This window comes from Sander vitreus, chromosome 2, assembly GCF_031162955.1.
Source record: "Sander vitreus isolate 19-12246 chromosome 2, sanVit1, whole genome shotgun sequence".
Classification (NCBI taxonomy): Eukaryota; Metazoa; Chordata; class Actinopteri; order Perciformes; family Percidae; genus Sander; species Sander vitreus.
In genome coordinates, this window is record NC_135856.1 from 13,450,967 (window position 1) to 13,523,055 (window position 72,089).

The window sequence follows — 72,089 nt, forward strand, 5'->3', positions numbered from 1 at the left end:
GCAGCAATTCTGTTAAAGTGCTGTGGCCTTCTTGACATTGTGCTGAGAACCTGCAGTTAGATATTTCCTTTAAGTGAAGCTTGGACATTAGTGAAAGCTCATTAGGGAGCTATTTAATCCCTGAGAAGATATACTTAGATTTGCCTCAGGCCCTGCACACTGATGTTGCTGCACAAAGTCAAAAAGTAGACACCAGCCTAATGATTTGTGAATTTGAGCTGAGAACTTTTGAACTGATGAACATTAGCAATATTCAATTGCTGAAGTGCACTGGGACAAACTGCAATGTTGAAACTTTATCTCACAAATCCTAAACAATGCCCATTCTTAATCTGCTATAAAACACCAATTTATTATGGTAAAACATCTAACATTTTCAAAAACAACCGTGCCGTGAAGGAAGCATTTAAGAATCAAGCTAGTCTCTATTAGGACATTAGAGCACAGCCACACACAAAAAGTACCCAAATACATATTTTTCTCATACCACACTTGGAAATCTCTTGTTCAGGAGGAAGGACTCCAGTAGATAGTCAGGTCTCTGAGTCTCTGAATGAATTTTCCAGTAAATTGAATCCCAAAAGAGAAAAGTTCCGAGGGCTCGGAGTTCAGTCTGAAGGTCCCAACAGCAAATCCTCAGTGAGATTTTCTTCCCTCAGCCGAGGTGGAGCTCCAAGACACCAGGTCAGAAGCCCTGGACCAAGGGCTCCTCCCTCCCTCCCTCTCAATGTTCCTCCCCCCCTTTGATAATGCCTCCCTCCCTCCCTGCCTGCCAGGTATATCTCTCCCTCTACCTTTCCCCTCCTTGTCCCGTCCCTCTCCTGTCCAAGAATGAGGATCAGTGCCATCTATCACCGTCCACCTCCCTTCCTTCCTTCCTCTCTCCACCTGTTCCCACCTCCCCCAGTGTCAGGTATCATTTCTTCCCATCCCCACACCCAAGCAAATGTCTTACACAACAAGCTTACAGCTTGAGGGGCTGAAGCCTACTGTCCTATCAGATCATAGTGCTGTGCACAAAGTCCTTGAGAAAACTATCCAAATTACTCTGTGACGTAACACACTGCACGCAACATGGTTCAGGGGAGATGCCGCATGATATTTCTATGTATTAGAGCTTTAGAACTTTTATATTATGGCGTCAAACAGTTTAGAGTGAAAGACGCAAGGCATTTTTTATATGCACGTTTTTTATCCTGGTTTTAGTTTACATTTATTGATTATTTTGCACAGATTTTCTCTCATTATTTTCATTTTCATCACTTGATGACTACAAATGTTTAATTTAGACCAGCAAGATTTTTCTTCCTTTATTTTGTTACTTCCTTCCCATTTCTGAGATCATTGTGCAGTTTGAAAGTTTGCAAAATTGCAGCAGAGAATGAAACGTTTGCACTACATGTTTCAGTCATAAACAGCCAATTGCTGGAAGTTACATCACCATGATGTTTATCTGTCTTTCATTTCCTGCATGTCTGTAATTGGCTTTTGATGCAACACCTGCTCTTAAGAGACATCCTTATTTTGTAGCACAAATCTTGCTAATCTGGACCCAGTGGTTCCAGTATGTGGGTCCCAGGACATATACTATAGAGACTAAATAAGACTCTGTAGATCAAATTGGGTATTAACCTTGCTCTTTATTTCACCAAAGGAATCAAATAAGTCATGTGTACAAATATTAATTATTATTATATATATAATTATATTATTATAAAATAATGATAATAATATGAAAATATTTTTGTTGAAGTGGAAATTGAAACAAATGTTGATTGAGCAGTGTGTGTATGTGTGTGTGTGTGTGTGTGTGTGTGTGTGTGTGTGTGTGTGTGTGTGTGTGTGTGTGTGTGTGTGTGTGTGCGCTCCAAGTCAGGTCGGGCTTTACACAAGAACTGTAAGCTTCAGAAGCCACCTGAAGGTGAGTTCAAATGATGTGACGTATTATGTTAAGAAGCATTTATATATACATATATATAATTTTATTTTATTTACTTATTTCATTAACTATTTAAATTAAAGTTTTTAATTTAACAATAAAGACTTACAGCAAAGTGACTGTAAAGATGAAGATATACCAGTGTGATGTAAAGAAAATAAAGACATAAACCAAACTGGCTAAAAGTCCAGCCAGACTTACCTATCGTTTGTTACCTCCTACTGTTCTTATCCAATTAAACCCGAGCATACTTAATGGGGTGGGCCGCTAACTTTCCCTCACAAGCAAAATGTTGCTCTTGGTGGCAATTGGTCTGTTTCCTCAGTCAGTCAAGCTTTATTACCTTCCGGGAACAGGAGCAAGATTTTTCTTTTAAATATTCAGCACAGAGGAGGATGAAGTTTCTGTCCAGGTGGTCTTTGGACCCTCTTGGAATATCTATATATCACATAAAGGAAACAAGAGCAAGTACAAACTGTGCCAAAATGACTTTAATAAAAAGCTGTTATGTTCTCTCTACGGTCTACACATTTCCACAGTATAAAACAACGGGGAAATGCCACGGTCTGAGCTGACACTTGATTTGATGCAGAGGTGTTTGGCTTTGGCATGGTTTCTGTATTTGCGCTGTAGCTGCTATATTAAGGGCTATGTAAAGTCCTAAAGTCTGTGAAGCTGGGATCAGCAGCTTATTGGCTAAACTTTCGCCTGAAATAGCTGCTAAATTATATATGTGTTAGAGAGAGACCTTTATCTGTGAGCAGGGATGGCTCAGGTAATCGGTGAGATCTATATAATGAGTCTACGAATAGAAAAGAACAAAAGAAGTGACCTAAATGCTTAACCCCACCCGGCAGTTACTGTTGCCAAGCCTGTCAAGCAAAAATGCAGTTTTTAATGATAATAGTCATTTGTGGCAGATTTACCAATCGAAATTCATAGTAATTTTTGTTGCTTTTGTCCACTTTAGACAGAAGAAGACAAACACAACTATAGCTTGCTAGCTAATTAAGTATGATGTCATGTGTGAGGCACTGGTTGACTCATATGACATCATGCTAAAACACTGAGGCTAAGCTACATGTTCCAGGCAGAAAAAGTAAACATACGCACCAGTTGAGGATCCATAAAGAACAACAAACAACATTGTTCTTGTATTGCATGATAAGGAAAATGTAAGATCAGGCTATTATTTTGTTCTAACATAACCCTGTTTTGCTGCTTGGAAAAGCAACAGAGGTAAGTGTTTTTGTACTGATTTATGCTTTATTGGTCATATTGCTAACAGTTTTTGTAATATTAACATTATAAAGAAAAGGCTTTGAGAATGTGAACTAACCAATATGTTTGGCAAAATTGTCTAAATTGGGCCCCTCATCCACACCAGCACCATCAACATTTGCATGGGCCCCCCTGGGCCTTGGGCCGGGGTCTTCTGTACCCTTTGACCCCACTGACAGCTGTGGTTTATTGACATTCATTTAAACCAATCACAATCGTCTTGGGCAGTGATAAGCGCCGGACGGAGCCACGGTGCTGCTGCTAAATAGCCTCAGGAAGGAACTTTTCTTTTGTTGGAACATGTGTACGTTCAAAGGTTGTTTTAGTCGTACAACAGAAAACTCAGATTGGACAGATAGTCTAGCTAACTGTCTGGATTTACCCTGCAGAGATCTGAGGAGCAGTTAACCATAGTCCTCATAAATTGATCAGAGTTTAAAATAACGGAAGGTAAAGGACATCCGGCCAAAAAGAGTGACATCCAGCGGATCCCGGATTTGGAAAGTCGTGGATATAGACTATGTAACCTCTAACCTCATAAACTAATGTGGTTAGCTATTGATATGCTGCATATGTGTCTGTCTGTCTCTGTACAGCTGTACAAGACAAGTAACATCTGTGACAGACAACTGGCAGACAAATCTCTTTTCCATTATATGAAGAGCCATAGGGAGGATGCCAATAATATTATACTGATATCATATGAGATACAAAGCATAAACCTACTGTTATATACAAGTACGTATATTAATATATGATGTGACAAATTCAAACTAATGCAAAGTTGGATAGAGTCACAAAATAGCAAGTATATAAAGTATGTATAGCTGACTTTAAAATCATTAAACCCCTAGATAGCCTAAACGTCCTGACATGGAGATAATAGGAATATTATAGGAATGTATATATTTGTTTTAATGTTTCAGTACTTGTTGATAATGTTTTCATTGTTCTTGCTGAATAATAAAACCTCCTGCTGCCTTCATGAAATACAGTAAATTTGACATAATCAGTAACATGTTTCACTTTAAAGTGCTCATATTATGCTTTTGAGCGTTTTCCCTTTCCTTTATTGTGTTATATATCTTTTTTGTGCATGTTATAGGTTTACAAAGTGAAAAAGCCCAAAGTCCACGCCAAAGGGACTTAACCATCTCCAACAGAAAACACTGTTCACAAACTGCTCCAAACAGCTCTGTTGTAATCCAGCCTTTACTTTCGTGACAAACGTGCGTCACTTTGTAACACGTTATAATGCTCGCCTAGCTGCTACCGTGGCACTCCCTCATGCTCTGCTTCTGACTGGCTAGTTGTCCTTATCTAGGTACTGCGCATGTGCGACTCCCAACAAAGATAGAACAGAAGTGAGATGCCTCACTCTGTAGCTAAAACAGTAAGCTCAACACACAGGGTGAAAAGAGGAGCTGCCGCAATGCGCAGTACAACAAAAATGTGATGTTTTTGAAAATAAAACCATGTAAACCTATTCTGGTACAACCTCAAAATAAATTATGAACCTGAAAAAGAGCATAATATGAGCACTTTAAGGCTTTTTTAGGCACCGGGAATTGGATTTGGATAAATAAGCCCATTGGTGAAATGAGATACCAAGAGACCACAGCTTACATAGAATTTGCTGTATTTTTTCTGAGGCAGAGCATTCAACTGAAGTTCAGTGCAGGAGAATCACACCCGTTTCCTCTTATAAACCACAGTTGACACATTTTATATTTTAAGATGGAGCGAGTGTTTCTCCAGCAGCAGCTGGATGTAAATGTCAGTTTGTCTGGCTGACTTCTCTCAGTAGTTAATTGCAGTTCTATAGATTTGGCTCTCGTTAATCTGCGATGACGATCATGATATCAGTAGCTGAGATGGCTGGTGGAAAGACAACCCATGCAGCCCATACTACCATGAAACTAGAGGCCTTAAGACCTGACAGACAACTTTCCATAATCTTGGGGAAATCCTCTGATTCGAAGATACAGGGAGCAGTATTACTCCCGGCAGTGCAGCCCCTGCAGACAAGAGTGCAGTGCCTTGCTTAGGAGCATATTTGCGGAGATGGAAAACGGCCGTTCAAGTCACAAAACGTGTTCACTTGATGTTAAGTTTTTCATGCCTTGGACATTAATTAACATTCTACATGTTAATGACAGTTCACGTCAATACTGGCTGGATGGAGTCACAAAACTTTCCTATCTGGATTCAGTCAGAGATGGGTTGGAAATTTGGCTTGGGTAAATTGAGTTTTCCAACAGCTCCACCTAGTGGTTCAAGTACAACATTACTTCTATATGTTGCCCAGAAATCTTCTGTTTTTCTTTCCATAACATATCACATATAAATCATCCAACATTTTGTGATTCTGGTGTCAAAGTATTAACTCACCAAATGTTTGATAACCTTTCCGTTCTCATTCTTACCAACTAAGTTTCTAAACTGAGCAGTGTTGTAAATAAAGCAGATCTTCTTGTTAAACTGGAATTTGGTTAAATACATAGTTGTATCTGAAAACAGTCTAGTCTAAGGACAGCCTAAACCCAAACATTATCCAACATTAACACCTGCAATAACAAACGCCTTACTTTATCTGCAGATGGTGTTCACACCAAATGAGCTGGAAACTCACTCAACTCTGATCCACATCCAGAGCATCAGATTACAGAGGTTTTTATTTGTATTGGGGTGCCTGTGGTGTAAAATGATTTATAGTTTTGAAGGCTTTGAAATGTACAAAAATCTGGCTTTAGGTTGCAAAATTGCTTTGGTTTGTATCTATGGCTTTTAGCTTTATTATAAGTATTTCAGTTTGATTGACCACAATGATGCTACAGGAGCGTCGCTTCTTTTTCGGGGTGATTTCACTGAAGTTTGGATTCAAAACCTAAACATAACAGGAATAACAGAAGGATGAGTTCTCCATTTAACAATTATGAACCCTGCAAGACTAGAATTAAAGGTCTCAGATCAGTGTCTGATGCACTCTAAAGGTATGAAACCATCAATTTTAGCAGGAATAAATAGCTTATGCAACAGCTATTTATTCACTTCCATAAATATACTGAGAATATTTCCAATGCAGATGTTATGTTACATAATTGTCTGTATATAGCACTTGAGATTCATACTTTAGTTAAAGATCTAAAACAATGTGCAATCACCAAGCAAATGCACACGCAGAAAATATCAGTGTAGTATGCTTTTTTTCAAACCTACCGTGAGACACGAGAGTACACCATGAATGTCGCATTCACGGAGTGAGTTGACCTGAGCATCAAAGCAATGTTGCAAAGACAAGAAAAAGGTTAAGGAGGGAGTTAGGAATTTTTATTTGGAGGCTTCATCTTTTCAGAACATCATCAACAGAGTCTCAATAGATTTTGACATGTTATCCTTCATCCTTCATCTTGCAATCGTGATTAGAGGATGTTGTCGGTGCCAGAACAAAAATGGAAGGAGTTGGGTTCAGGACCAAAACAAGGTTAATGGGAGAGTGAACATTATAATGCGCGTTTCTTCTTTTGGTTTTGAAAAGCATCTGGCTCCAGTAGTCTTAATTTCACTTCTCTCAAAAGAACAGTACAAATACAAACCCTGCCCGACATCACAAACTTAAATTAATGAGCAAGTACAATAAGAATACAATTACCCTTGGACAAATGGGCTCTGTGATCTCACTGTTGTGTGATGACTGGACTAGTAGCAGCTTTGTGTGTTCAATACTAATTTAATCTCTACAGTTCGTGCTAAAACTATAGTGCAAAGTATGTTTAGTTAACAGTAACAACTGGCTTTTGTGTCACCTCAGAAAGCCCTGCACGAGTACGGACCACAGAGCTGAAACTACTACTGGGCATCTTGTAAGATAATGGTGGGTTTATCTAGGAGCCTGTTTGCCAAAAAGTTAGTGTATTATGTTAAGGCAGATTTTAGAAAATGAAAAATCCTTTGGCAAAGAGTTATCTGTTTGAACATCAGATGCGATATATTCAAATTATCAGTCTAATTATGCAGGTAGTTACTGATCGTTAGTGATCGTCCATGACTTCAATGTCAGAAATCTCAGCAGCACCAAACTAAATTACCATCCCACAAGCTCCTGTTGAATTATCCCCACAGGAATCGCTTACATTTCCTCTCAAATGAAGTGCCCTTTTCTACCAATTTTAAATCTGCCTGCCAACCTTAGCACTTCTTCTTCTTGCAGTACGTATCCACCACCTCTGGCAAGACACTTTCATCCTCCTCCACGTCCTCCGTCACGGTCTTACCGACCAGCTGGAAGATGTCCTCGGCTGGGACCCCCATGGGCTCGGCCACTTTCACCGTCAACATGTCCTGAGTCAGGACGGTCCCTTTGGGGATCTTGACTTTGGCCACTAAGGATTTACCCAGCTGAAAGAAAAGAAAGAAAGAAAAGAGTGATGAAAAGTAATAGCTCTAATGTTTCCTTAGTCTACATCCACGACGTTCCACTTCCTGGATTGCTCCGTTGCCGGATTTCACTCATTTAGACTGGATATCCGTTGCCTTGGGCTTCCTTTGTGTTGGTATTTTAAACTCTGGTCTATTTCTGAGGACTATGGTTAACTGCTCCTCAGATCTCTGCTTGGTAAATCCAGACAGCTAGCTAGACTATCTGTCCAATCTGAGGTTTCTGTTGCACGACTAAAACAACTTTTGAACGTACACATGTTCCACCAAAACAAGTTCCTTCCAGATGCTATTTTGCAGCGGCACCGTTCCTCCGTACGGTGCTTAGCACCGCCCAAGGCGATTGTGATTGGTTTAAAGAAATGCCAATAAACCAATGCGCAATGCGAGACCTATGTTTCCTTAACAGTGAAAATGCCACTTTACTACATAAAAAACAGTACTTTTGCATATTTTCTTGTGGAGGGAGGATATCTCACCTTATCATGGCATGGCTTCTCACAAGGTAACATCTTTTTGACGCCGTCCCCAAGCGCCCTCTCCACTAGTCGGATGGAACGGACAAGCTCGGCTAGCTCACTGGGCACCAGTGAGGCTTCGTGGTCACTTCCTTTCCACGTCTTGTCCAAGGTTACATGGCGCTCGATGACCTTTGCCCCCAGAGCTACAGCTGCAACTGAAATATTGATCCCAGACTCATGGCCGGAATACCCAATGGGAATATCGGGAAATTCCTTCTGGTATTCCTGTAGTTGACAAGTATGCGAGTGTTACTCCTAAATCTCTTGCTGAGAAGATGGATGCCACTGTCTAGAGCCAGCTGCCAGTTAGCTTAGCTTAGCATAAAGTATGGAAATGGGGATACAGCTAGCCTGGCTCTGCCCAACAGTAACAAAACTCCACCTACTCCCGAAATGTCAAACTATTATTTTGGTGAGACACTAGGGACATAAACTGCTATAAAAATGTTTGTTTCCTGAGTTGAGAAAAAACAATTAGTGTGTTACAAAATTACCCTAAAATACAATGTGTGTTTTTTGTTTTTTTTGGATAGGCATACAATGTTTTGTATTTACATATCTATCAAGGTAAAATCAATAAACCGCCAGCAGCCAGTTAGCTAAGCTAAACATTAGAGTCTGAAAACAGAGGTAAACACGGCTCTGCCCAACAGTAACAAAATCTGCCTACCAGCACCTCTAAAGCTCACTAGTTAAAACATGAAGTTATATCTTGTTTGTTTAATCTTAAAAAAAACTGAATATATATATATATATATATATATATATATATATATATATATATATATATATATATATATATATATATATACATATACACACACACATACATAGTGGCAGTACATTTATATATACACGCAGACATGAGAGTATAAAACACAAGTATGGTGTGATTAAATTACGGACGTTAGAGTAAAGGTCTTAAGAAGAAGGAGAAGATAAGCTTTTAAGTCCTCCTCCTTTGATCTGTTATATGTATAGAGAGAATGGAATCTATTGTGTCTAATTTCTGGGAAGATAAACAAAAACTTTCATTGCTTTTTTTTTTTTACAAATGGAGTGACAATTTGGCAAAAATCTTTCAAAAACATATTGTTTTGTACCAACCTTTTTAATATAGGAGTAATACATTATTCTATTCTGTTCTTCTTACCGTCAGCACTTTGAGGTTGACGTCTTCAGCTTCCAGAGGATAGGCGCTGGTACATTGCAGAATGGCAAAGTTTGGGTTGTGCTCCTTCACGGTCTTGTAGACCCGACGCATCGTCTCCATGCTCTGCATCCCACTGGACACTACCATAGGACGTCCTGACACAGACGAGAGTGCAACAGCCTGGTAAACATTATGCCTAACATGGGCAAAATCTTTACTCTTAAGGAGTTCCTGCAGTTCAACATTCAAACTTACTTCATTTATTAATTTCTACTGAGACATGACATTTGTGCATTTCCTCTGCTTCTATTGATCTTTTATTGTTTGTACAGAATATTCTATTTGTTTATCTGTAATAGTTCTGAAATGCACTGATGACATTTCAATGCACATGACGATAAACGGACTTTAGCGCTTGTTTATTCAACATAAATTGTCTTCTTTTGGGTTATCTCCGTGCCTTTAAATCGCCCTTCTGGGACAAATAAAGTTATTTGAATTGAATTGAATAAAATACATCTGGCGATTGAAACATTTCCCCAGATGTGACAGTTCACTCTGACCTTTCTTGGCAGTCTTCTCCAGATAAGGGAAGTTATTGGTGTCTCCAGAGCCCACTTTAAAGAAAGGCACATTGAGCTCATGGAGGAACTCCACTGCCATCTAAAGACAGAACAAGTAATGGTTAAACTCAAACCTGATTAAAACGTCATGAAGCCTTAATCAAAAGTCTCTTTCTTACCTCATCCATCCCAGAGGCAGTGAAGAAGATCCCCACCTCCTCAGCATATTTCTGCAGTTCCCTGTACTGCTCATGGTTGAACTCCAGGTGGCGCTTGTGTTCACCGTACGTTTTTCCCCAAGAGTGCTTTGAATTGTAGGGGCGCTCCAAGGCTCTCTTGTTGAATTTGTACTGTAATTCACTCTTCTGGAATTTGGCACAATCAGCACCACAGTCCTGTGAAGGTGGATATAAGTAAGGGCATACTGATAACTGTAAATTCACAGGAAGTTTTTCTGGAGAGGATTCTGTAATTTGGTACTAATTAGATGGGGAAGTGTTAAATCCCTCACTTGTAATGGATTATTTCAATTCTATTTTAATGAATTTATAGTGTAACAAAGAGCTTTCACTGGGTGAGCTAAACATATATATATATAAAAAAGCAAGCACACCAATCAACATATATGGGGAAAAGTTAATAATGAACAAATACATGTACTGGGTTACATGCATGTGCAGCAGCTGAAGTAACGTTACAGATGGTCTAGATACAGTAAGCTTGTACGGCCACTAAGTGCCAGCCGTGAATAGACAAACCAAACTCCATTCATAAATCAGGTAACGTGAATTCAACATTCTACAACATAGATACATCCTTTCTACATAAAATTCTTCGGAGCCACTTGCATGGTCCATAAATTAGTCTTCAAACACGCACTAGCCAAGTTTATATTCTACTGAAAGATATGATTCAGACGGGGACGATATGTGGCACATTTTTATATTGAGTTCTGAGTAGCCTACGTTAGTTCCTGTTGTGTGTCCTGGCTGTTTAAGATAAGAACAACAGAAAAGAATAGGCTAACATATTCACGTTCAAAATAAAGCGACACTTGTCAGTTGTATTAGCTAACGTTACCTTTGCCATTTTGATCATTTTCTTGGCAATCTCAATGTCTCCCTGGTGGTTTTGTCCGATTTCAGCAATGATGAAGCAGGGGTGATTTCCTCCGATCATTCTACCGGGACACAGCTCGAACTTTAAAGGCATTTTGGGCACAGAAAAGGAAACGTAAAACAACCTGTGAAAGTAGTTATTTAGCAGGCGAACTGGACGAGGGGAAAGCAGAAGCGTTAGCTGGACTGTGAAAGCCGACCGGAACCATTCATATGATGCACATCCAGGATGTGGGAGGCATGGTGGGAGGACCTCCGCGTTGTAGTTCAACGTAAAAGCCGGATTTCCTTTTAAAGAAAAAGCATAAACGTATGCATTATATTTGAACTGCAGAAAAAAAAAAAATATTTTAGCTGCTTAATCAGCTTCTGAAACGTCACACGAATAATGCAAAATGTACAAACACCAAAAGAATAATAACTAAGCAAAAACATTGGTGGTGGTTGCTGTGCACATGCAGATAAAAGCAGTAGAGAACATTGACTGTATAGCAAAGACTGCATGCCCTGATAATGTCATCGGCGTTATTTTCTCACACTAGGAAAGGCTCCCTCTTCCTCCAGAACCACAGAAGAACCTACAACTGTTTTCAAAGACTGAGTAGTGCTCCCCATGACAAGTAAAGCAGTAGCCCAGCTAACAATTTATGGTTCCCAGAACGTTCCGGGTACGTTAGTTTTTGGTTATATCGAACGTTCCCCTATCGTTGTAACCTTTATAGAACGTTCCCCTATCGTTGTAACCTTTATGGAACCTTTAGGGAACGTTCCCCTAACGTTCTTTTTTACATTCCCTAACCTTTATAACAACCATGGTGCCAAAAAATAAAATATATAAGAATCAATAGTAGCCTACTTTTCTTAGTAAAAATCTATTCGTCTTGTTCATAGGGGGTGTTATGTATAATGCCTGATGTTTACGTGCGTGTGATTACGCACAATATTACATATTGCATTAACCACAGCTGACGTTTTAATTTATGAACTAATTGAATTAGTTGTACTGTAACTGTGGGAATGTTAGCTTGGAGACTTGACTGAGATAGCGTTCCAAAAATAAAACCACAGATGACTTCATGGCTTGGGAAACAGTTTCACTCCAACATACATTATACGGTTTCTCACTTGCTAAACATTCCTTCCAGCTGATCCATTGATATAAAGTAAGAATACAGCACACGCACTTTTTTCCCTCTGTAGTTTGTTAGGACTGTATGATGGAGGGATGCTGGTTAAACAGGGTTCTGTTTTCAGTCTAACTGTTTTTTGTGGACACTCCTCAAACTGAAGAGGAATAAAATGAACATGCATAATATAAAATATCAAGGCTTAATTATATGTGTTATATTGCTATAGCATTGGTTATGTGTATCTTGTGTTGACAAGTGCCTGTTCTTCTGACAGAGCTTTTAAGGCTTTGTTGTTGTTGTCTAATACTGCATTATCACTAATATCTGGCCTGGTACACCAGTGTGGTTGGTCTGTCTAGTACAGAACATCTTTTTTTTTTTTTTTTAAATCCGATTTTAGTCTCTTTGGGAACATTCATCGTGTTTTAGAAAGGATGGTCTTCACCTGAAACTTTCTGACCATTAGTATTCTAATCAAACATATTTTACAAAGTTGTCAATCTTACTAACAAGTGGTGTGTTACATGGTTGGACACAACACTGGTCACTTATTGGAACTGTTCCTGTTGGCAACAGCCCACACTCTTGTGGTCCCATCAGTTACTCTCTTAAAGGCCTCACACTTTTAACAAATATCCAGTTGAAGAATGACAGGAAGACTGCTTTTATTCACTATTTACTGATATTGAAATCAAAATGGACAATGAACACGCATGGTCAAGCAACAGCTGGCTAACATCTAGTTCTCTTTAAAACCACAACTGTGTAATTTCAGTGACATTAACGTTTTATATACTGTATATATATTGCCTTCTGTATATGTACATAGGTACACGCATAGAGTACATACACACAAACTGAGGTTAAACACACTTTGTTTAGTTCCTGACTGGAGAGGCTTTCAAAAGGAAATGCATAGGTTGGAAAATTTAACAATATGCCACAAACAGGCTCTACACACACACACACAGTTCAAAAGTACACACACTGAATTTGGAGTTTTGTCTTAGAGTTTGGTCCTTAAAAAAAACAAAAACAAAAATTCTGAAGATACTTCTTTTTTGTAAGGATGGGAAACAAAAAGGTGAATAAAACCATTTAACACCAATCAACCCTGGTAGGTCAGAGTTAAAAGTACAGCATCATGGGAAGGATATTGTTTGGGGGTCATGTGAAGCAGGTTGTAGTGTAGCTGGAGGCCCCTTCCCTTTTAGTGTCCCAACTCACCACCCTTACACAAGTTTTATACAGGACCACAGACCTGGTGTCGATCTAACAGGCCTTGATCTTAGTGTGTTAAACAATGAAGAAGATGAATAACAAGGTGTTGATTGGTCTGTGGAAGATATGCACACAGGTGAAAATCTTTGAGGGGGCAAGAAATGGTGAGCTGGTGCTTTAAGGCTATAATCTCTACAGACCTGCTAGGTGGACATAGATGAGGTCAGGACCACTGGCTATGGGGGGGGAGAAGACAGCTATGCAGAAGGGATGTAAGCCTAGAGATTGTGGTCGTTGGGTTGGTTGGTGTGTGTGGTGATAGAGGATGACATGGAATGCCCTGAGCAGCCTTGGCTGCTTAGCGGACTAGCGGGGACTGCTTCAAGGAGATGAGGACAGAGCGCATGCGAGACACGTCTTTGGCTTGCTTGCTGGACTTGGGGTTGAAGTCGCAGAGCCGAGCCACCCGCTCCCACTCCGTGCCGGGGTCGTTCTCATCCAGATCCGAAATCATGGCCTCCTCAGCCGCCCTACACGCAACAGGGAAGAGGAGAAGGAAAGGACACGGGATAGAAAACAATCAGTGGAGGAAGAAGTAAGATACAGCACAGTGCACGTGCAGCTCTGAGGAAGTCCTCTGCTGCTGATCACCAACACACACAAGTCCGGGTGGAAAGCTTAGTCGTGCCTCCGATGATTCATTTGTCAGATATATTAAATTACATTTAAAATTTCAGTCTGACATCAGGAATACTCAGGAAGAATACTCCTCAAATCTATTGCACATCATTCTTTCCACAGTCTCTTTTTATGGCTCGGTGGGACTTTGATGGTTCAGCAGAGTCTACCTCAGGGCAGGACAGTCCAATCACCACACAGAAATGGACATCCATCTGTCTTTAGGCCCCCAAAGGGAAACAAGCTAGAGCAGTTTCATTACCTGTGGCCTGCCCCCAACTCTGCCTACACATTACAGTCAGCTGTATTTTTGATTCTATACAACAGTAAAGGGAAGTACATACAGTATAGAACACTGATGAGAAATCCAAAAAACAAAAACAAACCAAAGCTATTTAATAATAATAATTGTGATTATTAATTAATTGTAAGGTCTGATAAGCATCTTTGGTTGGTTAAAAATGCAGTTCTTTACAGAACTGGGGGAGGGGACTTTGCCCACACTTCAACTTGCCCTGTCGTTGCATATTTACAATGTTCTCTTTCCTCAGCAAGAACTAAGTATAGGGATGATGAGCTCATCTATATACTTTTCTTGATTAAAAAGGAACAATAATGACAAGTTGTGTTTTTTCTTTTAACCAAGCCAAAAAGAATCGGAAGCACTGCTGGGCCTTAGCCATGCATTGCACTGCGGCTGAAAAGCAGGCTATTTGGAGGTGTGGCAAAGAATGCGTTTACTTTGATTTCTTGTGTCGTAATTGTGGAGCCGATCAACGTTTTGTTGGGGACGGCTTTGGTGTATTTAAACCATATTTAAAACAAACAATATTTACACTACAGGGCTTACCACATTTAAATTAATTGAAATCATAACACAAAAGTAAAAAAAGAGACAAGACAAAACTTAAATCTGAAAATGGATCAGTGCCACTACCACAAGACATGTTTGCTATGCAAGCCATTGATTATGGCTAAACAAATGTAAGCCCTCATCACACCCCACCCATAAACAGTAATCATTCCACTGCCGTAATACTTTTCTACTTACAAGGATTTCTTTTCTACTCCCCACCCAACCTGCAAGCACAAACTCAGCTACTAACTACAACACAGTACACAAAGCGAAATGGGGATGAGAAGCCAATGAACATTCACCGTCACAACCAACTACAAATACACAAAAGGAACTAGAAGGACCACAACATCACATAAGGGACATTATAACAAATGTCTATCTAGGCAGTGGAACTAACTATTGGGATAGTAAACTGGGTATCTGTGCAACGTATAATTATCTAACACACACACACACACACACACATAGAACTGCATCTACCCCCTGTCAAAAATAGAAATATTTGGAGGTTCTGGGGTTTCATAATTTTACTTAACTGGTCTAGGCGGTAGCAAGGATGGTTAATGTGTGTGCTTTAAGGTGCATAGGAAAAGAAAACAGGGAGAAACAGTTTCACAAGTCAGAATTTAGAAGAGAGAGAGAGAGGGGACGAAATGAAAGACAACAAAAATGAGCATAATGCAGATGTTGCAAGCCAGCATGCAAAAGCGACAATGTTTAAAATGTCTTGATTTTTTTAAAGTGTCAAATGATTAGTGTGCAGCCTTTGGTTTGGTGAGTGAAAAATAACTTCTTTTTTTTTTTTTTACTTTGTGCCAAATATCTGTCGGTTACACACAGAAGGACATAATGGCCTGGGGTCTCATTTATAAAACTGTCGATTATTTGCTAAGTAGGGACAAAACACGAGCCCATCATCTTAGTAACATCCTGATCTATAAAATGTTACAAGCAATGTTATCTTGTCTCATCAACAAGACACAAAGAAGACAACATTTCAGCTCCCACTCTCCAAATCTTAATAGGTATTGTTCAGAGATTGTGCAGAGATGCATTCATTCTCTTGTCACATTTTTTATTCCCAACATTTGTGTGGGAAGTGGTAATGACATCATGAAAGTCCATTTGTTCTTACTTAATTGTTATAAATGATGCCCCTGGAGTCCCCCTCACAGTCTCACACCAACAATATGAAGGAGGAGGAAGCGGTGTGATTTAGTGTCATTCTACACCAACACTGCTGGGGATCAATCCCACATTTAAGATAATAATCCGCTGCATTAACTGCATTGAGGTGTGCACATAAAAAACAAACCCAAAACACGATGAAAACCCCCTTTCCCTAATCATGAGACAAATGCATTTTAACCAGGGCCATATTAAACATGAGCATGTGTACATTATTATTAACTTACAAAAACATTGGAAATGCAATGCCAATTTTAAAAAAGGAGAACAGCTCAACGACCAACTTAATGACAGAACCAAAAATAAAGATTTTTACCAGGGAAAATGTGAAACTACTCTCACCAAACAATAGCTTTCAACTGTATATCTCTAAAAAAATAAAAAACACTATTTTAATAATAACTAAGGACAAGTCGAACACTGCTATGAGTTTGATCTCTCCTCGACCTTGAAAAACATTTAAAAAAATAAAAAATAAAAAGTGTACACCAAAATGCAGTCTTAAGGGCACGCCCAAGTAATTTGGTAGCAAAACCAAAGGCTGCACAGCTCAGCCTATTGGCTAGCTAGCTGGGCAAATTAGCATGTCATCGTGCTGGACAGCAGTACTGTAGCTACAGAGCAGCTAACATTCTAAAACATAAACACAGCAGTTTGAAGCAGTTGTGTTACCATGATATGACCAGTGGCGTTATCAATAAAGTCTTTGCTGGGCATTTAATTTAGCGGCAATAAGACGGAAATGAGAGAGATAGTGAGCGCTGGACTCAATTATCACAAGTCAGGCAGGTTTAAGAAACCCACATTTTAAACTGTTCATGCTACCTGGAAATGGACTGAAGAACCAAAATGATGGAAACAAAACTGTATAAAAAGATTATAACATATCCTCAAAGAGCAAAACACGCTATCAACTGGAGTTTCTGAATGCTGGAGATGGCTCAAATTAAAAGAAAAAAACTTCACACATTGTATTTTAAATGACAGTAACTTCTAACTCTGTTTCACATGCAGTTTTGCACTATCCTATTCTGCACATTGCCCTACGCTTTACACAAGTGAGTGGCTAGGGCTGGGGATATGGGAGGTTAGGGTGAATACTTAGGAAGTATGACTTGTCGAGATTCAGAGGAAGATACCATCACCAAGAACAATGTAAATTCTTCACCCTGTTCGGTCAAATCATACATCTTGTTTCATAAACACCCAAGATTTAAAAAAAAAAAAAGGAATGTTTAGGCGATGCCACCCAAACAAACACCCAAGTCCAATTATAAATACACAATTGCTTCAAACAAATCTATACGCATGTAGATCAAAAACCTTTTCTTTTTTTTTTTGGGGGGGAGGTGGCATGTTTAGAAAAAGGTATTAAGTACAAACCAAACACTTTCTGTGAATAGCACATAGAATTAATGTAAGCAAGTGTTAATTGTTAGAAATCCATGCCATGTAATTGCAAAATGTTTGCTGAAATGAAGAAGTTTAATAGTATGGAAGTGAATAATGGATGAGGCACAGTTATGAAAAGAATTCATTTGGTTGTCATGGATGTTACAGAGGAGCGTGGCAGTGTGTGTGGTGGCATGCAGTCATTCTCTTTACTGAAATAGGCATCCACTTACCAATGACATGCAGACATATGGGGTGAAAATTATTACTGCAGTTTACATTTGAAAAAGAAAATAAAAAGCTAGATGACGCGTGTGACAATTCGAAATGCAAGTAGTTTAAAGTCAAAGTAAAAAGGTTGAACTAAAACATGGCAACACAAGGGGAGGTCACTAATGAGATGATGTCAATGGTTGGATGCTGGGAGTTGATGACAATGGAGGGGGGGGAAGCAAAAGAAATGATGAGGGAGGATGTTAGTTGGAGCAACATACACATAACCAATGAGCTCAGAGAAGGGCTGCTTGTAGAAGTCTTCATCCAGCACCCTGGACAAACATCCGCCCAAACGAACAGAGCAGCAAAGAAGGCAGGAGAGAAGAGAGACAGCGATAAAAGGGAGAAGAGGATGGAAACACAGGCATTATAGGATACCATACAATAATAAGATATGACATAGCATAAAAGGCTCAGGGTTTTGGAAAGAACTTCTAAATGCAGTGTCGGGGGGGGGGAGGCTGTCAGCTGATTGTGTCCGCCCCCTGAAATCTTTAATTACACGTCAGCATCAGCTCTTCACATTCAAAACTAAATCCAGAAGGGAGAGAGTGACTTCAAAAACAAATTGTTCCACCTTCTGAACTGATTAGTCAATTCATTGAACCCTCATGATATGTTGTAACTACAGCTAAAAACAAATATGTATTGATTACAGCTCATCTAATGTGAGGACTAATTTGCCTATCTTCATATTAATTACACATTATTTAAAAAAAAAAAAAAAAGAAAAAAGATTTGGCATTTTTTTGAAAGCTCAAAAACAAATGGTAAACTAGAGCGATATGGAGATGTCTTTTCTATACATTTAATAAACCAAGTGATTAATTGATTAGTTTGGTAAGAAGAAGAAATATTAATAATGAAAATAAGTGTTAGTTGCAGGCAGCCCTAATTCTCCTACCTTTGTATGTCAGTTATTTATTTCCATTATTGGTTTTTACCAGACAAAGACCATCCATATGATAAAGATTATCCATCAACAGTAACATTTTTCCACCAAACAAAGGGCTGCCAGATGAGAAGAGAGTCATGGCTGCAGGTAGTTTATTATTGATAGGGCAGCAGGGCTGCATTACAGCGCAGGAGAAACTGAGACAAAAAGGTTGCCAATTCCACTCTAAAACGATACATTACTAAAAACAGTCTGCATGTTTATTTGTCTGATTTATTTTTTGCACTAGGCAATTCTTAGATTAGATCATTCTTCCTAGCTCTAAAAAAGCACAGATTCTCTCACACTCTGAAGTTGTGACCAGGTGGCGTTAATCTAAGACAATAATAAAAACACAATACAATACTTGCTTTAGGCATCCCTGACTAAATCCAGTGTACAGTAAGAGCTAACTTTAGCTGTTAAATTAAGGTTACCCTAACCTTAAGCAGAGGTCTAAAAGATATTGAGTGAAGAGTGCTGTGCTGGGAAACATTACTGAACATGTATGTATATGAGGAGGCACACACCACCACACAGAAGTATTTGTTGCAGGTCTACTGAAGAGAGAGAGTGTGTGTGTGTGTGTGTGTGTGTGTGTGTGTGTGTGTGTGTGTGTGTGTGTGTGTGTGTGTGTGTGTGTGTGTGTGTGTGTGTGTGTGTGTGTGTGTGTGTGTGTGTGTGTGTGTGTGTGTGTCAAAGCATGAGATGCTACCTTTCTATTTTATCATCATGTTCTCGGCTCATCTACTGTGGCATCTCAGGTTGCCCCCTAAAGAAAAAAGGCTTGACTTCACATTATTATATGTGTGAACAAATAATCTGCTACCTAAAGCAGGGCTGTACAGCGCGACAAAAATGTTGCATCTGCATCTAGGTTATGTCTATAAATCGAGAGAGAGAGCGTGGGTGTGTGTGTCTGTGAGTACTAAGTTAGCAGTAAGGTTATAGCTGTGAATGTGGCAGTGCAGTCAGTGTGTTTAGGCTATTTGTCAGAGAATAAACTCCTGAAGACCCAAGCCAAGTTCCACCTGCTGATTAAAGTGAAGGGGGTAAGCTCAGTCTCATATTCACTTAAGTTGAACTGACCATTAACTTTAAACTTTTTGTTTATCAATTGATGGCTTTTAGCATACCTGGTTTTAGGAGGTGCCGCATACCAGTCCCCCTACTTCCCGTGTCCATGATTTAATAATATTAAATAAATAAATAAAAATATTTGAAACAATGTCTGCATGTTTTTCAGTACTACATTCATTTGAAAGTTCATAGAAAAAGGCTTTTTAAACTCCGCCCAACACAGAATTTGAATAGTCTCAAACTACAGTGGATTTACTTGATACTCCTTTACTCCTGCTACAATTTTGTGGCCTGTGCTACAAAAACTTCCAACCTCTACAGCACCAGTGCTATGTGCAACAAAGAAGTTGGCGTACAGTCCTGTGGAGGGTTTGGGCTAGCGAGGAATAGAAACACTGACGTGCCAGGACAGCAGCACATTGCCTTTCTGGAGCCTTGCTATGGTGGACCCATTTCTTTTCCCTGCTGGAGATCCTACACACTGAGGCAAACCTCAGTATTCGGTTATATGCTCACCTGTGGCTGAATCGAAGACTGCTGCTATTATTTAAGAACTTTTAACACCCTTTTTAAATATTCAAACTGCCTCCATATCATCATCATCGTGGCTTTTTTTGTCCAGACAAAAATGCAAATTGGGTTCTTACTCATGATAATATGAGCCCTCCCTCATTGTTCCTTGTGTCCCGTTTCTACCCCTCTATGAAACCAGTACCTGTTGTTGGTTTTGGTTTTCTCCAGCTGCTCGTTCTGCCTGGCATGCCACTCTTCCAGCTCCACCTTGGCTTTCTCCTTCCACTCTGACTCCTGCTTGCGAGAGTTTTCATCTGGGTAGGGAGATTATCGTGGAGAGAAGCGATAAAGAAGTGAAGAATGATATGAATGACATGGTAGGACACATTTTACACACAAACCCACTTACTATGAAAAAGGAAATGCAAGGTTTGAATCTCCAGCACCTAGTGTAGATATCAACCTTTGTTTCTCAGAGAGCAGTGGTCTGTCCTGCGCCATATAAAAACACTCTGGTCTGTGCTTACCTAGTCTCACTTTGCCAGACCCTCCTCCAAAGCGCACTAAAGGAGGGTCTGGATACTCCACATAGCATTCGAGGATGGGAGGAAAACGTGCTCTGGTTTAATAGCATTTCTTTAAACCAATCACAATCATCATGGGCGGCGCTAAGCATTGCACAGAGCCACTGCAAAATAGTTGCGCGAGAGAAAACTCAGATTGGACAGATAGTCTAGCTAGCTGTCTCAATTTACCCTGCAGAGATCTGAGGAGCAGTCAACAACACTAGTCCTCATTAATCTACCGGATTTAAAATTCCAACACAAAAAAAGGGGAAGGAAACGGGAAATACAACCCCCGGAAGTGGAACGTCAAGGATATAGACTAGTGCTTACCTAGCACCTCCAGCCGTTCGCTTTGCTCTTCCCTCCACTTGCGTAGGCTTTCAGGTTCGGCCTGCAGCCGGTCTGCACTGGAAATTGCTGCATAGGCGTCAGATGGACCATTGCTTTCCTGAAAAATAAAAGGAGGGGATGATATGCTGATGTTATGAGTTAATTAAATGACTTCATAGAAAACCACGTAATCAATGTCATATTCGGAGATATGGTGAAGAAACATTCTCATCCTGTATTATTCATCTTTCCAACTATCATCTGAAAGTTATTGGCCTGATTCCAATATGCATATAGTAGGATTGTTCTTAAAAAGGTTTGAAAAAGCTTTATTAAAACCACATTTGGCCCACTTTGAGTTTCATCAGCGTAGCTTCTCTCACTGCCAGAAAGAATTCCTGATAGTGCAAAAGGAAGCGATGTTGCAATGACAGCACAGGAAAAGGAAGTTGGAGTGAATCTATCAGCCAGATATTCAAACCTCTGAGGTCAGCACTGAAATCACACTACTAGTGCTAAAAAGGAAACAAGTATTTTCAACACCACCACTTAAAATAAAATACTACAACTGTCTTTTATTTATATTTTATACAATGAAAACGCTAAACAATTGATGCATAAAATGAAGAAAAAAACACTGGAGTGAATATCAACATCATTAGCAAGTCAACTGTAGATTAATCTCATAAATTCAGGTAAAGGATACATCTGGTTAATACAACTTTGTTTTTATATTTTGTAGTTTTGGCCATCGTTCTTTTCAGTCATTTTAACGTTTGTCTAAATTGTCGACATTTGGCAACTTTGCGTCCAAACAGTCAGACAGGTTTTAAACAAACCACCAGGTTAACCAAACTTTCTAGAGAAGAAAAATCCCAGACGATCCAATGTAAACATCCATTACAATTTACAGGCCGACTCCCTGGTTCAACCTCAGCCTACCACACTTGATGTAGTTGTGCGTGCACACCTTTCGTTCTGTGCAACGAGTGTTTATTACCAGCATTTCAGGTGGGCTAACTTTCTGTTTTACCTCCAAATAAAGTGGCATTGATAATGTGGTTTAACTGTTGGCTTGTTTACAACCTGCCCTATCACCTGGCAGCTTGTGTTTCTTCACCCATCTATCAGACTTCTTTTAAAAAGGTCCAATGTGTAGGAATTTCTCCCATCTAGCATTGAGATAATACAGTATATTGCAATAAACTCTCTCGCACCACACAGTTCAAAGTACATATTACAGCTACGGTAGCCTTCACGCTTCAAAAAGCCGGTTTCTTGCTCTTTTCAATATCCTTTTTCTGGGCGAAGAAGACGACTCCTGTTACTGAAATTTGGATTTTGAATACGTGTGGTCCTCCTTCTTCAAACTTGCCAGGCCCGGGAAGCTACGATACCCATTAGCAGCACCTGTGAGTTTATCATGTGACAGCGAAAACGCGAAAGGCGGAGCAGTATCCGTGGGGGGGCGTTTTGCATTTCAGATTGAAAAACTGTGAAGATAGAGAAGAGCTGGACAAAAGCCATATGTAAGATGGGCAAAACTGAGGTGAAATACTGTGGAAGTACCACAAATCTCCAAAACCATTTAACAAGGAATTACCCAGATAGATACGCAATCTGCAAAAATGTCCAATCTGAAACAAACCAGTGTGAACAAACCAAAGTAGCAATCCCAAACTTGTATGCAGATGTGAAACATAACTCCTCAACGTCACTTAAGTCGGCAGAGAGTGTCGCCCAAAATGTAAACTAAAAGTAACGGCACAAGTACAATGTACAATTTTTTCTGATCACTCAAATACTCACTGACTGTAGAGTCTGTCGACTAGAGTTTTGCACTTTACTGTAGTGTGTACATGTTAAATAAAAATATACATTCATGTAACTGCTTGTTTAGGATCAATTCTTAATGTAAACATGTACCAGGTTAGTGGGTTCCTTGTATAGTTTACAGCATACGTTCTGAGAATCTCTTTAATATCCAAGCAAATTTAATATTGTAACGGAAATACCCCTGATCGAATCGATTTTAAATCAAATCAGAAATTGAAACGAATTGGGACCTTGTGAATCGGAAAAATCAGTGGCGATACACAGCCCTACTACACACAAAATACAGAGAAACAAACACGAGGACAGAATTGGCAGTTTGACAATTTAAGAGCAAAATTGTTAAGAACAAAAACCATGTGAAAACGTATTACCACATGAAGCTCTCCATTGACAGCACCATCTGCAAAGATAGAAGAAAAATAGCCGTTAGAAGTCAAGCAGACAAATAAAACCGCAGACACGATTAAATAGGTTTAGGAAGAAAACAAACACTCTGACAATACCTTGGCTAACTGGGAATCTTTTACTATTGCTGAATCCTCAAGATTTGCATAAACACATATTTTATAATATGATATGTCAGCACTTCTGACCAACTACAATTGCTTAACCACAACGAAGCTACAGCTTCAAGGAAACGAGGCAGTCATGGCCAAAGGTCGTTGAGCTCCATGAATTTCCTCTTTTGGCTGCGAGTTTAGCTGACAAATACGCGCTGCCAGCAAGTAACGTTAACGTTACTCAAGCTCAATATGAAGCAATGAATGACACGGCCAAGAACGTTAGAGCTGATATTATCAGACCGCTTCATTCATTTTAGAAACGCTTGGATTGTCACCTAACAAAACAAATATTCATTCCAAGTTTTCCGTTATCGTGCTCATTTGTCAATTTTACATAGCGTGGACAGTCACGTTCATGTTAATGCCAGCTAAACCCACTTGGCTAATTTGCTAGCTAAGCTAACATTAGCAAGCTGACCAAAAGAGCATCAACTTCAGTGTCCATGTAGGACGAAATTAGGATTTAACGGAAGTTTAAGTTTGACACAACACCCTACGATTAAAGCTAACGTTAACTAGACAATGTTAACGTTAGACGGAGGGAAACTGCCTCTGCTTGACCACAACAGTCAGTTACCGTTGGAGGAGTCTACCAGCGACGAAGGGACCTCTCCGCTGTCCAGGATGCTGAAGCCTTCGTCGTTTTCAATCCCCGCGATTTCACTCTCTTGCTGGGCCAAGAACGCGGCAGCGGGGTCCTCTTCCGAGCCTACACCGTTTCCAGCCACGGGCGCGTTCAGCATGTCAAAATCATCCATGTTGTGAGTACTTGTTGGAGGATAAATATCAGTAACGGTGGGCAGGTGTAGCAGTTGACCGAAACCGACTAGCTCAACGGGAAGAAGGACGACAATAAAAAGCTTGCGAAGCGGAAACGGAAGAATAACCAATCACAAACCAGGATAAGTGATTGGCAATACAAATCACCAATCACAAAACAGCTGTCTCAAAATGGAACCAATCAAATCTATAAACGCTGCTGCGTACGGGTCCCATGACCTGCAATGTGTCAGAGCAGTGAGAAAAATCCGCATTCTACTGTTCTTTTAATACATCCATGCTACATACTAGATAACATGATAACTTTAGTGTCAGGCACATATTGATTGTTTTTTTCTCAAATAATTATTTTCAGGGCTCAGTTATACTATTTTAAGGCAGACTAAAGAAGGGTTTTCTTAATTTCGGTCTTATCAGAGCATAGAACATACCTTATGTCAAAAGCACACTGGCAACTGTGGTGTCCAGCCCAAGCACACTGTCATGGTGGTTAATTATTAACAGCTCTGAAAGTCTCAAAGGGCTCAGGTGACAAGCAAGCACTCACCTGACTCAAGGTATGTAGCTGGAAGAAAATATAAGTCATTCGTTTTAAAAACGGAACAATATCAGTGAAACTTACCAAATACTGTTAGGGACTCAGAGCGGGACTCAGTACTACAGTATTTCTAAGCTAGGACCACATTTAAAAAACGAGAAACTCTAGCCTTTTGCGCTGAAATGAAAACCTGTGTTGCTGTATGTAACCAACACAAGGTACAAAAATATGCATCCAATAGTTGCCTTACTTTACAGAGGTTCTGAAAAAACAAAGGTGAGTCTCCTTGCTGATAACAGCTGAGCATTTTTGCACAGGTGAGTAAAAACATCAAATACAACTGCATTTTTCTAAATCTTGGGGGATGATAAGGATGTAGGACTTGACAATGACCTGGCTCCTACAGCAGCTCAAGTAAGAAAATACACATTAAATAGAAATAGAATAGCAAAATATTAAACATATGTATGTATATGCATGTATGTATGTATGTATATATATATATATATATAATAAGAATAGAAAATAAGAATTATAATAGTATTATTAACACTATAAACACCTTTTATACACAGATTAAAAAGAATAGTATTGGCATATTGCACAGGTCACAGTGACAGAGTAATAAATAACTATACATAGTGTAGAATATTGTGAAAGGGTTGGCTCATTATGTTAGAATATAAGAATATAAAAGGTTTTCATAAGAGACCAAGTGTGTTTTGGTGTATGCGTATTTAGCTTAAGCCATAACTATAAGATAGTTAGGATCACAGTGGCCTCGAGCAAAGTATATTTAGTAATAATAACAAGTTACAATAATAAGTGAAACAGGAGCAAATGCGTGAGAGCAAATGAAGACGAGACACAGCACAGTGGCCTCGACCCTGGCGGGCGTTGTGTGAAGATAGCAGTCCCGGTGCAGAAGAAGAAGAGGGGGCCCAAGATAGAAAGTATAAGAGATGAGGGGAAGAATAGATCGGGGCTCACGAGGTCTGACAGTCTAGAGATACGTGGACCGGCTTTGGCTTTTTGTCTGTTGCTAGGGAAACTGAGCCTCTGCGAGCTTTGTGATCCCACAGATCTGTGTATTGAAACTCAGATGCTTGACTGATTAAATGATTGTATTTGACTTAACTTATCGTCTTATTTGGCTCTTGCTTAGGATCAATATAATTCCAATTTTAACAAACGCGTGGGATATATAGGTCTTTTATTTGGAGTCAGACACATTGGCCCAAAAGTGGGGACACAGAGGAGGAAATCCCCAACAAGAGTCTGACTGCTCTTGGAATGAAGGACCTGCGGTAACGCTCCTTCCTGCACAAAGGGTGCAGCAGTCTGCTGCTGAAGGAGCGGCTTGGGGAACCCACCGTTTCATGCTTAGCTAACATCCTCCTCTCCCCCACCTCTTCTATGGTGTCCAGAGGGCAGACCAGTACAGAGCTTGCCCTCTTCACCACTTTGTTGAGTCGTTTTGTGTCACTCTCTGTGCTCCCCGCTCCCCAGCAGGCTACTGCATAGAAGATAGCAAACGCAACTAGTGTCATAGAAGGATTTTAACAGAGTCCTGCACACACTAAGGGACCTGAGTCTCCTCAGCAGGTGGAGATGACTTTGGCCCCTTTTGAGGACTGTGTTTTTGGACCAGTCCAGTTTATTGTTGTTTGTATGTATGAATTCATGATTAAAAAGAAGGCATAGAAAAAAACATAAAAATGCTATTCTTTTTTTGTAATTTTACTTTTCATGATGATTGTAAATCAGGCATAAACATGGGGAACATCATGAGGAACATAACCGAATATGGTGCACAGGGCACAAATAATAAGTCACGTCAAGTGTGAGTGGTGCATTACTGAGTTTTGAATGGACTGGGGGGAGTTAACTTAGCAGTCGTACAGTTTGAACTATAATGGAAGATTTAGATACTGCACTCTGTTGAAGCTCCAATGTGTTACTGATGTGGGATATAGAGTGCAGAAATCCAAAGGGTTATAATGGGTGGCCACTGTTCCTACATTAAAAGTGCCATTTACAGTCCTTGTGTGACTTTAAATATCCAGGAGACTCATATGATAGAACACAGAAATGTTGCAGTCACCGTTAAAAAGTAAATGGGAAACAACAGCTCAGTCAACTTCAAAGTCAAACTAAGAAGCAGCATTAACAGCCAAAGACGGCAAAAAGCGTCAGCAGGATTTGTACTTCCTGGCTTTCCTCACTTACAGGTTTATTTATTTTGTATATCTTTAACAAGACAGTACATTTATTTGGAAATAAACCAAAAAGATTACAAAGAAATCCATTCAAATGTTATTACATACAAACCATGTAAATATTTTTAAGATACAATATATCTTTGAAAGGCAAGGAAACTTCAAAATCAGTTCTTCATAATGTGTGTGTAAATTAAATGGAAAAAACTTCACCTGATTCAGGCAAAAGATTCACCCTCTGGCCCTCCTCATGCTGTGGCAGCTGTTAGGCTAAAGCAGTTGCTACCTTAATATTTCATTATAGTATTTCAACTGATTTTATTAACAATTTCATACCATGTAAGCCTTCAATATCACCAATAGGCCTGCATGATTAATTGTTATAAAATCGCAATCTCGATTCACCCCTGTTCACGATTTAATTTTTAAATGACTTTTTTTTGGGGGACATTTTCAGCCTTTATTTTGATAGGACAGCTGAAGACATAAAAGGCAAGCAGTTAAAGAGTTAAAATCATACTGTACTTACATTGGCAATTGACATTGACTCCATTTCTCTAGAGACTAGCTGTAGCATGTTGATTAACATGTTTTAATTATGTAAAGACATGTTCAGGGAGTTCAGATAGAGCCTGTATCAGGACCATATTTAATTCAATGTGTTATATGTCACTATTTTTGGTAGCCTACTGTACTTAACTGGCCAGTATGTACTTTATTTTCTTCATTCATTAAAGCCTCTATGTTTGCAGGCTTGTGGCGATGCGCAATGTGCTATAGGTGCCAAAAAAAAATCTATGTTTGGTACTGCCAATTTGTTTTGTTTTGTCATGGTTCATGTGTGCAATAAACATTACACTTCGTGAGAAAAAAATCGTGGCAGAGAATCGTGATATCAATTCTAAGCTAAAAAAAATCGTGATTCATATTTTTTCCCCCGAATCGTGCAGGCCTAATCACCAACTACACTTCATGTACTTCCATTTCCCCCCCACACCTTAAATCATTTTTCGTCATAACAAAACATGGAAATGTAAAATAATAACTACGGTTACCCTTATCTTGAAAACGAATCAAATTGAGAATGAAAACTCCATACAAGATTTAAAGAAAAGTGAGATAGCAAGCAATTAAGGAGGATTGAGAGGAAGCTGCAGGAGAATGTTTCAGCAATATTTTGGTCACATCTGATACAAGATTTCTATAATGACAGACTTTTCCATCCACCCATTCCATCACATTACGTTACAAGTGGAGTGGGTGAGTCCTACCCAGTAAGGATAATTTTGACTGGAAGATGGCGTTGCCGTTTACTCAAAAGCTGATGCGTAATTGCTCCAAAAGTAGCAGTCCTGTGTGAAATGTCAGGACGATATCCTTCAATATATCCTTCTGGTTGCATAGTCCAACACCATGCTGGCCGCTCCAAGTAAAGCAGGTTCCTCCAAGTCTGTTGTGACAACCTCGATTTTCTGTGCAGAGTCGAGGGCTCTCTCAGAGATTATGCGCTTCACTGGGGTCTGGTAGTAAGAGGCCAAGACTCCGGACAGAATCACCAGCGTGGGGTTCACTATGTGGAGGATGTTTACGATGCCAATACCTAGGGCTGTGGAGGCTGGATAGGGGAAGATGAAGACGGATAGAAATTAGATTTTTTTCTCTCGTTTTAGTAGAAGATTTTAGGAGGAGTTATGTATGACCTCTGAAGGATGGCTAGGGGCGGCAGGAAAATTACAATGACAGGGGGCTTTTTTTTTCTGTTATTTTATTTTGTATGCATTTCTGCTTTGTACTCTCACCTTTGTTCAGAACAGCGTCAGCTTTGGAATTCCCCAGTCTGGCTGCGTTGATGAGGTGGGCAGCAGTAATTGGCTCTGTGAGCTTCATATCCATCCCATCTACCTTCAGCAGGTCCTCTGAGAGACACACCCACACAGGTCAAATGTATTCGTATGTAAATTATGAATGACAACCAATTCGCTAGGTTTTTTTTGCATCCTGCTAGATTTCAGCAAAGTCATCAATCGTAAGATAAACTAGTTTTTAGTTTAAAAGTAAAAAAAAAAAAAAAAAGGGCAAAGACATGACTTTAAAATTCTTCCAACCAATAAATCTAACCAACCTATATTCACGCCTGCGTCATCTACACTTTATGCATGGCTTTGCAATTTTAAGGGTGTATTTTGTTTTTATGTAAAGCACTTTGTGATTCAATCTGTGAAAAGCTCTCTAGAAATACAGTTTACTTACACTACTTACCTACCTGTGTGTGTTAAGTGGACACAACATTTTAGGTGAACTATTCCTTTATGCACATACAATGCCAAAGTGTGAACAAAACTAAAAGTTGGTTTCGGGGGGGGGGTGCACGCACACACACACACACACACACACACACACACGTCATCTGGGTGTAATTGAGTCACAGCACATTCCTTGAAGGTTCATACATTCGGCCACGAGCACCCACCATCGTGCAGCCTTTTGGCCTCTCTCTGCAGGGCCAAGCCGGACGCGTAGGCCTCTATGCATCCTCTGCTGCCACACGAACACTCTGGGCCTTCTAATGAAACCATGATGTGGCCCAGCTCTGCAGCGCAGAAGGTACTGCCGTGAACCAGCTCATTGTGATGGATAATCCCTCCTCCAATACCTACACACAGAGTCAAGATACGTACTTCCTCAGTAGGTAAAAGACAGTCAGTACCATCAGCTCATCAAGTACTTACTTTCAAATACAGCTACAGTGATGATCACAATTTGCTTCATGACACAGGGCTCACAGTTTGATACACATACTATGACAGTAGAGGATTCCTTATTTATTCTTCCTTAGGCACCAAACTGGAGAATTAAAAATGTCTTGATCGGCCTAGATGTGTCCACAGAAAGACCAGATCTAAATGGACTGCATTTACTGTATAACATACTACTGTATAATATAGATGCTCTACGATCAAGAATTATGTCAAACTGCAGAACTTTTCTTTTTTTTCTTCTTTTTTTTAAAGAAGATAATGCTCCTTTCATCCAAAATACAGTTGTAAAACAATACTATGATGGCTTCATTAAATGTTATTACTTGCACCTACCCTGCTTACACTGATAAAGAATGACCATATTATTTAATGAATGAAAATCCTGACTCACCTGTTCCTGTGATGACAGTGACAAAGTTCTCCACCCCCTTGCCGTGACCAAACTTCCTTTCAGCCAACGCAGCACAGTTGCCGTCATTGTCGATCCAGACGGGTAGGTGCAGGGCGTCGGAGATGGGTGTTCTCAGGTCCACTGAAGACCACTCCTGGATCAGCTTTGTGGAGTGCAGGACCACACCTTCTTGGGGATTTACACGCCCGCCAGTGGACACTCCTAAAATGTAGATGAGAGATTATAGTTTTATATCGCGTTTGTCAGCATCACAGCCGATTATATTGGAGTAATGTGAGTGTGCGCTTTTTCATACCAACACCGAGTATTCTGCAGTTGAGGCAGACAGTGTCTTGCATGGCATCTGCACACATCTTTAACATGAGCTGCATCCTGGCCTCGAAGGTCTTTGGATTGGGCTGAGTATACTTCTTTACTATCTTACCCTGGACAGAGAGGGAGGTGGTAAAGGGAGGAGGGACAGAGTGGTGGCGGGGAAAGAAAAGAAGAGCATGGGTTTATAGCAGATAGCAAAATTAAATTAGGCTTATTAATTATATTATTATAATATTAATTAAGGCTATTAGTGCCTATAAATCATGTTTTTAAGGTTTTATTGTTTTAATTTGAATCATAGCTTTATTGACAACCATTTAAAAGTAAATGCCTTCATAATACCAAAGAGAGAAACAAATATGTTCATGAGCAGTGGCACCTAGCATTGGGATGAATACTTTAGGCCCATAAAAACCGAGAAACGGCTACGTCTAAAGGATTACAGAGTCCATGCAGCATACCCTCATGCTGACGATCGCCACCCTGAGGTTGGTCCCTCCCAGGTCAACAGCCAGAGCGCTCTGTGTCTCCAGGATGTGATCGATGTCCTGGGAGATGCAGTCTCTCACCGGGGGAAAACAGAAAGTCTTCTGGAGGGGCTCATTCAGGTCAATGGCCCGTAAAAACTTGAGAATACGAGGAACTGCATTGCCATCGCCATAAATCTTAGAGCTAAGCAAAAACACTTACTTTTAAAAAAACAGAAAACCATGGAAAGACAAAGGCATGTTTTAGGATCTGTAAGGTGTAAACATGGTGACATGACTTCTAAGTAATAAAGGGCGTCAATCCTGTACTTAAATTCAACGTTTCCACAATCCACTAGAGGCAGAGCATTACTGTTGCACAGATCTCTACGGGCTAAAACTGTTGCACTAATGATCACATCTCAATGATTAATGTTGAGGTACACATTTTTTCTCTGACAGCATGAAATACTTTTTAAAGGCTGTTATGGCTCCAAGTTTACTCTTATGTCAGACCCCAATACTCCTTGTGCGTTAGCCAGAGAATGTGTGAAATTATTTATTTATTACATTTTTTAAACACTGTTTCGACTAAAAGAAAGAATCTGCCAGACAGTCAGACTATTTAGAAAAGTTATGCGGCTTGCTCCTTTGTTAAGGAAGACGAGCAGCGAGTTTGACTGAGACAGCGGGCTTAGTGATTTAAAAGACAGACAGTCATTGGAAGGGGGCTCAGTAAATACAACTAAATATAAAGTAGACATTTTAAAGTTCGCTTGTTGTACTATAAAGGCTAGAATTGTTGTGGTAAGCCTTAATAATAGCCAGAGCAAACGTGTATGCTCACATTAAAGAATCAATGCTTTTGGAACTACAGTTCAGAGAGATAAAAAAATTATTTACAAGAGACCAACTGGAGGACAAAGGCCCGGTGAGACAGGCAGGCAGTACATTGGTCATACCAGGGGTATCTCTTTCCAAACTGCAGCTCCAGAGCGTGGTAGATCTTGTTGTGAGTGTCGGCATCTCTGACATGTAGAACATTTTCACCTGGTGGAGAGGGAAAAGTCATCAACACGGTTGGTAAGACCTGAGGCAGAAAATAATGCTTGCTTTGTATTGCTAACAATATCTTAGCGGCAGGTTTGTTTTCCAGCTGCCACAATCCTCTAATGTTTAGAACAACAATGACTTGTGTCAGATGACAAACTGTCTACATGAACACACAAGTCTAAAAACGCCCTGTGACCAAATGTAACAATTTTTGCAGAACTGCACCTTATTTCAGCACAAGTGACGCATCATTAGTGATTTAATCCATCTCTTGACCTTCCTCTGTCAGAGAGCAAATCAGGACCATAATTATGGCAGAGGCAGCAGGTAACTATAATCACGTTATCTGTCATACATACCTGTTTCTCTGCCAGTTTGCCTTGTTCCCAGGTTAATGACAGGCGTGCCAAAGGCCCCTGCCTCTCGTACACCACAGCTGCTGTTTCCGATCATGCAGCCGGCGTGCTTCACCAGCTGGATGAACTGCTCAAAGGGAATGTGCTTTACCGCCCGGAAATTGGGATGCTGCTCGATGCCCTTCTTTCGCATCACACGCACCATCTCCTTACTTCCTGTTTACATAAGAAGGGACAGGTCAAGTGACATACTGTACATGCATTTATTCATTAAATTAATACAATTTCACAAATGTACAACAATCTCCAATCCAAACGTGTTTGTCATCCTACATGACAAAACACTCACATAGAGGAAAACATAGCCTGGAAAAACAAGTAGGGGCTAAGGGGACCAGTAAGCAAAACTAACCGGCATCAATGTTCGGGTAGAGGATGAGGGTCTTTTTGTTGAAAGACAGCAAGGCATCCAGCATCAGGCCATAGATCTTAATGGAGTGCTGGATGTCAGTGGTAACTGGGTGCTGCAAAGCCACAATGTATTCAGACTCTTGCGACTCGTCACCTGCAACATGCAACATGTATAAACACCCCGCGCATGACATACAAACATACTCTAATGTCTCACGCTGTATTTCTGTCCCATGACTGTATCCTCACGTACCCAGCCAGCTCTTGATGATATCCATGTAGTCGTCTCTGTGATTACTTGACAGCAGCTTGTCATATACAGGGCAGCCAGCCAGCAGGATGCGAGAGTGGTCCTCGCACATGGCGATGAGGTGCTGCTCTGCCCCACGCGTGCAGCAGGCGTGGTAATGGGCCAGTTTACTGATGGCGTGGCGGATTGAGTCATCAATTGTACCACTCACCTGAGAAAAAGGGAGAATAGAGATGTTTCATGTCATTTGGTAACAATTACTACAGAGTTTTTGTACACCAGAACGCCTTACAGACGGTTGCATCGGATTAAAAGCTCTGACTGTAAAAGAAGCTAAAAATCCTGCAGTGTCAATCATTTGTCATTTATTCCTTTAATCCATTATTGTTCACTGTACCACTTAAAAAGAAAAAGTATATAACCGAATAGTTCACACACTGTGTGTAGTGTGACATAACATAAAACGTAGGACTAGATTAATCACAGTAGAACTTCTGCCCGATATTCGAGAGCCCCACCTCCTCACCTCTCCTCCCTCCACGTGAAGTATTCTAATGTTCATCAGCGCTGCAGCAGTTGCTAGGGCCAGTGCGTCAAAACGGTCACCATGGATGACAAGGATGTCAGGACACAGCCTCTGTAGTACATCAGGTAGTTTCACAAGTGCCAGCCCAACGCTCTCCACCATGGCTGCCTCATCTTCTCCTCTGACTATGGTGTGGAGCTTGGAGCCGATGTCAAAGTCATCCTGCTCGATCATACGGAAAGTGTTCCTGCAGAGTGGGAAGTAGGAAAAGACAAATTAAAGGAGAAACCTAAACAAATGAGTAGAGTTCCACAATGAATGCCGATCTAAACCCATTGACAACCTGTATGTGATTATGGTCTGTTGTGTTGGCTATTGCGTCCATTACAATTTATACAAGGGATAGACCGATTATCGGCCCTGGACGATTATTGGGTCGGTTTTTGGCAGTTTGCAGATTAAGGTAATTAATTAAAAAGTGCGCTACTTTGGCTCCGCTACAGCTCTGTCTGTGTATCTGCTCCGCTTCACTCACCACTGAGTCTGACTTAATGTCCCGCCCACAACACTATCTGACTATCTTTTACCATATAATGCTGAAAGTTTCTAATGTATTAAATAATTGCTTAAAGCATTTAAACAAAGTTTTGTGTTGGAGTTTGTAACATCCAAAATCCTAATTTTGAATTAAAGATTTAAATTTTCCCTGTAAATATCGTATCACATCGTTTCATTATCGGTTTCATTAACTACTAAATAATCGGTATCGATATCGGCCTTGAAAAAACAGTATCGGCCGATCCCTAATTTATACACCACTTTACTGATTTGGGACATCTGCAACAAGCTTTTTTAGAAGGACGTCGTCGTGCCAGTTTTTCATACCCATAGTCATCAATGAGATGTGAACCAAGCACCACAACTTCCAGTTCAAACTCGTCAGGGTGCATTTTGATTCCAGACATAATGGGGGCCAGCTTGGAATAGTCGGCTCTGTTGCATGTCGCCACACACACCCTCAACTTCCTCTTGCACTACACCAAATGGAGACACACACACACACACACACACAGTTTGTTATTACAGGAATACTATAATTGTCATGCATAAAGGCTTTATATACATATTTCTGAATCTCAACAACTTGAGAATGATAATGTTCCAAATAAATTATTTTTAATACCTGATTCTCCTCTTCCATCTTTTTCCTCTCCATCTTTTCTCTGCTCCTCAGCATTCTTAGATAGTATAACTCCTGGAAAACAATCACAATAGAGAGGGTGAGATCCAGTAATGGGTTTATAAAGCATAATATTATCCATTATTTTCAACACTCTAACCTGCAGGTCGTACTCACCGAATATGCAGATGCTGTAGCATGGGAACACAACAAAACTACACTAAAAATGTTTTGCATTTCACATAAAGAACACATGCTGACACATTTGTTCAGAGGTGTGAAACATGCTATGAGACAGTGCTTTGCATGGCAAGGTGAAAGTCATACTCCTGTTACACTATGGTCACATGACAGGAGGAAATTGATAAGGACTGAAGCCCATAAATGACATTCGGTTTTAGTTTTCTTTGACACTAACTCTGCCATATATCATCTTGTCATCACAAAAACAAATTAAATTGCTAGTAAACAAAAAGAACATGCGCAGTTTCTTTTTTTAAAGACCTTTATTCAAGTTTACGCAGTACAAGTTCATAAAAAGCCTACAGCAGTCCATGTTATATTGTTAAAAAAAAAACATGTGCAAACCAGTGCATGATGTGTAAAATATAATAAAGACATCAAGTGCGTAAAGTCCAAGATCTTTTATAAAGTGCTGTGAGATAAATTCAGTTTGTTCTATGGAAGGAGCTTGTCTTTGTCCATAGATCTACTCCTTCGGAGGAGAGAGAGCACCTGCTTGCACACAGTGTTGCTATCTGTTGTAAAACAATTGTACTTCTGGTCTTCCACTGTTTAAAACAAACAATGCAGATGATCAGCTGCATCAGTTCTTTAGGCTTCTCAGTTAAACCATCTTCCAGGAAACAGTACATCACAGATTTATAACACAGATCGAAACTTACCCAAGACACTGTTAATTTGTCCCGGCCTTCTTTAGCTAAAAGATGATCCTACCGCTTCTAAAATGTGATCTCCGCTGCTTGGCAGTAAAGTACTGTCAGACCGTCAGACACTGGCTCTGTATAACAGCGGTGGCTTCACTGATCCTCAGCAGTTTTATTTCAGAACGCAGCAGAAAGTTTCGCTGTGCTAGAGCTTCAGAATGCTCGGGGAAATGAAGCTTGTGTGGACACTACCGCACTTTACAACTTTACTTGATCAGTAAAAAGAGCTAAGCTACTGAAAAGTAGGGTTGGGCATCGTTGCCCGATTTTAACGTTTCTGATTCCAATTCCGGTTCTTATCGATTCTCGATTCCGATTCTTTGAGGGGTGGAGTTGGAACGGGTCACATGCCTATTTTCACAAATAAGAGGAAAGTTTTATTTTGAGTCAACGGTGGATTGTAGTTTTACCGGGCTTTTTCAACGTAAAATAAAGCCAGACTAGAGCGCTGCTTACTGGGCTCCAAGGCTGCAACACAACAAGCGCCTGGTCGCTATGGAAACCAAAACTTACGCATGTTAAATTGGGAAGCGATGATCAGATTTGAAACCAAATCCTCTAAACGATTCCAATAAAGAAATGATTCCACTGGAATCGTAATTTTTGAAACGATTCCAAGTAGGAATCGGTTCTCGATGGCCAACCCTACTGAAAAGCTATTTGATTAAGAAACTGCAACGCTACTGATAAGTACTTACACTAGTAACCCTACTGCACAACACTGCTTGCAATACTAGTGAGATTTGGCGTTGTGACAGTGTCAGCACAGGTTGCTAATGTAGGCTACTTTTAAATTTGCATAAATGGGGCCGCAGTGACAAATGCCACTTGAACTGCTTAGCAAACCGGTTTAGCCTCATTCACCGGACCAGACTGCTGAAACCGGAAATCAAGGTCTCAGAGTGGGTGGAGTAGTGGGTGGGTTTTCCATCTAGTTTTAAAAATGTCAACTGAGTGAGCTTCTTTAACATGTAGTGGGAGGCCAATCCACAGATGAGGGCCACGGTAGGAGATCAAGTAGAGTTTCACTTATCAGGAAAATATGCCTTGGTGTTGGTGCATACAACATATTAAGAGGAAATAAAAATAATTCAAATTATGAAATATGAAAAAATGAAATATGAAAAAATATTATAACAAATATGTATGTTTTAGAATGAGAAAGCTGTACAGTTTAGTGCAGGATGTGCAAAAAATATTGATTAGGGGATGTGAAAAAGTGCAGAGTATATAGAATATGTGCAATGTACAGAGAGAATAGTCCAGGTGTGTGTTAATGTAATGCATAGTCTGTGTCAGTGCGGGTCCCGAGGCCAGCTGGAGATGGGAAGAAACGGAAAGCCAGAGGGGAGTGACTCAAAAAGTTTTGTGGGACCAGGGTGGGAGGGGTTGCCCACAATATTTCCTTCCCACCTCAGGGTCCTGGATGTACAGGCCCTGAAAGGAGCAGCACATTGAAGCCAATCCCCTTCTCAGCAGAGCGAATGATACACTGCAGTTTGCCCTTGTCCTCGGCAGTGGCAGCAACGTACTAGATGGTAAAGGAGGAGATGAGGATGGATTTGATGATGGCAGTGTAGAAGTAACCAATCACTGTCTCTGGCAAGTTGCCAGAGACAACATCTTCAGCTGCTGCAGGAAGTACATCCTCTGTTTTGCTTTTTTGATGAGGGATTTGATGTTCAGCTCCCACTTGAGGTCCTGGGAGATGATGGGAGCCCAGGAAGCGGAAGGACTCCACAATGTTGACTGGGGAGTCACCCAGGGTGATGGGGGAGGGTGGGGCTGTGTCCTTCCTAAAGTCCACAACCACCTCCACTTCTTCACCTCCGTCTTCAGAGTGTTTAGCTCCAAGTTGTTCTGTCCACACTAGGTCACCAGGTGGTCAATCTCCCACCTGTAGGTGGACTCAACCCAGCCAGAGACGAGTCCAATGAGGGTGGCTTCGTCCGCAAACTTCAGGAGCTTGACGAACTAGTGACTGGAGGTGCAGCTGTTGGTGTACAGGGAGAAGAGCAGAGGGCAAATAATGCCTTCTTTAAGCCAACTGGTGCAGATGGCCTGAGAGTCAGAGACATGTTTCTCAGCTTTACATGCTGCTTCCTGTCAGAGAGGATGACTGTGATCCACCTGCAGGTGGAGTTGTGTACGTGCAGGTGGGAGAGCTTGTCCTGCAGCAGAGCCGGGAAGATAGGATCAGAGGAAGAGCTACAGTAAGGTCCACAAACAGGATCATGGCATAGGCTCCTTAGGAGTCCAGGTGCTGGAGAATGAAATGAAGGGCTAGGGCTGCACAATGTATGCATGTTTTTTTTTTCTTTGTCATCGCAATATCAGCTGCCGCAATATACAAATTGCGAAAGGATGGGACATATCGCGATAGACACTCAGGTTTTTTTGTGTAAGTTGAAAGAAAATAACAGAAAACTGCACATTAAAATGTAACATTTTTTTTTAGTGGTGCTCTTTATATTCAATGTTCAATTTGTTCAATAAAAGAATGTTAGAAATGATTTCCTTTTATTCAGCAGAAATGCAGAACTGAGTACATTGTAACATGTTTATTTATCGCAAGTAATCTCGTTATCGCGGTATTCAACAACGTTATCGCATATTTTCCTCATATCGTGCAGCCCTATGAAGGGCCATGTTGACTGTCAACAGGAGTGGGTCGGCGATTGTTGTGAATTGGGACTAGGGCTGAAACGATTCCTCGAATAACTCGAATAATTACACAAAATCCTCGAAGCTTCGTTAAATCAATGTAATTAAGGTTGTACGGCTCACTGCGTTTCCGCACGGAGGATTGTTACTAGCGCACAACAGGTTGACGCTTCTGTGGACACAAGACTGACGGCCCAGATTACAAATGAATGAAGACGAAAATAGCGAGGGTCTAAGAGAAGAGACAGGCGAGAGAAAACGACAGAAAGTTTGGGATCATTTTAATCTGCAAACATGCTGCTACATCATCTTTGTAGAAAACATCCAGTGTACTCATCCATTCCACGGAGCAAACCCAACACAAGGTAATAAACGTCTGCTGCTCTCGTCCACCGCGCTGTTTTACACAACTAGCCTACAGCATGCTACTCGTGCTTGTAACTGTTTATTAGTTTGCTACTAATCTTTGGAAATTTAGCTGATGCCGGAGACAAACCGGCTCCTCCCCCCAGCACGGCCACTTAATATGAACGTGAATGACGTCATCATGCCGGTGATGTCTGCATTCTTTAGTCTCTCTCCTCACTGTGTATTAGGCTTCTGAAAATGTGTCACCCAGAACAGTGTAGTTGAATAGCCCTGCTGTAAGCTTTGTACTGTCACATTTACCCATCTGGTTAGTGAACAGCTCTTTTGCATATCCACTGCAAAGAGCCAGAGGCAAGAAGGAGAAGGGGGTGAAAAATATTAACATTTGGGCCACCAAAAATGTACTTTGTTTTTTAAGGGTCTTGGAATTTGGCAATAAAAAATGTTGCTTTTTGTATATATACAAAAGACAGGTTTCCTTTTTTGTTTTTAGTAAACAGCAATAATAAATATTTACTATTGCTGTTTACTAAGTATTTCTTACTAAGTATTTCTTATCCGATTACTAGATTAAATCGATGGAATAATCGGTAGAATACTCAATTACTAAAATAATCGATAGCTGCAGCCCTAATTGGGACAGTATAAGGCGCTCAAAAGTAACCACAGAGATCAAGGTGACAGGTCTGTAGTCGTCTGGTGATCCATTTTTTTTTTTTGGTATATTTTATAAACATTAAAATGTGTCAGTCCATTTAATTTTAACTATGTATCTCCATTATCCTTTCCCTGCTATATTAGAGGGCTAGAGTCATCTGAGGGTCAGACCTTACTAAACAACTTCAGTCAAATTGGGACATTAGTAAAGCAATCAAGATTAAATCACTGAGTAGTCCCAAAAGAATCTTTGGTACAATTATGATTTTAGCTGATAATGTTACACACCTGACACAAAACTGCAACAATATAGTTTTAGCCCCAGACTTTTAATAGACCTTTTTTTACAGTAGTTCTTTTTGACTTGACATACTATAAAGTAGGTGCTACTAACATTTACAGTGGTTCTGTTATATTCAGGAGTCCCAGTAAGCAAGACAGTAAGCCAGCATGCACATACCAGGTCACTAAAACTGAAGCAGTTGAATGAAACATTATTTTATTATTTACACCTATGGTTTTCTTACTGTGACATGTCAAAATGTCTTCCATCTTCTCTTTAGCCTTCAACAGTGTGCACCAACAGCAGATGTCACAATACCATTTGTCACGTATACATACCAACATCCAACTATATGTTAAACTATAACTGGTGAGAGAATCCTCATTATTGTGCTGCCATCTGCTGCTATGAATGCATTATGACAGATTCCCAATTAAACCTTCAAAGTCTAGTTCTTAAATATAAAACACCAATTTCCAGGTGTCATTTTCACTGTACGCATTTGAGCCAATGTGAGACCTTAAATTCTAGAGCGGATTGAGTGCTTGGGATTTACAAACTCCCGAGATTAGATTTAGCCACTGGCGGAGCTGCATTTCACTCCTTTGGACTTCTGGGAATAGGAATAGAGGGTCATTGACATCACAATGAGCAAACAAAGATCAAATGAGTGGTTTCCCACTGTGGGGACTACTCAGAAAGAGAGAATAACATAAGAGGGTGTATTAAGTTTATCAATGGGGAAAACACGGAGCCCTTTATCAAGAAGAGCAAAGAACATATAACACGAATAAAAAAAATGCCTTGTCCTTAAAAAGGACTGTGTTATGTCTTGTGAGTGCAGCTGCTTTAGGAATGCTGCCATACTTAACTTAATTTCATTCATGTCACACCACAGTAATTCCGTTCCACTTAAGTCAATGTTCCTGACGTGATACTGATCAGAGAATAACTTGCCGTCTGTGACACATGACCGTCTGATAATCGTGAACAGGTTGTACCAGAATCCCAATGCCAACGAGACTAGAAACAACGGAATGGCACCTGTGTGCGCCACAACAGACGTTACGGAAATGACGATGGCAACGCTTTACTACACCAACCTGTGCCGGTTGTGTTCCACCGGCTAACCATTTAACGGCAAGTGGACGTGGTAACGTTAGGCAACGGTCAGTGACAAACAGTTAAGTCATTTCATATACCCTTGCAGATGTACCCAAAGTATTATTATTATTTCCCCAGTAAATTGCGGTTAAATGACAAAAACAGATGAGAAAACGATATTTTACAATAACTTGACAATGACTCTGCAAGTCTCTGCATGTTTTGTGATCCCACAGATCTGTGTATTGAAACTCAGATGCTTGACTGATTAAACGAATGTATTTGACTTTATCTTATCGTCTTATTTTGCTCTTGCTTAGGATCAATGTAATTCCAATTTAACGAATGCACAGGGATATAAAGGTCTTTTATTTGGAGTCAGACACATTGTTCCAAAAGGGGGGACACAGAGGAGGAAATCCCCAACAAGTGCATCTGCTCTTTTTACCTGAAACATTGCATTTCATCAGAGTGTAATCATACCTTTTGATGTTAACGTTCCCTATATTAGTCCTGTTCCGGGAGAAAAAAAATAAATCAGTGCCAACAGGGAAGAAATGTATACATGAGAGTACCATTCACCTGTAATAATTCTATTCAGGATGCTACCGTTTTCTGTTTAAGTGGACAGAGAAATTCTTTGCATATTAGTCATTCAAGTCATTTCATCTTGTACTGTATTTGCATAAAAGGAGTTGCATCATCATTCTGTCATGGGCCCATTGTGACACTGACGATTGGCGCTTTTCCATTACGTGGTACCTGCTCGACTCTACTCGCCTTTTTTGGTTTTCCATTACGAAAAAAAGTACCTGGTACCTGCTAACAGGTACTTTTTTTAGTACCACCTCAGTCGAGGTTCCAAGCGAGCTGAGCCGATACCAAAAGGCGACGTGAAAGCGACAGACGGGGGTGTCCTGAACAGCCTCCAGCTTCATTTGAAACTAAATGTGTCTTCTGACTGTGGCAACAACAACAACACACCAAAAATCTCCAATGGAAAACGGACAAACAGTGAGGCGAGTAGAGGCGAGGCGAGTCGAGCAGGTACCATGTAATGGAAAAATGCCATAAAAAGGGCCAGCCACACCAAGAACAAGAACGATAACTATAACTCTAACTAGGGATGCACCAACTGTTCGGCAATCAAAATTATTCGGCCGAAAATACCTTTCGGTTTTCAGCCGAATCAGTGAAAAAGCCAAATTAATTTTACCGAACAATTACGTTTTTGATGAAGCGATCAAATACCAACCAGCAAAAAGTGAGGTGCACACGCTTTATAAATGCAGCAAACATGTCAGCAGTGTGGAAGCACTGTCAATACTGTAAAAAATAAAAAAATACTTGTCTGCTCCATGTACAAGCACCGACAGCGAGAGACACTTCCTGATTTCCCAAACTACCGAGCGAAATCACAGAAGGCGTCAAAAAAAATTAAAAAGGAATTTGCGTTAACTCGTTAATATCCTGTTAATTTTGACAACCCTCATTATAACCTCTATTTGGAGTTCTGATCACACTTGGCAAAACTGTTTCATAGATAAAACCCTCATAAATAATACTACAGTTCCATAGACCAGATTGGTCTAACATTGCCCTTGGCTAAGGTGGAATGTAAACACTATCTCATCGGCCAACTTAATTCAGCCACCAGTCAACACCAGCCCGTCTATCTTCAAAGAATTGTTTTTTTCTTCAGTAATTAAAAAGATAACGAGGGATAATGTTTCCCTCCATTAATGCATTGAAGACACACTGCTATTTCATTTTACTTCTGTTAAATCATTACTTTTGTTACTAGTCTTGGTTGAATTTTAATTGTATGTGGTGTATCATCTTCATCATCACCCCAGTTATAAGCCATGAACTCACAGATGAGCTAAAGGAAGGACAAGACAGTTTTTAGACAGCCCTTTTTTAAGCATGGAAATGAACTACTATCAACACTGGCTAACGGGTAGGGCTGGGCGATATGGAGAAAATCAAATATCACGATATTTTTGACCAAATTCCCCGATATCGATACCGCAACGATATTGTAGTGTTGACTATTGGTGCTTTCACAAACTATTTACACAATGAGATTTGTTATAAATAATCATCAGTAATGTGAATATAATGACTAAGTGGGTAAAGGCAAATAACAGAACAGTCTGGTAAGTTCAGAAAATGACACAACTTTACTGTAATGCAGCCTTTAAAACCAGTAAAAGACAACACTTATGCCATATTACAATATTACGATATCCAAAATCTAAGATGATATCTAGTCTCATATCACGATATCGATATAATATTGATATATTGCCCAGCTCTACTAACAGGTACCACACCTTTAAAACAGTGAATGCTAATTCATACCAATTATTTCAGTATTTGTGAGACGTAGTTAAAACAAGATAAAACCCATTTCTTTGTTCTATTCTAGGTTTTTCTATACAAAAAACCTATTGGACTAAATACTAGTATTTACCCCGAGTCTCATTCAGAACACCAGTGACTTCTACTCAAGCATCACAAGACAGCAACAGCAGCCAGTGTTAGAGTATGGGGGCAGGGACGCATGGAGAGAGCAAAGGCAGGGATGGCACAGCGATGGAGGCAGGCAGCGATACAGTACACACAGAATAAACAAGAGGCAATGATAGACAGTGAGACAGAAAAGAAGGATGTGAAGATAAAGAAAAAATATGAGAGTGATGACTTACATGTGGGTTATCTATGCACAAAAAAGCTGGATGCTTTTCCATCCCACGCCTCTTTGGATTCTCAGTTTAAATAACTCACTGCTCTTTTTCTAATCCCTCTATCTTTTTATTTCTCCCTTTAGCGCAGCCGCATTAGGCAACGATTGGAGGACATGAACGTGCCAGCAAGCAGCAGAGGAATGGAAAAAGGAGGAGGAGAGAGAAGAATGGTGACACAGACATACAGCTGGGGGAGGGTCTGAGTGAGATCGGGGTTGGGTTGATCTAGATTAGAGCTTGTGAGTGGCTGAGTAAAGGGAAGAAACATTTTTTTCCATTTCACTGTATCCTTTTAGACATCCAGCACAGGAGATCGCCTTGCGAGTCCCTATATTAACCAGTGACGGAAAATCACTTTTTTGTTCACCTGCCACTGTGGCAGGTGGATTCCAAAATCTACCAGCCACTGAACGTTTTTACCAGCCACTTTTTTTAAGTTTTTAACTGGCAAGTGTGTAACTGCAAGTGAAACATAATACAAGATCTACAATACTCAAGCATGTTAGTTTCATGAGGTAAATACTAACATCCTGGATCTGGCCTGGCCCCACCCACCTTGCTCATGCTCGTTCAGTGACTATATTCTAGCAGCTACCTAAAAGAGCAGCGCATGTCTAGATGACTAGAAACGTTGGAGATTCAGCCATGGCTTATCATGTTTGAGCCTCACGCCGGGTTCAGACAGGAGGAGGCGGGATGGCAGTCTTGCGTTGCCCCAGCAACGGGCGGCCCGCTTGCCAAGTTCCACTAGCTGGCGTCTGCAACTATGAGGGCGTCCTGTCGGACATCGTATGCGTGTTGACTACATAAGAAATAGAAATTGTCAGGCTTGTCTCGTCGTAAGCTAACCAATGAAGGTGTGTCTCCTCTAAAAGTGTCAAGAGTGAAACAGTATGCTGCTTCTTATTTACCCGCCGCCGTGGTTGGTCAAATTCACTAATTTCCATCCCTGAACGTGACACATGCCACTATATTAATGAGCACTAGCGGTTTAAATCGGCCGTCCAACAAACAGAGTCTAGCCGGCAGACACACAGCTGACAACCTTGCAGGTGGATGCCAGGGAAACAAGCGTTGACACACCGCTGTGGACTTGTGTGTGACAAATATGTCAGAGCGTCCTGGCCTTGTGAACTGGGACTAGGATGCCTGCTTGTCGGTTTACGGTTAATGGTCGGTTAACAAGGGTAGGCTGTCAGAAAAAAACTCTGAATTAGCATCCCTAATAATAGCCTTTCAGTCTTTATCTGGACCTTATCTGCGATTAAACGGCCATTTCCGCTTCCCCATTTCCGCAAGTGAATCTTGCAAGAAAACACACTAAGAAACTATTATTAACGATATAGAAGAAATATTTTATAATTTTTTATATATAAATGATTGGATTCTGATAAATGATCAAATATGCATTCCCTGCTTGCCTACCCCTGATTTACTTGCCCTTCTCCCTGCTGTTATCCTCAAGTCCAATTTTGACATGATGAAATATAAAAATCTGCCCATCCATATTATTTATTTAGAAATAGAATAAACCACTGCTGTTTTTGATTGTTTTTTTCTAAATGACTTAGGCCTATTTATTGCGACATAGACAAGCAGGCAAAGACAGCAGCCTGCAGCAAAAGGTTGAGACAGTTGAGACTCTGCATGTTATACCTTATTATAAGCCAAATGATAGTGCTAAATGAAACTTGTTGCCGTTTTCAATCTTAATGAAAGATTCTTGACCATATACTTTTATGGGCTGAGTGTTTGGCTTTCCCTTTTTTCAATCAGCCCAGTAACAATCAGTCTCTGTCCAGACCTGCACATTTCCACCAACCAACACAGATACGCCTACACAGAGTCACTAATAGTACTAACAGACTGCACCATCTGCAAGCATTCACCTCATTGGTCCGTCCTAAGTGACCCTATAGTGCCTACATTTATCACACACAGCTGTGATCAGAGGTCAAATTATGACAAAGCCATAAAAAGGATGCAGCTTACTGCAGTCTGCCACGTCTCTGATTCACAGGAGTGTACACTGACTCACCTTTACTTGTGTTGTTTATTTAAGAAGTTCAGGAACCTAGAGGCTTCTGCTTCCCTCAATTTACCAAAAGAGTGCAAGTAACTTTGCCATATATTTTCATTTCAGGGAAATGAATAAAACATGATAAAAATGTAAACTCAAAGACCTAAAATCGTCGGCCTTCGGTCCAAGTAGGGCAGACAGTGAGTGTCTGTCGACCTAGTTTTTGCGGTGTGTCATGCACCGTCGCCATGCGTTGGCCTTCGTCTACCTTTTTTTGGCCGATTCAACATGTTGAATTGGCGTCAGCTGAATAGCCAATACATCTGAATGGCTGTTCAGCTTAAGCAAATTACTACACAAGAAGAAAAAAGGTAGTGAGGAAAGCAAACAAACGACTGGGAGAGTGCACACAGAAGGCTCTTCTCATTTTTCCATCTCATCTCAATCCAATATGCTACACAGAGAGCTGTCAAAACATATTTTTGGAATATCTATTTTTGCACATTATGTCCATAATCGCAAACGTAAAGCGAGATACATAACTACTTGTGTAGGTATATTTATTTCAACATAAACATGTCTTTTAAAATATCAACATACCTACACATTAGAAAATAAACTAATAAAATAATGTCCTATACCGTATAAAGACCGTACACCCATCTTTCTTAGCACCGTGGTTGGTGCTAGACTGACAACTGAATTAGTCAAATGTAACAACTTAATGTTTCTTGTCACACCGTAGGAAAGCACATTGCTATCGCCAGATGAGTGACAACTTTGTTCGGCTCATTTTCTGTAACCAGTGTAGCATGAAGACATGTTGTGTGCGTTATTATGGATCCCACGTAACTTCTAGGCAAGTCCCGCCCTAAGAAGCAGGCTGATTGGTTGGAGTTAGGCATTGACCTTGAGTGATTAAGGTTAGGATAGCCGATTGGTCAGGGGATAGGACCTGAACAAATCGGGTTACGTTACCTAGCGTAAGCATGGACGCCTGACCAATAGCAGCGTGTGAGTGCTATTGAAGGGCGGGGCTTGCCTAGAAGTTGGGTGGGTTCCATAATAACGCATGTTGTGTGGAATTAGCAAGCTAACGTTAGCTAACTTGCCAGCGCCACAGTGGGCCCTCCGCTCGGTCCCTCCGCTCCCCACCGCAGGGAGACTTATTTGCCAAGAAAACGGATCACAGCCCTGGAAATGGACAGTCTGGTTGGACAGTCGGGTTAGCCATCTTTCGATTCAGGCAAGCGCCATTTAGTTGTAGCATTTAAGTATCATAGCAACGTTTGTATCCGGTTTCCTTTTTTAAATGACAAATAGATTACCGCCACCTGCTGGCATAGAGAGTTATTTCCTCTCACACAGGCGCAGAACGTACGTGGCAGTTGGCCGTCGGTTGTAGTCTTTGCGGTGTATTCAAGAGCAATTTGCGGGCAAAGACAAAAGTGACGTGGGGCGCCACCAGTCGGCCTTAGTTGCCACTAGTCCTGCTTGGTGTGTCATAAATCCATCAGGCTTGAGTGTTGCCCTTAGGCCAAAATGTTTACATTCATTTAAAAGGGACAAAAAAAGTAATCTAAGATGTCACCTTTGGAAAATTGTGAAAAGCATTTATCATCATTTTATAGACCAAAGTAATAGAGCAGATTAATAAAAAAAGAAAATAACCTTTAAAAAATAAAGTGATTGTGAGCACACATAGGCCTACTGCATTCGTGTCTTTGACATGAGGATGCAATATTTGCGCCACCACTACAAGCCAGCTGTAAATATAAATACGTGGACTGTTTTAACTGCTGTGTTGACACAGTGCGACATCCTGGTACACAAAGGACAGAGGTAATACCATATCAAACACTGATGTCACAATGTAGATTCACTCAAAGAGCAAACGAAGCCACAGACCATGAGCTATGCCCTGAACCTGCATCCCCACCGAGTCCAGTCCGAGTTTGACCATTAAGTCAAGATCATAAGCTCCCCAAATTCTCTTATAAGAAACAGCTTCCCTATAATTAGTCTTTCAACCCAAATTCCCTGTTAACTAGCTAATTATGATTTACTGATTTGATGATTTACTCTTAACTTGGAGTAGGCCTAGTTGTAGTTATCAATTTGTTTTCCTCATATAACATTTTATTTCACACCTTCAGGACTGATATCTGCTTTACTAACCTTATAAATACATAGCTTTAAGATAACAATCAAGCATCATAAAAACATATCTTTGTACAGTGTTACAGTTGAGGCTCTATAAATGACAGACAAAAATGAAGGTATGTCTTATTCATTTTAAGATACTGCCACCTAATGTTCACCTAAAAGCAAAGCTTTTGGTAACTCCCGTGAGGAACCACCTGGATCTCTTGTCAATAGGGCTGCAACTAACGATTATTTTTTATAGTCGATTAATCTGTTGATTGTTTTCTCGATCATTCGATTAGTTGTTTGGTTTATAAAATGTCAGAAAATGGTTAAAAATGTGGATCAGTGTATCCCAAAAGTCTAGGGTGACGTCCTCAAATGTCTTGCTTTGTCCACAACTCAAAGATATTCAGTTTACTGTCACAGTCACTTTTGTCTTAAAAAATTACTCAAACAGACTAATCGATTATCAAAACAGTTGGCGATTAATTTAAGAGTTGACAACTAATCGATTAATCTTTGCAGCTCTACTGTCAACACTCATTAAAGCAACACCAAAGATTCTTTTGTACCTTAAAATAATGTTTCCAAAATTGTTTCAGTGGTTCATCAACTCGTAACAGGGTGAACGGCACTTCTGCATTCGCTATGCGGCCCTGTATATGCTAAAACCGCACTATGCAAGTTTGCCAGATCGGGTGGGCGGATCTGTAGTTCGAATGAGAACGGTAATGGACAATTCCGCTTCCAACCTGTAGGGGGACCGAAGAGGAAAAGTGCTTTGGTGTTGCTTTAACTCAAATTACAAAAACCAGGCCTAACCAATCTTAGATAATGTTCTGCTGAATTAAAGACGTATTTTACTGTTGGAAAGAGGGTCTTTGCATACAAATGGTCTGTCTATGCAGTAGAATGGGGGAAAACTTTTGAAAGTGGTGCTACATGACGCGAGAAAACAGAAAAGAAGCTGTGATATTTCCTTAAGCTCAAAAGGTAGAAAACCTACAACTACCAGAACGCACTGGACCAACAAATGCTCCTGCTGGTGGGTGATGTAATATGAGCTTGTCAACCTCGTCCATTTTGACACAGAATGGCGGCCAGATGGTAGCAAACAATCTCGTATAACAGTTAAACGATAAGATGAAAATATGTTTCTGAAAAAAAAAATTGGACGAGAAATAGGCAACACAGTAATATAATCATTGTTTATATTTGATCAGCGCCGCGTAGTTTTACAGCTTCAACCGAGTTCGGTCTGAGCTTGAGAAGGCGATAGAGGGGCCGCTCTCTCTCTGGATCAGATACTCTTTGTGACCCTGTGCAGAAGTACAGTCTGTAATTACTACGGGTGTTGGAGAGAAGAAACGATTCATGTAAGAATCCTGATTGCCATCTTCTAAGATTCTGAATCAATCTGCACCTCCCCCCCCCCCTACAAAATAACCTAGATATTGCCTAATAACAGACTGAATTGTCACAGTAAGGTAATGGACTAGTTCTAGAAGGTGGCAGCAATGCAACCTTGTGGATGTTAGCTGCCGTAAAACTCCTAAGAGACTTGCGGTACAGTGGAGACCTCCTTTACATAATTGCAATCAGTTGATAAAACGTTTTCAAATATAAAAACTCCATAATCCTATTACACACTTTCCAATTTCATGTCTTAGATTCTCATTTAGTTTTTTTCCAACTTGTGATTTTGTTTTATACAACTTTTATTAGCATTGTTGGAGGGAGCCTGAGACCCAAGATTCAGCAACAACTACTGCTTCTGTGTTGTGCATCTGACAATAAATAACTTGAAACTAGATTCAGAATTAGAAATTAGCAGTAGCACCTCTATGTACCGAATCGATAATTCATTTTGAATCGTGGACCCAAGAATTGGAATGTGAGATACCAAAAGATTCATAGCCCTATAGCTAGTAGTAAACGGCCCGGCCTAGCAGAAAAACTCCAAGTGACGCCTTTGGCTTCACTTCAAAGGCGTCACTTGGGGTTTTTCTGTGAGTAGGGAAATTTGAGCACCGGTAAAATGGAGGGAATTTAACATAGTTCATTTACACATAATACCAAAGAGAGAAATGAGAGAAAGTTGGTTGAATATTGGCAAAGTATTCCTTTAACTGAAAATGATGTTGATAACGCAATATGTCCTTGTGAACAGAACAGTATATACCGTTAACATAGATGTTAGTATAACCATAAGCCAGAATCAAAGCAGTAACGTTAATGCCAAAGATGAAACGGAGTCGAACAATAGTGCCATGTAACGTTAAGGTTACGTAACACAAAGACATACTGCATTATTTTGTAATTGGGTAGCTTGCCAACTTAGCTATCTAGCTATATCAGAAGATATGTATTGTTATGTTGCTCGTCTCCTTGTTATTCGGTCCCTGTAGCACAAAGGCATCTTTGTGCTGGCAGAAAAGTTTGTAAGCTAACGGTAAAGGTTAAATTTCAGCAGTTTATGACAAGCACCTGATTTAGTCTGTTTTTGTTTTTTTTTAGCTGTTTTAACAAACATTAAGCTAACAAATCAGGCAACATTTCCTCCGCTAACGTTACTTCTCGCTCGTCGCGGTGGACGTTTCAACGCTGCGCTCTGACTTTAGCTCTAAAGTTATGCTAGGATGTGCTAGCTCGTTGACAAGCCCGGCAAGGAATAAAACCATTGCTCACCATCACCATATCAACATCAGTGTCGTGTTATACTGCTGTTTGGGACACGTTGCCCAAATCATCATCACTCATACCGACTGAACGTTAAACGTTAGCTAGCAGTTAAGGTTAGCTGACGTTAGCTGGCGAACCCCACCTTACACTGAAGTTATTAATTCCTCTTTATCTATTTAGATTGTAACGTTATTAAGTTACACTGTTGCGGATTCCCGCGTAAGAACAATTACCTTTAATTATCCAGAGGCGCTGTCTTCATCTCATGCTGAAACAATCCGTGGTTCCATTTACTGCTTTCCCTTCTGCTTTGGGTTTCCAGCGGTTGCTAGCCAACGTGCATCTAGGCAAATACCTCTCACTGTCACTCACTGCAGTGTGCAATTCGGGGCGGTGCTCAACGTGTGACTCCACCACGTCGAGCACCGCCCTTCCCATTAGCTTTACTTAACGGCACCACCTGGTGGCGGAAGCCATGAAGCACATTCACAAACATCAAAACTGCAGTAGGCTACTAATGAACACTGCAGAAACATGTTACACAGGTATATTTGGAACATTACAAATTCACCTGTTAGATTAATTAAATTAAAATATATATATAGACAACCTTCTAAGTAGGCTATCAATTAACGTATCATGACGTCTAATTTAAAAAAAAAAAGGTGTGAGTTAATTTCAAATGGAAAAAGTTCGGCACTCGACCACCCACGTTCTCTAAACAGGCTGCGGTTGAGATCAGTGACTGTAAAAAATAAAAAAAAGATCGATATACTCCCTATCGAGTTGTACCATTTAGCGGTTCTGCACATGCGTGGGAGCAGTCTAATCACATTTACTAAAACATATATGGTGGCAATTTTCGACAAGGCAACATGTAAATCGTCAGACCACCTGATTAACCTGGGGAAAAAAATAATTAATGAGACATCGTTCCTCTCTCTCCTCTGCAGAGGAAACCAAGTGAAACTGAATGATGAGTGAAACAAATCAATATGTTTACACATTTGTCTAGGACCGATTTTCAAATTCTGTTTTTTGGGTCTAAAATGTTGCATGTTCTCCATTTTATTTCTATGTTCTTACGTAATTATACTGAGGTTGTTTAACTTTTTATTTTATTTAATATAGAGTGAATCGTCTCAGCATGGTCTGAATGTATGAATTACGTGAGCTGGATGTATTGTGTAACAGCCCCGCCACCAGGTTAAAGTACACTGATTTGACATTTAAGAAAAGTCATTAAAACACCCGTTATTCTTTTTGGGCATGAACCCAGCCTGCACAGAGAAACCCTCACAAATCAAAGGTCAGAAAAGTGTTTCACAGCAACACCAATGCAGAGCAGTAACCACACAGCAGTGGTGGAGTAGCAGTATTTTGTCTCAGCTGCAGCCCCCATAGCAGCTGCTGCTATTTTATAACTGTGCTGCATTGCAGGGCTATTTCCCCCACAACCATGGCTGCGGTTGCATAAGAACTGACGGCATCATGGTGGTTTGGAGGAGCCCTGAGAGGGAGACGGGTGGAGAAGGCTTGGGTGGGATTTGCTTGAAAAAAAAAAAAAAGTTAAGAAAGAATGAGACACATTTGTAGAAGGATTGATGGCTGAGGTGCTGAGTAAAGCAAACAAAGATGTAAAGGAAGAAAGAAAGAAAGAAAGAAAGAAAGAAAGAAAGAAAGAAAGAAAGAAAGAAAGAAAGAGGGGCAGCAGACAGCAGCATTGACAGATTGATTGTTGGGTGTGTGTGGAAGTTGAGCAGAGATGGGGTAAAGGGGGTGGCTTGGGGTATGAGTCACAGTGAAGGAGTGTGTGTGTGTGTGTGTGTGTGTGTGTGTGTGTGTGTGTGTGTGTGTGTGTGTGTGTGTGTGTGTGTGTGTGTGTGACGCAGTAGGACGTGCACAGAGATTCAAACACACTTACTTTATCCCTCCTCGTGCTTCCACTCAACTCTGAGATATCACAAAACACTGCTATACATTACTGTGTGTGTGTGTGTGTGTGTGTGTGTGTGTGTGTGTGTGTATAGTTGGAGGCCTCTTGCACTCTGTATCACAGCTTTTAACATTAACGTTGCACTGCAGGACTGGCTGCTGTTACTGATGACTTGCTGTACTTGCACATGTAAAGATGCACATTCTGCATATCGTGCCAGTCAACATGACACACCTGCTATTATTCAGCCAAATTAGATTTCTCTCATAAAAGACACAAGAGATTGTATTGCCATTTGCAATGACATAGGTATTAGTCTACGAACTCTATAAACTCACGGTATCTTAGCTTCTTTCTATTAATTATCACATGTGTTTTGATTTAATTCTGTAATGATTTCAGTATGACATAATGTGTTTTTATTATGTAACTGAATAACTTAGTGACACACTTATTTAACCTTATAAAGATGTATCTGCTATGTTTATATACTGTATGTGGGACACTATGTCATCATAACAACACATATGAGTCAATTCTTAATAGAAACACCATACACCACAGGTCACCCTGAAGCTGCGCTTCTTTTTTTTTTTTATTTTTTTTTTTACAATATCTTTATTGACATTTTTATAAAAGAAGTGATAACACAAGGGTGTAACAAAAGACCATGTCATCTTAACCCCCCCCCCCCAACCCCTTGGAATTCCAGTCAAGCTCAGCTAAGTCAGGGACCTAAGGCACTAGTAGTGGCAGGGTGATAAAGCTGTGCATCTTATACGATTTTGTAACACTGTACTGTAAAAATTGACTGTCAAATGATTGTGAATAGGACTAGGTTTATATAGGCCGTTTCACTTACAATGCTTCTCGCATATTGAACAATATCTGCAGTAAAATGATGTTAGAGAGAGGTGTAAAAAAGAGGATTTTAAAATGTGTGACATAGCATGTATACATAGAACTCCACAACTTGTGACTAAGTCATGTGGTTTTGTCCTTGTGCAGAAGTAGAATAAAAGCTGCCATTCAGGTCATAATGCTATTGTTGTAGTCCATATCTTAAAGGTATTTTGGTGACTTTTCTGTTTTCTTGAATAAATGCAGGAGCAATAAATAAGATATAACCTTTTTTATCCTGAAGAAAAGTGTTGAATGTCAATTTAACCCTCTGATCTAAGGGTATTTTCACATATCTTCTTGAATTCTCATTTTAAAGGTACTTGCATACAACGTGATCCCCGTGTGTTTCATATTAAAATGTGAAAAAACAAAAACAAAAAAAATCTCAGCTTTCTGAATAGTGATGCCCAAAATTGTTCCAGAGCAATGTATAAAGAGATAATTTGGCCCTAAAGCAGAAACAAATCTCAAATCTCTTGTGAAAACATACCCTCAATTGCTTTCGTGCTTGAAATTAGTTTACAAACGTCTTGGGTTCACAAAATAGCATAATATATGAATAAGATAGTAAATAAATGTCTAAAATGAAATTTTGTAATATCACTTTTTGAGTAGGAGTGTTGTCAAACATTGCTTGGACTCGCCAGTGCGTCTTTTGTCCTCAGAGGGTTAATTAAATATGCTGAAGTTCCTTTGACAATGGATTTGCTGCAGTTGTTTTTAAAATAGATTTCTAGACTCAAGTGACAGCAAAGCAAGGAGTGATAGTTGAGAAGGTATTACAGTGTAATGAAACATGAAAAATAATCAGCTTAGAGGTAATATTGATCCTTATTTTTATTTTCTGATAAGTCTCCAAAATGACTTCAGTGAATTTCTTTTACTCTTCTTTATTGTTATAAAAGCTTCAAATTCAAATGTAAATCCAAACAGAAAAAGGTACATCCAATACCTCCTCTTACCATGCCCAAGCGATACCAAAGTAAAATATACTGCAACAGCACCCCTCCCTACTGTTCATGTGATGCAGAATACCCACCCCTCTTTCTTCCTCTTTTTCACTGATTTTCTCTCTCCCTCTCTTACATCCACACATGCAGACACAATGTTGCAGTTGGATAGAGAATCCCCCAGTTATAGTTTTTTTAACCAGCTAGGTTGGGGTGCAGAGAGCAGCTTAGTTGTGTGTAAAATAACAGCACACAGGATTTCCCTGCCTGAACAAGTACACAGCAAACAAATGCAGCGGATAAACAAAATCCCATCAAGACCAACGTCCAGACACAGATTATCAATTGTTACCGCTCAGTGTTGCTTTATCTGCCCTATTTTAATGTACTAGCCTTTTCTCTTTGGTCACCATTTTTTAACACTGTTCTTGCTTCATTATTGACAAGGAGACAATAACGACTCAATGAAAGGAATTCCCAATACAAGGAAACATTTTTTTCTTTTTGATAGGACAATTTGCCACAGCGATGCCACAGTGATAGATGATGTTTGGTTGGAACAGGGTAAATGATGTTGGAACACTGGGGCTGGATTTTGACAACCACAAATAAGAAGTTATGCCTATTTTGCTGGCCTCTAATGATATTACATTATCATCACTTGACATTTTTAGAGGTTTTGTATTTGGGTGAGAGCAGGCGTTACCATGTTACCATGTTTTGCTGTTGAACGTCTTTAGAAGCAGTAATTTTACAAGAATAAATTCTATGAAAAATACACAATACTGCAAATTTTGGGAAATATGAAAACGAAGTGGAAGAAGAAGGAAAAGAAGTGAAGAAGGAAAGTAGTGAAGGAATACTTTGGCATGGAATTGGTTACATTTAAATAATATACAGCGCAAAATATTGTACCACATTAGCCTACCTATTACAGCGTACATGTATGACTCCCAACTGTAACCATGCAACCAAAATAATGTAAAAGTCCTCCAGAGTCTATTTCTGCTTCAATAATGCAGGGCGAGACTAAAAAAAACTAGACTCACTAACAAGCCAATCTAAAGGACTACAGAGCCCTGACTCCATATAAATGTTTAGGCTTACACCGCAGTGTTTTCTGGTTATGTGTCAGACTGGGACAGTTAGAAAGATATAACTGGGCTAAAACAAGCATTTAAAAACGGATTCCAATAAATTGTGTTTCACTTCTTTATTGTTCTTGTCACACAAATGGCATCTGTTTTATTGTTGTTTTTTTTCCTCATTCAGAGCCATTTTTCAATGCATGAGTGGAGATTTTAAACAGCTGCTGACACAATACTTACAGCAAATAACTGATGATCTATAATAACTCAGAATATTATAGTCACTCAGGGAATTCCCTCCACCCCACATGACCAAACGATAGTAGTTCCATCATAACATGCACATTTGTTATACCCGGATGCACTTCTCCACATTGTCCACAGAGGGGCAGCGGTGTAACCAGAGTGCTGCTCTCATCGCCATCATCATGACTGCAATGCAAGCCAAGGTGTCTTTCAAGGGCACGCATCATATCTGCAAAGTCACAAAGCAGGGAGAAGCTGTATGGGCGTTTTCAGCTAGAGCAAACAGAGCAATACTGAGGAATAGAAAATGATTTTTGCACTGGCTGTAGTTGCAAATATTTGAGACTGAAACTGTACAGCCAAAGGGTGTTTTGTTTTACTGTCTTTGCTGGACAACGTAATGGCTGCTACTTGTTTTGTCATAAATATGGTTTTCTACCAGGGCAATGGCAATATTCTCACTGTGCTGTTTGTATTGTGAATAATGATGCATAGTTTTCTAAGGTAGAATGTGTGTTGTGCTTGGAGAATAAGCCTGAGAGCCATCATAAACCCCACCCCCCACCCCACCCCCAAGCCTTACCTTTTTATAGCCATCAAATATGCATGGCCCCTCTGAGTGTACATAATGTATTCAAAGATTTCCACTGCACTGGAAACCTCGCTATCAGCAGTTTGTTATTGTGAGTGTCTGTGTGTGTGTGTGTGTGTGTGTGTGTGTGTGTGTGTGTGTGTGTGTGTGTGTGTGTGTGTGTGTGTGTGTGTGTGTGTGTGTGTGTGTTTGTCTCCAGGACAAGACACAAAACATAATCAATAAACACTGATTCCTAGTATTCTGGAAGAAGAGAGTTACAAAGGAGAGAGAGAGTCTGTGGGTGGCATGTTCTGTATTTGTCAGCAATATAGTAGTATGTAACTATTTTACATTACAGTCAAAAACAAATTTTATCATAAAAAGTTATTTTCAGAATAATACATTGCTATACCTCTAAACCATTATTGTAAGCAAAGAAAAGCACAGATCAAGATCATTGTTAGTTGATATTGTTGGGAGTGAATGCTACGTATGATTCTGTATTCTTGTGACTAACTCAGCCCAAAGTAGCAACAAAGCTCTAACAAAACAAAACTGTATTGATTTTATTACTGTGACATTAATTGAACCATTATTATTATAAGAAGTCTAAAATGTTGCTTTATTTCTGTGAATTATTGTCTCACTAGTAAAGTAATATTGAGGCTTACAGAGAGCCGTGTTTTATGCTATAATGCTTGGCCATCCTTTCTCAGCTTCACCTTTCACCCTATTTGCCCACATTTAAATTTTTACATTTTACTTTAGTAAGAGACAAAGCAGGAAGTAAATCTCCCATCAGGAAGCTTTGAGTGAAGTCACTGGCACCACATCCGTGTTGTGAGTTTAGGCGTCACCATGTTTATTACAATAAAACTGGGCATCCATCCAACCACACTTCTTATCATATGTTTGCCGACCACCATTACTGTAAACTAAAAGATGAGGAAAAGGAAGAGTTTTGTGTTTTTTTGTGTAAAAACAAAAACGTTAAACACGTAAACAGTGTTTTCAACATGGGAAGAACTCAAAGGCTTTTCCTTGCTCATTCACTGCCTCTCTGTCATCCTATGGCAATGGACATACGGGGGAAATGCACACACACACACACACACACACACACACACACACACACACACACACACACACGGTTGGTTACTATAAGACTGCTTTGTCAGCGCAATCTTAATCACATAAGGGATGGATGTAGTGTGTGTGTGTGTGTGTGTGTGTGTGTGTGTGTGTGTGTGTGTGTGTGTGTGTGTGAGACTATGAGAGAGTGAAGGATTTACACATAAAATAAAAGACGGTGGGGCGAATGAAGCTCATAAAGCTACTAACTATGACCCATTGAGTATTGATCACTGCACCGAGGTCTACTTGTAATCACTACAGCACTGCCCCCCCCACCCACCCACACCCACACCCACACACACACCCACACACACACACACACACACACACACACACACACACACACACACACACACACACACACACACACACACATTACCAGCACCCATTCCCTGTATTGCTGATGCAGTCTCCTTCAGTATGGTTGATGTTCACTATTATTTAAAGACCCTGCAGCTTAATCGGTTATGTAGGCAAAGACAGACACACAGACAGACATACAGACAGACAGACAGACAGACAGACAGATAGACAGACAGACAGATAGATAGATAGATAGATAGATAGATAGATAGATAGATAGATAGATAGATAGATAGATAGATAGATAGATAGATCTTTGTTGTGTTCATTGCCTGTGAATGATGGCTACATTTTGTGAAAAAAACATTTTCATTGTAGCTTTTTTCTTTTCATAAATAGTACTTTAAAGCATTTTGTTAAGGAAAGTGCTCTGCAAAGATATTAACATATCATTGTTATGACTCTCTGGAACATGGGTGCTAATGTGACTAGTTTATGCTGCCAAGTCGGACAACAGAAGGTTTTTCTAATTTAAGTAACATTGCTTTCAGCCAAACACTTTCAGCTATTAATTAGGAAGACTTCACAGAACAGCCAACACACACACACACACACACACACACACACACACACACACACACACACACACACACACACACACACACACACACACACACACACACACACACACACACACACACACACAGGAGAAGGCAGTAAAGCTGGGGGTGGTGAGTCTCATATGTCATGCATCACTCTCCATGCAGGCTCTTCTTTGTCTTCTTGTTTTCTTTTCTCAATACCAGGTTGGACACTTCAAGTGTGCTTTTACTGTAACACAGGTACAACAGATTTATGAAGTCCTGTCTGATTTGTCTCCACTGAATAGCCATGACAAGATTAGATATGGACAAAAAGGTAAAAGTCATATTTTCTTTTTGCTGCACAGCCAAGTAGACCTACCTCTAATAGGACAGTTTTACGTAATGTAAACAAAACCTGCTTGAATATATTCGTTAAAATTAAATTAAGTGTTTGTTATTTCCACACTTGTGAAAGTACAGACAAGGTATTGCCATCTGTTTACTCATCTACACCTTCTGTGTAAATAATTGCAGACAGTCATCTGTTTAGACAGTGACGACCTGTCAGAGGTGCTCTGTGGGAAATGGCCTCCAGTGCAGTTTGTCTCCTCAGGCGAACAGGACACCTTGGTCCCAATCCAACTACTCTCTATTCTGCTTCCTTTCTTTTTCTTTGGGGTGGGGGTGGGGGGAGGATGACAAGGCAGTATCAATTCATGACGATAAGCATTCACAGCAGTCTGTGAGCCAGACTCACCGCACTTTGACATTGCCGTTTTAAATTTGTGATATGACCTCAGACTTTGTTCTTTGAGCCAGTTAAAGCCGATGAGCTACTGTAAAGTGGCCAACCAATAGATGATGTGAACCATATATACATTTATTCTGTCTCTCCATTTTATAATGTTCAATACAAAAATGCTAGCTGTGTTTCCAGTCATGTATTTTTATGTGCATTTTGAAGTATTGCATTGGAAAAGCTCTATGAAAATGGTAAAAATTCATTAAAATTTCGTGAATTGCACAAAAAAGTTTTTTTTCTTGCTTACTGTAAGGTGTGTTTTGCCTTTGTCAAAAAAAAGTTGATGCGGTAATTGGGATATGGGAACACCTTTGCCAAATAAGTTCTGACATAGCGAACATCTCACAGGACTGATCAGCTGTTTCTGATAGTCCCATAATAAGTCTTTGTCTCCGGACAGCATAAAACATGGCCAATACTAGCTGACATGAAAGAACAATTAAAACTTGCCTAATTGAAACAAATTATAATGAAGACCTCTCTCCATTTTTCTCTCGTAGATGGCTTAGATGGCCAAGGCCTCTGTGTAATGGCAGATTTCAGCCATGCGTAAAGTGTAGACTATAGCGTCAACTTCTGACAAAACGTAGCCTATTTAATTGGCTACAAACCAGCTAATGGAAGCACGCCTAATTTGCTTTTTTTTGCTTCATTTCAAAATTCCCCTTAAAATTCGCTCGACAATTGAATGGAAAGAGTCTCTATAAAATTATTATTAAAGTCATATTCAGGGAAATAAGTGTATCCACTGGATGGGAACACTTTGGCCATGATGGAGTTCTTGAAAGTCATTCTTTAGTCCTCCTTCAGAGACGGCAAGTTGGATCTGTTTTCACCCCATGATGTTTACTAGGGCAGGGCAGTCCAATCTGCATGACAATATCTCAAACCTAAAGAGGTTCAAAAACTGCAATATACTCAGAGAAATCCAGAGCTCTGCTATTGCTGTCCACTGCACTACTACTCAGATTTGGCTGTGTGGTGGGCGTGAATCCAGCTCTCACCGTACTGTCACATACCTCTCTTTCCTGCAATGCTCCGTGACAGTTCTACTGCACTAGCTTTCTAGGGCACAATGCGCTCCGCTCTAAATGCTTTCCAAGTGTTTTTGTAGAGGAGAGTGGGGGGCCCATCCTCCTGCAGTATTTTATTCCTATTTCAGACAGGTACAGGCGAAGATAAAGAGGAGAGCGAAGGCAGCAAGTGGATTTGCACTGCCTGCAGTCAAAGTGTGTGGACAATACAGGCAAACACTACAGTCCGGTAACTGGGCCAACAGGGCACAGAGAGGAGAAAAACTTGCTCTGAGTCTGTAGAGGTCCAGTCCTGGTCGTGCTTTTCCATCAATGGCACAATGATGCCTGCTGGACTGTCACCATACTATGACTCAGTCTCTAAGCTGCACCCTTCCTTTCCTTTTGTCCCACTTATTAAGGCCAAGCGAGGAAATCCGGTTAAGCATATACAGTAACCTTACAGTTTTACACTTGTTTATGTCATTCTTCATGTTTTCGTCTCTTACACTGGAGTGTTTCCAGTTGTCACGCTGAGCTGCTTCCCTCACCACTCCTTCGGCATGCTGTTGGACCTCAGGAGGCGAATGATCTCTTGACACCACAATATGGCAAACTCTGACGTCACACTTGTGAAAAACTTGAATTTTGGTAATTTGAATGTTAAATTGAATGATAATTCTATTGGGTTAAGAAAGCCCATAGACTGTGGATTAAACCTTTTTAAAGACTATGATGTAAAACACACAGTATGTAATTTCTGCAGCTAGGGGTCTCTCAATCAAAATAAAGACAGACTTTTTCTATCTGATGTGACTCAGGCACAAATAGTGGACGAGTTAATGTATTAACGGACAAGTTAATGTATTAAAGTTTTTTTCACGTTACGTTCATTCCAGTTTATTCCCGTTATGTCATTTAATTCTAATGAAATAGCTGTAGTGTTTCTGACGTAATTACATCGTACTTGTGGTGGTAGCTGCCTCCTAACCCTCCGAGTGGCGGGGAGTGAAGAGAGGGGCCGTGGGCTGCGCTGGCTGGCTAACTTGCCAACCTGCTAACTTACCATTAGAAGAGTCGACTACCCATACAGCTAGCTGAGGTTGTGGGGTAGCCCAGCGCTGTTATCTGTCGTCAAAACAGTCGTACTAAAAAGAACTTACTGGGCGAGTTGAACGTTGTTGTAACGTTATAATATTACCGTTCGCATTAGCTTGGTGGCTGCATAAACTGGATCGATATTGAAATACATCATGTCAATAAATCAGTTCTCTGCTGGATTACTTTGTTGCAAATTGGCATGTAATACATTTTTGTGTCATCTGTGTTGGCAATTGGTCGAAAAACATTTCATGTTGTATTTTCTCTCCATCAGGACTTTTACTTGAAATGTATTTGGGCTTATATAAAGTACTATATGCAAATGGTTTGTGATGTCTTTAAACATAACCATTAAAGAATTATTCACAACATGCTTGAAAGGGAACATATATTTATCGGTGTAAATGCGTCTAAATAAGAATAAATGACTACACTGAGAAGACACCTTTTTGGGAGGAGAATATGTTGTCAGTTTTCTTCCTACATTTGGCTTGTTCCAGTGATTAAAAGGAAACAGAGTTCAACTGTACTGACTACTGTTATGTCCTGTATTAGTAAATGTGCAATACTTGTTTTCTTATTTTAAGGATGACATTGAGGAAATCATTAATCAGGAAGTTATAGAATAGATTCTGCAGAGCTATCGCTGTTCCTTCACAATTATTGAAATTTGTGTGCACTAGCTTTAGGTTGTTAATTCTAAACAGAGTTACAAAGGCCCTTGTGTTGCTGCACACACACATCAAAAAATTGATTGTAGGGATTGTCATTTTTAGGATTTTCCCCCAATTCTTCCCTTTAAACCAGGAGTGGAGTGTGGCATAGAGCTGTAGGAAGTAACTGCTAAAATAGTACTTCAGTGATATAGTATTGCTCTTTTTACCTAGATTTTCATAAAATGATGGGACTTTACATTAGTTGAGGGGCAGTTCTTTTGACCAGCTAATACTCCAGTGGACCTACATAATGGCGTCACCTGTGGTTGTTCGGAGATGTGTCATGTACCTGAAAAGCCTATAAATTCAGTAATCAGCTATATTATGTGAGCTATTCAGATCATAAGCCCATAATACATCATGCTGCAAATCCCTGAGGCAGTAAGTCAGTCATTCAGGCTTTCAGTGTGTCAGTCTGTTCACTGCATGAAGCCATGAAACTGTGATGCCTTTACGCATTGCAGCAGTACACACCTCCCTCTGTCTGGGACTTTAGAGGTCCTCTACGGGTTGATGGACCCACACACACACACACACACACACACACACACACACACACACACACACACACACACACACACACACACACAATTACATGCAATCCCTCTGCCTCCTTTCCCCCCCTCCTCCCCCTCCCTTCACCTCCTCCTTCCCCTCTCTCAGTGTCTCTGGGGGCCTCAGAGTGCAGCAGTGGATGATGGACAGCAGACTAATATCCAAAGCGAACGACTCCTCCCCTCGGACTTCACAGAGTAGCCTGACAGAGGCCACTGTGCCCTTCAGATGGAGGGATATGAAGTAAAGAGGAGGAAGGAGGCATGCTCTGAAATCATTAATATTGTACTTTGTACTTTAAAAAATAAATACTGTGCCTCTGTGTTCGAGACAGAGATTTGAAATGTTATAGTCATGCAGTCACTAAAGGCATCACCAGGACATCATATCTTCAATCTTTGTTCACCTCAACATGCACTGATTCAATGAACTGAGTTTCAGTTTGACTAAATATAGTGAGGATTAAACAGTCATTGTCAAACAGGGAGAGTTTAATAAAGCACCATAACACCACATACATCTCCTTGATTTACATTTTCAGACCAGGAGCCTCAAAAAGTGCTTCTGATTTTATCATCGTGCAGATCATTATGTTATGTACCTTTAACAACACACAGGAGTTGATATATGATTCCTTTGTGCTGTTTTGGGACAGTAACTGTGTAGAAGGTTGCTTGGTTTATCAAGGAGGCTCCTCCTGTTACACTTTTATTGTTGAATTAGACCCTCACAATGTTAACAAGACTTTATGACGTCCGACAGACAAGCACACAACATCTCCACTCCTCTCTGGATTTATGTATTATGCATGGTTAGTTTAACACTGTCAGTTTGGTTGCAACGACATCTGTGAAATTATCTTCACAAGCAAAGAAGTGAAGGTCAATGACAGCCCAGCTAGCAGTGTGTTCATCCAGTCAGCTGTAGGAAGGGTTCATTTCAAGGAGAGCACTTTTCAACTGTTAAAATGGTTTCTTATAACAAATACATAACCAATACATTTGAAGAAATTTATGTGAAAGACATTGGAACACAGCATAACATTATGTAAATGGCACGGTGGAAATCAACAGAAGTTTGTAAATGGTGCATGGAAAATACTTCAATGGAACTCATACTCAGGGACTGCAGGGATTGAGTCACATCTTGGTTGCATTTGTGTGTACCAGATTATCATGTGCATGCTAAAGTAATGTGTTTTACAGCTAAAGCAGTAACTCTTAAATCAGCTTTTTTCCATCAATAAAATAGATCGAAGCTGTGGGCTTCTCTTATGTGCAAGACCAAATCGAGCACTTCACCACAAACAAACTTTTGGAAAAGATGGCGCCTCTTTGTGTGCTGTTTACTGGTTTCAACGTATGCTCTTACTTCTGTAGTTATTAGACAATATGTAAAAATGTAGACATTTTACAGAACCTACTACAAGTCACGTGTCATGTGCTTTTATGGTACAATATTTCTGTTACATGTATGAAGAAATGTTATGAGGCATTTATAATGTATTTTTATTCTGACTGGGCTCTTGTTCAAACAGGTTCCATGTTACAGTAACACAGTTACTGCCATGCCCACTGCGTCATCCCAAAACATTTTTGGTTGTCACTGCATGCATGGTTCATCCTTTGAATAATATTTCTTGGGTTCCATCAGTGTACTTTAGACAATCCAAAGCTTCAAAGTGACTGTGTCCCCATGGCATTTAGCTTACATTCTGTTGGCTTGCATATAATATGACAATGAATGAGATTTGATACAGAGTCCTTATATATCCTACAGCATGTCTTTATAGTCGATACTTCATGAATAAGAGGTGGTTTAGGGGCCATGAGGTGAGGCAGCTGCCATGAGGTGAGGCAGCTGGCTCTTTGTCTGCAATGCCTTGATGTACAAAAGTGAGTGCTACTGAACCACACATTTCATGCTCCTTTTATCCTGTGTTAGTGGGAAACTAAGATTTAAAAAAAAAAAACTAATATTAGCTGAAATATTACTGACAACATAAGCACACAGAAGTACCCATCCAGAAAATAGGTCTGATGTTATGTTGCTAATGGCAGGTAACTTTGAATGAATGCATTCAAAAAGATCATGAAAGGATTTCAAAAGGCCATTCACTGAGGATCTTCTGATGCAGACACCTAAATCGTTGCTTTTTTGCTACATCCTGCCTCGAGAAATGGCACAGCGGCATTACATTGCTGTCCTGAGACATAATCCACCTTTCTTTTGACTGCAGCTGTGCCGAGAGGCAGACGTTCAGCATCCAGTTCAGCGCTGTATTTCAATACAAGCTCCACTTTGTCCCGGGGCAACAGCTTCAGCAAATCAGATGCAGCCTAAGTATTTCCACAATAGCCATGTGCACATAGAGAGGGGAGGAAGACAGCACATGAAAAAAGAGGTTTTGCACATGAGTGGTAATGTTGTAATTTAAGACCAAAGTAAAGGGTACAATGATCATTAAATGTGGGTCATAGTCCATCCACCTTTATATTTACTATTTCATCACTGGTGCTTTCTCTATGCTATCTACTTCTGTGTACTTCCGGTACACTGCTGACCACCATACTGTTTTCATATGTGTGTTGCTCTTGGCTAAATATGTTCAGCTCTAAAACCTTCATCCTTTCTGTAAATCAAAATTTTCAAATATTTTATGGAATATGTGTGCACCTCAAAATATTCAAAATGACTCTGGATTTTTGAAGCGCAGCACCACAGCTGTGTTTTCATGTGACAGTGTTGCTATGTTAATTTGCCCTTTTTTGAATGGCACACAGTCCCTGTGGAGCTCTGCCATACATATTTTGGAATAAAATGCTAATGAAGTTTTCAAATGGCATTCATTGTCAACATCTGTGTGTTTCATAGGCTGCCACAGCATCAGTGTATTCACTGTGTTATCATCTCAGTAGCTGAGGCATAGATTGGAAACTTTTTTCTGTTTTGGCACATATTTATGGTGACTCATTACCTGGACACAGACCACATGCTGACATGTGGACATTTGAACTCCTGTTGTGAGACTGACAAGACTCAACGAACAAGAATAACATATCACGTTTCACAAAGAGACAAAACAGTACAGGGTGTTACAGAAGCCCAATGTGAAATGCTGTTAAACTCAAAATAGTTTACAATGACGCAGATTTGGAAAACTCAACAAGCTTATTCAAAAACTTTATGGGGTGGTCACAAATTGAAGTGCATTGTGCATGATGTTGTGGTATATTGTTGTCTGTATGGGATACCTGTAGAGAAAGATGTGAAGACACAAAGTTAAAGGAAAATATTGTTTGGTCATACTCAGCCTTGAAACAATAGTACCGTGGGTATGGGTCAAGAACAAATATTCCCAACTTCTTACCATAAGACCAAGAGGCTATAAATCATAGGCACATGAAAAAATAACCCACACTATACTGTAGCATTGGTGAACAGTCAGAGGACAAAAACGGCAGTGTGTGTGCGTTTGTGTGTGTGTGTGAGCATGCACTCTGCTGTTCTTTCCCAGCATTTCTAGGCTATAAACAAGGTGATGGATGCTTGTGCCAGAGTGTGTTAACTGGACACAGCCTCCTGCGTCTTCTTTAATTGATGGGAGATACAGCAGTTTAAGCTCCCCTTGGTCCTCGTTGTGCTCTGTGCCTGTCTGCCTCACCATGTGTGGAAAGGGTGGCGATGTTACTATGGGGGGAAATTGCAAGGACAGAAGAACTTTCAGGGGCAGGAAAGGCCTATTTTAGAGCTGATGATGGCTTAGTCCAGCCTCAGAAACAAGGTTAGGTTAAAGTGATATCACATTCTTTGTCACTTATTATGTCCTCTGTCTGCTTTGTTGCTCTGTTTCTGCTGGATGTGTAACATTTGTATGATACTATACTAACACCATATCATTAGCTTTAAAGGCCCCATACTATGCTCATTTTCAGGTTAATACTTGTATTTAGATTTTCTACTAGAACATGTTTACATGCTTTAATGTTCAAAAAACATATTTTTTTTCCTCATATGTCTGTCTGAATACACCTGTATTAACCCTCTTTCTGAAATGCTCTGTTCTAGCGTCTGTCTCTTTAAGTCCCCCTTCCAAAAAAAACTCAGTCTGCAGCATTTCCGGGTCTTCCACATATATGCATCAATGCAGCCAGGGAATGACTGTAACAGCAGCAGCACTTTTTACCTAGTTGTGACGTCACAACCGTATGGAAGTCCTAACTGCTTGTCTCTGGAATGCATTACCACCCCAACTTAGAAACATCGATTAATTCCCCCATTTCAAATTGCAACTCAAAACACATCTATTTAAACATCCACTTAATGTAAATTGCTCTGCCTCTTGCTGTTGTTGATATTGTTGTTGTATTCTTTATTTTTTGTTGTTTTTAAATGTCAATATGTATGACTGTATGGTGTCCTTGAATGTCAAGAATAAAATGTATTAGGTAGGCTGTGTGCATGTCTCTGTGGATTGAATGTTTTGATACTTTCACAGCATTTATATAGCACCTCGACCTGCTTCATAATCAAAAAAGACATGGAAATCTCACTTTTTTACAATAAGTAACCTTTAACACCTCTGATATGCTACCTCCATAGCATATCAGGATTGTCTTGGTGTGAGGTTGTTCAGGAATATTTTGTCCCCCTAGAGGTCAAATAATCAGTTAATCAAGCTTTAACAATTCATTTCAAACATTTTTGTTGAAGTTTTTTCATCATCATAATTGGTTATGAAAGCATTTTATTCATCAAGTGAATTGCTGATCTGGAGATAGTAGTAACATCGATCAGTAGGGTAAGGAACACAAGCTATCAGATGACCGCACAACAACCACCAGTTTAACCATGTTTCCCAACAATTCACTATATGGTAATATGACTCATAGGAATGATCGGCAAAACTGTGAAAATAAAACCCTTTTTTAAAAGCCGGTGATGCATCCGTTTAGAGGAAAGAACAGAGAACATCTACTGTAAATTATATGCTGCTGCAGAGTTTTTTTCCAGCTTGCCAAGAAAATATTTTCAAGAGACTGTTTAGCTGACATGACTCCACAGTAGATCCTTGGTCTGCCAGTGGAAAATGAAATATAAAGGTTACAAATATCTTAAGGACCTGATTTTACCTGTCAGATGCTTAAACACTTGTCTTCCCAAACTATTTTAGTGCCTTGTCGTCACATTTGATTGTTAGAAAGAAGATTTGAGAATAAAGATACTGATCTATCAGTGAGCTATTTTTTACTTAATGCCATTCCCTGACTGACATAATTATCCATGTATCCTTGTAATATAAGTATTTGAGCTGAATCTAAAAGTGGAACAGAATAAAGTTACAAATTAATGATTGAAAATACTTGTAGCAAACACTAAAATACAAAGCACGCCAACTGCCAATCACTTGTTAAAAGTAATATTTTTATATTAACAATTGATCAAACGACTGTGTAATGTGAAAGATACCTGAGAAACAGAGTTTCATCACTCATCTCTGCAGCTCCTCTAAACTCGACAAAATGTATAAGCATCTTTCAGCTCATTGTTTTGGTCTTACAGTCTTCACTGTCTTCATCTTATTGCTCTCATCAACCTTTTTTCCAACAGCAGCAGCAGGCAGATCAGCAAAAAAAGCTCTGATAAACCCGCGATACCTGCACAGTGGAGCATTTAGTAGCTAAAGAGCCGGATATACTCCTTTAGGAGTTGGTGGAGACCAAAAACAGAGCTCAAAGGAGAGTTATTGGACTTATGTTTGTCCGGTGGCCAGAAGCAAGACTCTGTATGCTGGATGTGTAAATATGCAACTTTTGACTAACATTTTGCTATAATTATATATGCTGCTGTAAACATTTGTAACATGTCATTTAAACAATACATATTTTGTGTAGTGGGTATTTTATGTTAAGCACAGTGTTTGCAAGTGTGTATTGTGCAAGTATTTTTTTATTTATTAAGTACCTTTTTGTGATATGTCTGTTCTCTATTTAACAATATTCATGTTCTCCAAGATATATTTATCTTCTATTAGACAAAGTAACCTTGAACCTTCAATGCATGCTTAATGAACCGAGAACTAATAAATTAAGAACTGTGGGGACATGAAGGCAAATCTTATGATAACGCAGATTGGATGTTAATCTTACATGTTGTCTTCGGTTATGATTCCAAGCATTTACACGAGTTACACTTCTGATGTGCTTTTTAACGTTTCTTTTCTGTTGAGATTGTGAAAATAAAATGGATCCTTCACTTGGGAGATAGTACATTTATGTGCTCCCTCCCTCCCTCCCTCCCTCGCCTTCTCTCCCTCTGCATGCTCTCATCTCGTCCTGCAGGAATATACTCTCTTCTTCCTCCGCTGCTGCAGCCTGACTGACACAACCGGCATGTCTGCAAACTGAGAGCCGCACAGGAAAACACAAAACCCCCCCTTTAAGACGCACAACTTGTGTTTTCTTTCTCCCCGCCGAAGCAGAAACGGAGGCTGGTTATAACACTGCGACGAGGCTTTTATTTTTGGAGGGAAAAATACTTGGATAAGGCTCAAAACAAGGTAAACGAAGCCCGAACAACCAAAGACAAGGGATGTGCGTGTGTGTGGCTTTTACTGTACGGGACCGGATGGTGATTGGTGGTTTGTGCGCGGGGTAAAAGAAGCTGATGCTTTCACGATGTGCATGTAACGTATTGTCTTCTATGGGATATCTAAGCTTGTGGGTGCAGTAATTTAACAGGGAGTAGGCTACGTACTGTACGTTACTGTAATTGTGCCTAAATGCTGCACCGCACCAGGAGATGTGAGTGAATACTGAATGGGTTCATGTGAGGGGAAAACTGATGCAGCTGCGCTGCTGCAGAGAGTGATGAAGAAGAAGGAAACCAGGAAATGATTTCAGGTCGCCCAGCTAGTGCAGATTCGACTTTGGGGCGAATGAAAATGACTCGAGGACGAAGCAGTGATAGAATAATGAGTGCAGCAAGTTTTTCAGGAGGATTATTCCCCTGCTATAGTCTGCTGTGCAGCAATGGCAGAGGGATGCTGTAAAATGCAGCAAAACTACCCGTGGGGTAATGTCGTAAAAAAGATTGTAAAAAAAAAAAAAAAAAAAAGTACAAAAGGTCACCTTAAAGTCGGTCTTGAGCTAAAATGACCATAAAGCACCTACGGTCTGTAAACTCACAACTGTGTAGCTACCTTGGACACAAAGTCCCAGCAGCAATTATTATAATAATATATAATAATTATAGAAACAGCAGTTTTCATGTAAGGTTATTATGAAATGACTATGATTCACTTTAAATCCCAAGACAAGTACTATCGGGTCATATGATAGGGAATAAAATGCCAAATAAAAACTCAGGAATGAGAAGTGTAAGACCTTGAAGCAATCATTATTTTCTCTGTCATGTAATGCCCTTGCAGTGATGTTCTCCAAGGCCCATGTACTGACATAAATCATGCCTACTTGCTCATCTCTGACCTCTGCCTCTGCTTTTTTATTTATTTATTTAATTCTGGGAGTTATTTCCATGACAGGCAGCCAGGCAGCGTAAGCATAAATCCACACAAGATGAAGTGTTGGTTGTAAATTGAGGGCGCAGGTGCCTCGACGAAACTCAGGACACAGTGTTGTATTGGAGGGTAAAGCCATCTTAACCCAGTTTAATCACCCTTTTTGTTCCTTCGAGTTGTTCACATTTTGAGGCTGTTGAAGATGTAAATTCATACTTCTCAGGAGTTAAAGTGATGATCTAATGTATATGAAGATATTGTGATTATTGTAAAAGGGGAAGAGCGTCTTCGTCCTTTGCCAAACAGGGATCTCCTTCTGGAGGTCATTTCTTGTTCGCCTCATCATCATCATCATCATCCTCCCCCATCCCATCAAACACTTAAGAAAACCAGGGGAGTAAAACTGTATGTCCTAACAGTGGTATTCATGCAGTCATAGCTTGTGTATTTTGTCCCTGGCTGCAGGTCTGTCCCCGATTACGTGACCACTGAAGGAAGAGAACACAGAACTGCTTCATCATGAATTTTGTAATGAAAGCTGCGATGGGAGGTGAGTAGTCTGCCTGGCTGGAGTTTGATTTAACAGCACTGCAGTGTAAAGGATTTAAAGGGTTGGTCAGCAGCAATAGTAGCAGTACTGTACTAGTACTGGCCTGGTAGTTATGGGGATACTGGGCTGAGATAATCCATCCTGCACCAATCTCCTGACTTCAAAGCTACGCATTCCCTCTTTCTTTCTTTCTTTCTTTCTTTCTTTCTTTCTTTCTTTCTTTCTTTTTTTTCTTTCTATCTGCATCCATCTTTTAAAAACCTCTCAGGGCAGGACATGACATCCTGTTGGTCAAGTCCTTCACAACACCAGACTGTTATACTGTAACCATATTCTGCTGTGCACTTGCCTTGTGATGGTATTAATGACAGTAAAGTTAATCTTGAATGACATGATTACAATTATAAAAACCTGTTCATGCTTTGCATTTCAGCTATTGTAGAAACAGTGTTTTTTTCGACCGGTGATTCCCTAAAAGCGTATCAAGTTTCTGGAAACGAGGTTAGGAATGCTTCAGAAAAATGGGACAATAGCTGCAGTAGTAGGTCTAGTCAGATACTAATGATGTATCTGTCAAGTGAAAAATGTCCAAAATGTAACCAGCATTAGCCTTATTTTTGGCTTGATCTTCATACATTTTTAGGTATATTCAGTGGAATTTAAAAAACAAAATTAGAGTTGAGATGCTTTTCAATGCCAACTGTTGCCGTCTTTTCGGGCAAGAGAAATAGAGAAGTGCTATTTTGCCAAGAACTATGACTAACATTCTTTTCACAAGACTTTTGTCCTTTAAAGCCTTCAGGTATTATCCTTTAGAATATTATCTTAGCTATTATTTGCCCCCTAATTAGTCCTCCTTATGGCCCTGTAATTCATCCTCCTTGTCAGCTAGGGCTTCAAGGGGAAAGGCAAAAAAGTGGCACCAGTCGTTGTAATGCAGCAGACGCACACATACTGGTCAGTCATGCAGGATACTGAGCTGTTGTTGTCAATGTTACAGAGGTGTTAGGCAGTTACAGTTGGGATGTAGAGTTGAGCCTCTGCTCCTCATTGGGATGCAGAGGATGCCGGCACTGCCTCGTTCTGCATAGCTGCTGTGCTTCGTGTCTGCGCTATGAATTCTTAAGTCAACTGCATTGCATTGGATGCTGTTTTTTACTTAGCAGAGGTCGGGCTGCTCTCTGCCTGCGGACTTTGGGAATAGATTTGACAGTGTGGGTGTTTGCCTGTGTGTGCGTCTGTACCCTGCCTGTGCTGGAGAGATGTTTTATAGATATTGTATAGGACAGAGTGTGTGCTACTGCTTCTCCAGGGGAGATTAATTATTGAGGCTGCACAGGCCTACTTTAGGGTATAGATTTTTTTGTGTGTGAGAAAGATAAGATACTAAGAAAGGGTGCAAAAAGAGAAAGTTTGACGTGTGTGGGAGTGTCTGTATAATAATCAAACTGTATGCCTATCAGGGTGATTATTCTGCTGTCAGTGCAAGCTGTCTTTGGTTCTGGTCTATGTTTCCTGACGGGGACACGGTGACCTCTTTTCACTATGTCTGCAAAAATGCTGACAGTGCACTGGACTTTTGAAGCTGCCTGTGAAGGGTGGGGGGGGGAATCAGATAATGAAATAAACCAATTAGCCAGCTAATCA

General features: G+C 40.1%; 4 protein-coding genes across 6 annotated transcripts in view; 1 reads left to right on the forward strand and 3 right to left on the reverse strand.

Moving 5' to 3' along the window:
- Nucleotides 1-6,528: 6,528 nt before the first annotated feature.
- nansa (N-acetylneuraminic acid synthase a) lies at nt 6,529-11,242 on the reverse strand. The gene is made up of 6 exons (XM_078279044.1): nt 10,975-11,242; nt 10,074-10,289; nt 9,895-9,994; nt 9,332-9,486; nt 8,137-8,403; nt 6,529-7,618 (listed from the first exon to the last, which is right to left on the reverse strand). Exons 1-6 carry the CDS (start codon nt 11,104-11,106, stop codon nt 7,409-7,411), a joined length of 1,080 nt encoding a protein of 359 aa, XP_078135170.1. The 5' UTR covers nt 11,107-11,242; the 3' UTR covers nt 6,529-7,408.
- A 1,548-nt stretch (nt 11,243-12,790) lies between these two features.
- On the reverse strand, nt 12,791-24,435 carry clta (clathrin, light chain A). Its single transcript, XM_078279057.1, has 5 exons — nt 24,156-24,435; nt 23,387-23,415; nt 21,180-21,297; nt 20,486-20,597; nt 12,791-13,893 (listed from the first exon to the last, which is right to left on the reverse strand). Exons 1-5 carry the CDS (start codon nt 24,334-24,336, stop codon nt 13,722-13,724), a joined length of 612 nt encoding a protein of 203 aa, XP_078135183.1. The 5' UTR covers nt 24,337-24,435; the 3' UTR covers nt 12,791-13,721.
- Nucleotides 24,436-27,083: 2,648 nt separating this feature from the next.
- On the reverse strand, nt 27,084-50,830 carry gne (glucosamine (UDP-N-acetyl)-2-epimerase/N-acetylmannosamine kinase). 3 transcript variants are annotated; one of them, XM_078279077.1, is made up of 14 exons: nt 50,702-50,830; nt 34,848-34,919; nt 34,550-34,698; nt 33,665-33,911; nt 33,142-33,349; nt 32,890-33,042; nt 32,481-32,693; nt 32,031-32,118; nt 31,063-31,273; nt 30,582-30,711; nt 30,266-30,487; nt 29,586-29,768; nt 28,915-29,031; nt 27,084-28,730 (listed from the first exon to the last, which is right to left on the reverse strand). In XM_078279077.1, the coding sequence occupies exons 2-14, from the start codon at nt 34,899-34,901 to the stop codon at nt 28,495-28,497; spliced, it is 2,211 nt and encodes a 736-aa protein (XP_078135203.1). In that variant the 5' UTR covers nt 34,902-34,919; nt 50,702-50,830; the 3' UTR covers nt 27,084-28,494. The 3 variants fall into 3 exon arrangements, with proteins under 3 accessions (XP_078135203.1, XP_078135195.1, XP_078135212.1); XM_078279069.1 differs by lacking the exon at nt 50,702-50,830 and adding an exon at nt 43,580-43,746; XM_078279086.1 differs by lacking the exon at nt 50,702-50,830 and adding an exon at nt 41,352-41,372.
- Nucleotides 50,831-68,720: 17,890 nt separating this feature from the next.
- cplx2a (complexin 2a) overlaps nt 68,721-72,089 on the forward strand; it is a 20,530-nt gene continuing 17,161 nt past the window's right edge. The window contains exons 1-2 of the mRNA XM_078279099.1: nt 68,721-68,932; nt 70,358-70,442. Of these exons, the coding sequence (XP_078135225.1) occupies nt 70,412-70,442 (31 nt within the window). The 5' untranslated portion in view covers nt 68,721-68,932; nt 70,358-70,411. The remainder of the gene's footprint in view (nt 68,933-70,357; nt 70,443-72,089) is intronic.

What these genes read in the sequence shown, in the direction of transcription:
- nansa (XM_078279044.1), bottom strand. Translation starts at nt 11,106, where the DNA reads ATGCCTTTAAAGTTCGAGCTGTGTCCCGGTAGAATGATCGGAGGAAAT. An exon ending in GGAGAAGACTGCCAAGAAAG is followed by an intron (nt 9,487 to 9,894) that starts GTCAGAGTGAAC and finishes CGTCTGTGTCAG; the next exon opens with GACGTCCTATGGTAGTGTCC. An exon ending in AGAAGCCATGCCATGATAAG is followed by an intron (nt 7,619 to 8,136) that starts GTGAGATATCCT and finishes CTTTTCTTTCAG; the next exon opens with CTGGGTAAATCCTTAGTGGC.
- gne (XM_078279069.1), bottom strand. Translation starts at nt 43,621, where the DNA reads ATGGAAAAGCATCCAGCTTTTTTGTGCATAGATAACCCACAT. An exon ending in TGGCGATCGTCAGCATGAGG is followed by an intron (nt 30,712 to 31,062) that starts GTATGCTGCATG and finishes CTCTCTGTCCAG; the next exon opens with GGTAAGATAGTAAAGAAGTA. An exon ending in CTGCAGAATACTCGGTGTTG is followed by an intron (nt 30,488 to 30,581) that starts GTATGAAAAAGC and finishes TCTACATTTTAG; the next exon opens with GAGTGTCCACTGGCGGGCGT.
- clta (XM_078279057.1), bottom strand. Translation starts at nt 24,336, where the DNA reads ATGGATGATTTTGACATGCTGAACGCGCCCGTGGCTGGAAACGGTGTA. An exon ending in GCTGGTAGACTCCTCCAACG is followed by an intron (nt 23,416 to 24,155) that starts GTAACTGACTGT and finishes CTATCTTTGCAG; the next exon opens with ATGGTGCTGTCAATGGAGAG. An exon ending in CGAACGGCTGGAGGTGCTAG is followed by an intron (nt 20,598 to 21,179) that starts GTAAGCACTAGT and finishes CTCCCTACCCAG; the next exon opens with ATGAAAACTCTCGCAAGCAG.